Consider the following 72,089-nt stretch of genomic DNA (forward strand, 5'->3'; position numbering starts at 1 on the left):
TGCAGTGATCCTGTTGCCAGCAGGACTCACTGTAAAATAAAAAACCTAAGCTAAACTTTTTCTAAGCAGCTCTTTAGGAGAGCCACCTAGATTGCACCCTTCTCGGCCGGGCACAAAAATCTAACTGGAGTCTGGAGGAGGGTCATAGGGGGAGGAGCCAGTGCACACCACCTGATCTGGAAAAGCTTTACTTTTTGTGCCCTGTCTCCTGCGGAGCCGCTATTCCCCATGGTCCTTTCAGGAACCCCAGCATCCACTAGGACGATAGAGAAATATATATATATATATATATATATATATATATATATATAGGCTCAATAGCCTATGATAATTACAGACATTAATATATTTATACAGCATTTACATAAGCTGAATAGCCTATTATACAGTGATAATCACAGACTTAATATAGGCTCAATAGCCTATTATACAGTGATAACCACCAACATTAATATATAGGCTGAATAACCTATTATACAGTGATAATAACAGCCATTAATATAGGCTCAATAGCCTATTATACTGTGAAACTCACAGACAGTAATATATGCTCAATAGCCTATTACTCCCAGGACAGGTAACAATACATTATAAATACCTGTCACCTATATATAGCTGCCTATACACTGTGCTGCTGTATATTTAATCCGCCAGAATTCCACCGTGCCTTGTAACGCTGTGTCCTGCGGGAAGCCTGCAGCCTCATAGCGCTGGCACATGTGGGTGGATGGCTGCTGGGCGGCCGGACGGAGCGGCGGTCCCCGTCTCTGTACTGAGACTGAGGGAGCGTCTGCGGCCGTATGGCGCTGGCGGCCGGACGGAGCTGGGCGGCCGGACGGAGCGCTGGGACGGGCGGCCTGCAGACATAGCGGCTGGGGCTTGCGGGCGGAAGAGCGGAAGCAGTATTAACCCAAACATAGCGGGGCGGCAGCCTGCGCTGACCGCCCCGTTCCCCAGCCTACCTTGTCTCCTGATCATGGCTGCGACGGGCTTCTTATGTGTAAGCTCGTCCAGCTGTTGTAAATTATGGCTGTGACGGGCTTCTTCTGTAAGCTCCGTCCAGCTCTGTAGTCCTGGCTGCGACGGGCTTCTTATGTGTAAGCTCGTCCAGCTGTCTTGTAAATCATGGCTGTGACGGGCTTCTTCTGTAAGCTCCGTCCAGCTCTGTAGTCCTGGCTGCGACGGAGCTTCTTTGTGTAAGCTCCGTCCAGTCCTCTATAGTCATCTGGAGTAGATCATGGCTGCGACGGGGCTTCTTCCTGTAAGCTCCGTCCAGCTCAGGCAGCAGTTCATGGCTGTGACGGGGCTTCTATCTGCAAGCTCCGTTTACAGCAGGTAGTGAACTGCGTGTGGCTGTGAGGGTGCTCTTTGTGAGGACCGACACGCCATGCGCTGCCCGTGCAGCGGCACTATCCCGGACCCATGTTTTTCTTGAAACTGGGAAGGGATGTGCTATTAAAAAAAAATTAAAAATAAAAAATTAATAAAATTCTTCCAACAAGTGTGGGAATCCCACAAGCCGATGTTAGTGCTTTGAGCACAGAAAAAACACTGGGTTCGTACACTGAGGTACTCTGGGATATGGAGGGGTGGAGAGTTCTAAATTTAAATATTCAGTGCCTTTGTTCTGCTACGCCGTCCATATCCCAAGAGTACTCCAGTGACCCCTAGTGGATGAAGAAGAAAAGCGACTAGAACCCTCTTTGGGATCTGGAATTTCTTCTCCGGGTTTTCCCAGGATTTTTCAAATAATGCGTTCAATTCTTTAGAAGCAGGGAAAGTTAAGAGGGGCATCTTGTTGTGAGTGAAATAAGCCTCCTCAACCTGTTCAGGGGGCTTGTCAGTAATGTGTAAAACATCCCTAATGGTCTCAATCATGAGCTGTATCCCTTTAGCAAGGGAAGCCTCACCCCCCCCCACATATCCCCATCTGCCCTGTCAAGAGTCAATATCCATGTCGACTTGCGTAATTTGGGCAAGGACACGTTTCTTTGGGTATATACCTGGGGATTTTGAGGTAATGGGGACAGAACCAGACAAAACCTCCACAGATTTTCTTAAAACCTGTGTTTCAGTCTCATTATGGGCTACCCTAGAAGAAATATGGGATAACATTCCCCTTAATGGAAGCCAACCCATGTGGCTCAGATTCAGAAGGCTGAGACATATTACATTCCTGAGTACAGGGAATGGATTCCTCCGGAGAAGATACATATTCTGCTGCACAAGACACAGAGTCCCTGGATATTATGTGAGAAATTTGCTTACACACAGACAGGAAAATGTCAGTTTCCACCAAGTACCTTCAAAGAAACAGTTAATGGAGCCAGCACACAGCGCCCCAGTAGGCAGTTATGAAATAACTGCCTGGCGCTGACTGTGCACCCTTAATAGTCTACACAGTTATATACAGTCTCTCTCCCCCCCCTCCCCCCTGGTACCGCACACGATAGCTGGAATTATGTGGAGGGGCAGCACTCCCTGTCAGCATCTCTTGGTGTGGATCTGCAGGGAGAAAATGGCACTGGTGAGCTGCTGGGTCCACTCAGAGAAGCTCCACCCCCAAACATGGCACATCTTCCCACACTTTGAATTTTTATACTGGCCTGAGGTAATTGCGCTAGCAGCGGTACCCAAGTCCCTGATCGCCTGAGTGACCAGTTTTTCAAGGGTATTGTGGCCCAGGGAGCTCCTCAGAGCGCCGCACTTGAGTACCTCCGAGACTGTCCAGTGTCAGAACTGCGCTCCCACCGGCTCCTCGCTTGTCAGGTCACCGGTGACACACTCACCACCGCGATCTTCTGGCTCTGTTAGGGGGTGGCAGCATGCTGCAGGAGTGAGCGGTCGCCTCGGGGGCTAACGATCATCACCCTCAGGAGCTTAATGGCCTGTCAGTGGAGATAATGGCCATTAACCTCAGAGGGTTGGACACTACTCCCCCCGAGCCCCACGAACCAAATTACTCTTAAAAAAATAAAAATAAAACCAGAGAAACTCTAGGAGCTCCCCTAGCTGTGACCGGCTGCCCCGGGCACATTTTCTAAACTGAGTCTGGTAGGAGGGGCATAGAGGGAGGAGCCAGCCCACACTATCAAACTCCTAAAGTACCCAAGGCTCCTGGTAGACTGGTCTATACCCCATGGTACTAATATGGACCCAGCATCCTCTAGGACGTAAAAGTAATACCCTCAGCATATTGAGTACAGGCACAAAGCTCTGCTACACTAATGTTACCTACTAATCATTACATAAGACTTCAGGGCAGCCCTATTTATATCCCATGTGTATTGTTTGCTGCCATCGAGTGGCCTTATACAGACACCTTTAACCTCAGTTCTATTAATACTCATTCAGCAATCAATTATAAATGGTTTGTGGCACCATCCTCACTGGTGCCATAAACAAATGCCTATCTAAGCTCTGCTGAAGGTTTTCACCTATATTAATGTGGAAGCAGCAACTGACACCTTGTTTGCTAAATTACCTACAACCATGAGTTGCTGACAAATGCATTTACCTCATCAATGGGAGAAGGGTGTCACGCCGACCAGGAGACTATATAAACCTCACAGACTTAGGGGGATATTCAATTAATGTCTGATCCTTTCAGACAGAAAGAATCAGACCTATCAGTATTCAATTAGCGTCCAAATCTTTTTTTAAAGTCAGATTTACATTGTCGGAAACGGGGCTAAAACTCGTCGGATTTGGCTGCGAATCCAACAAAACACGTGGACCCACAGCTAATCCGCCGATCCAAGTCAGAATTGCCGACCCGTCGGAAAAACATCAGCCCTGTCGAATAGGTCAAAACACTATCCAACCTAAAAATAAAAAAAAGTCAGAAACTGACATCTTTCCGACTTGAATTGAATACCCCCTTTAGAGTGGCACTCTAAACAGCTATGAGGCTGCAGTGTTGATCACTATGCAACCATGCACATATTGTAAGTCTGCACTTTTATTATAGGCTTAATGAACCTTATATGCAGTTCCAGTTCAGCCCTATTCACAAAAATAAGATTTTACTCACCGGTAAATCTATTTCTCGTAGTCCGTAGTGGATGCTGGGACTCCGTAAGGACCATGGGGATTAGCAGCTCCGCAAGAGACTGGGCACAACTAAAGAAAGCTTTAGGACTACCTGGTGTGCACTGGCTCCTCCCACTAAGACCCTCCTCCAGACCTCAGTTAGGATACTGTGCCCGGAAGAGCTGACACAATAAGGAAGGATTTTGAATCCCGGGTAAGACTCATACCAGCCACACCGTATAACTCGTGATACTATACCCAGTTAACAGTATGAAATATAACTGAGCCTCTCAACAGATGGCTCAACAATAACCCTTTAGTTAGGCAATAACTATAAACAAGTATTGCAGACAATCCGCACTTGGGATGGGCGCCCAGCATCCACTACGGACTACGAGAAATAGATTTACCGGTGAGTAAAATCTTATTTTCTCTGACGTCCTAAGTGGATGCTGGGACTCCGTAAGGACCATGGGGATTATACCAAAGCTCCCAAACGGGCGGGAGAGTGCGGATGACTCTGCAGCACCGAATGAGCAAACTCTAGGTCCTCCTCAGCCAGGGTATCAAACTTGTAGACTCTTACAAAAATGTTTTAACCCGACCAAGTAACAGCTCGGCAAAATTGTAAAGCCGAGACTCCTCGGGCAGCCGCCCAAGAAGAGCCCACTTTCCTCGTGGAATGGGCTTTTACAGATTTAGGGTGCGGCAGTCCAGCCGCAGAATGTGCAAGTTGAATCGTGCTACAGATCCAGCGAGCAATAGTCTGCTTAGAAGCAGGAGCACCCAGCTTGTTGGGTGCATACAGGAGAAATAGCGAGTCAGTTTTCCCGACTCCAGCTGTCCTGGAAACATATACTTTTCAGGGCCCTGACTACGTCCAGTAACTTGGAATCCTCCAAGTCCCAAGTAGCCGCAGGCACCACAATAGGTTGGTTCACATGAAAAACTGATACCACCTTAGGAAGGAATTGGGAACGAGTCCTCTATTCCGCCTTATCCATATAAATTACAGATAAGGTCTTTTGTATGACAAAGCCGCCAATTCTGATACACGCCTGGCCGACGCCAAGGCCCACAGAATGACCACTTTCCACGTGAGGTATTATAGCTCCACGGATTTAAGTGGCTCAACCCAATGCGACTTCAGGAAATCCAACACCACGTTGAGATCCCACGGTGCCACTGGAGGCACAAACGGGGGCTGACTATGCAGCACTCCCTTAACAAAAGTCTGAACTTCAGGCAGTGAAGCCAGTTCCATTTTGGAAGAAAATCGATAGAGCCGAAATCTGGACCTTAATGGAACCCAATTTTAGGCCCATAGTCACCTCTGACTGTAGGAAGTGCAGAAATCGACCTAGCTGAAATTTCTCCTTTGGGGCCTTCCTGGCCTCACAGTACGCAACATATTTCCGCCATATGCGGTGATAATGGTTTGCGTTTACTTCTTTCCTAGCTTTAAATAGCGTAGGGATAACTTCCTCCGGAATTCCCTTTTCCTTCAGGATCCGGCGTTCAACCGCCATGCCGTCAAACGCAGCCACGGTACATCTTGGAACAGACAGGCCCCCTGCTGCAGCAGGTCCTGTCTGAGCGGCAGAGGCCCTGGGCCCTCTGAGATAATTTCTTGGAGTTCTGGTTACCAAGCTCTTCTTGGCCAACCCGGAACAATGAGTATAGTTCTTACTCCTCTCCTTCTTATTATTCTCATTACCCTGGGTAAGAGGCAGAGAAGGGAACACATACACCGACTGGTACACCCACGGTGTTACCAGAGCGTCCACAGCTATCGCCTGAGGGTCCTTGACCTGGCGCAATATCTTTGTAACTTTTAGTTGAGGCGGGACGCCATCATGTCCACCTGTGGCCTTTCCCAACGGTGTACAATCATTTGGAAGACTTCTGGATGAAGTCCCCACTCTCCCGGGTGGAGGTCGTGTCTTCTGAGAAAGTCTGCTTCTCAGTTGTCCACTCCGGGAATGAACACTGCTGACAGTGCTAACACATGATTTTCCGCCCATCGGAGAATCCTTGTGGCTTCTGCCATCGCCATCCTGCTTCTTGTGCGGCCCTGTCGGTTTACATGAGCGACCGCCGTGATGTTGTCTGACTGGATCAGCACCGGCCGGTGTTGAAGCAGGGGTCTAGCCTGACTTAGGGCATTGTAAATGGCCCTTAGTTCCAGAATATTTATGTGTAGGGAGTCTCCTGACTTGTCCATAGCCTTGGAAGTTTCTTCCCTGTGCGACTGCCCCCCAGCCTCGAAGGCTGGCATCCGTGGTCACCAGGAGCCAGTCCTGTATGCCGAATCTGCAGCCCCCTAGAAGATGAGCACTCTGCAGACACCACAACAGCGACACCCTGGCCCTTGGAGACAGGGTTATCCGCCGATGCATCTGAAGATGCGACCCGGACCACTTGTCCAACAGATCCCACTGGAAAATCCTTGCATGGGACCTGGCGAATGGAATTTCTTCGTAAGAAGCTACCATCTTTCCCAGGGCTCGCGTGCATTGATGCACCGACACCTGTATACGTATTAGGAGGTCTCTGTCTAGAGACGACAACTCCTTGGACTTCTCCTCCGGGAGAAACCCTTTTTATCCTGTTCTGTGTCCAGAACCATACCCAGGAACAGTAGACGCGTCGTAGAAACCAGCTGCGACTTTGGAATATTCAGAATCCAGCCGTGCTGTTGTAGCACTTCCCGAGATAGTGCTACTCCGACGAACAACTGCTCCCTGGACCTCGCCTTTATAAGGAGATCGTCCAAGTACGGGATAATTATTTCGGCCATTACCTTGGTAAATACCTCGGTGCCGGGGACAGACCAACGGCAACGTCTGGAATTGGTAATGACAATCCTGTACCACAATTTTGAGGTACTCCTGGTGAAGAGGGTAAATAGGGACATGCAGGTAAGCATCCTTGATGTCCAGTGATACCATGAAATTCTCCAGGCTTGCAATAATCGCCGTGAGCGATTCCATTTTGAACTTGAACCTTCGTATATAAGTGTCCAAGGCTTTCAATTTTAGAATGGGTCTCACCGAACCGTCTGGCTTCGGTACCACAACATTTTGGAATAGTAACCCCGGCCTTGTTGAAGGAGGGGTACCTTAATTTCACCTGCTGGAAGTACAGCTTGTGAATTGCCGTCCGAGGGCAGCAGGCAAGGCTGATGTGAGGTAACGGCGAGGGGGAGTCGCCTCGAACTCCAGCCTGTATCCCTGTGATACTATTTGCAGAACCTAGGGATCCACCTGTGGGCAAGCCCACTGGTCCCTGAAGTTCCCGAGACGCGCCCCTACCGCACCTGTCTCCACCTGTGGAGCCCCAGCGTCATGCGGTGGACTCAGAGGAAGATTTTTGATCCTGGGAACTGGCTGCTGGTGCAGCTTTATCCTTCTTCCCTTGTCTCTGTGCAGAAAGGAAGCGCCTTTGACCCGCTTGCTTTTCTGAAGCCGAAAGGACTGTACCTGAAAATACGGTGCTTTCTTAGGCTGTGAGGAAACCTGAGGTAAAAATTTTTCTTTCCAGCTGTTGCTGTGGATACGAGGTCCCAGAGACCATCCCCAAACAATTCCTCACCCTTATTAGGCAGAATCTCCATGTGCCTTTTACAGGCAGCATCACCTGTCCACTGCCGGGTTTCTAATACCCTCCTGGCAGAATGGACATTGCATTAATTCTGGATGCCAGCCGGCAAATATCCCTCTGTGCATCCTTTATATATAAGACGACGTCTTTAATATGCTCTAAATATTATCCCTGCCTTAGAGTATTAATATTATCTGACAGGGTATCAGACCATGCTGCAGCAGCACTATTTATGCTGAGGCAATTGCAGGTCTCAGTATATAACCTGAGTGTGTATATACAGACTTCAGGATAGCCTCCTGCTTTTTATCAGCAGGCTCCTTCAAGGTGGCCGTATCCTAAGACGGCAGTGCCACCTTTTTTGACAAACGTGTGAGCGCCTTATCCACCCTAAGGGATATCTCCCAACGTGACCTACCCTCTGGCGGGAAAGGGTACGCCATCAGTAACTTTTTAGACATTACCAGTTTCTTATCAGGGGAACCCACGCTTCTTTACACACTTCATTCATTCATCTGATGGGGGAACAAAACACTGGCTGCTTTTTCTTCCCAAACATAAAACCCCTTTTATGTGGTACTTGGGTTCATGTCAGAAATGCGTAACACATTTTTCATTGCCGAGATCATGTAACGGATGTTCCTAGTGGATTGTGTATATGTCTCAACCTCGTCGACACTGGAGTCAGACTCCGTGTCGACATCTGTGTCTGCCATCTGAGGTAACGGGCATTTTTTGAGCCCCTGATGGCCTTTGAGACGCCTGGGCAGGCGCGGGCTGAGAAGCCGGCTGTCCCACAGCTGTTACGTCATCCAGCCTTTTATGTAAGGAGTTGACATTGTCGGTTAATACCTTCCACCTATCCATCCATTCTGGTGTCGGCCCCACAGGGGGCGACATCCCATTTATCGGCCTCTGCTCCGCCTCCACGTAACCTTCCTCATCCAACATGTCGACACAGCCGTACCGACACACCGCACACACACAGGGAATGCTCTGACTGAGGACAGGACCGCACAAAGTCCTTTGGGGAGAGAGAGTATGCCAGCACACACCAGAGCGCTATAAAATGCAGGGATTAACACTATAACTGAGTGATTTTTCCCCCAATAGCTGCTTGTATACATATATTGCGCTTAAATTTAGTGCCCCCCCCCCTCTCTTTTTAACCCTTGGAGCCTGAAAACTACAGGGGAGAGCCTGGGGAGCTGTCTTCCAGCTGCACTGTGAAGAAAAAATGGCGCCAGTGTGCTGAGGGAGAAGCCCCGCCCCTTTTTCGGCTGACTTTTCTCCCGCTTTTTTTATGGATTCTGGCAGGGGTAATTTATCACATGTATAGCCCTGGGACTATATATTGTGATGAATTGCCAGCCATGGTGTCTTATATTGCCCTCAGTGCGTGTCCCCCCCCCCCCCCCCCCCCCCAGCGCCCTGCACCCATCAGTAACCGGAGTGTGAGGTGTACATGAGGAGCAATGGCGCACAGCTGCAGTGCTGTGCGCTACCTTAGTGAAGACCGAAGTCTTCTGCCGCCGATTTTCCGGACCTCTTCGTGCTTCTGGCTCTGTAAGGGGGACGGCGGCGCGGCTCCGGGAACGAACACCAAGGTCGGGTCCTGCGGTCGATCCCTCTGGAGCTAATGGTGTCCAGTAGCCTAAGAAGCCCAAACTACCACCTGTTAGGTAGGTTCGCTTCTTCTCCCCTTAGTCCCTCGCTGCAGTGAGTCTGTTGCCAGCAGATCTCACTGTAAAATAAAAAACCTAAATATACTTTCTTTCTAGGAGCTCAGGAGAGCCCCTAGTGTGCATCCAGCACAGCCAGGCACAAGAATCTAACTGAGGTCTGGAGGAGGGTCTTAGTGGGAGGAGCCAGTGCACACCAGGTAGTCCTAAAGCTTTCTTTAGTTGTGCCCAGTCTCCTGCGGAGCCGCTAATCCCCATGGTCCTTACGGAGTCCCAGCATCCACTTAGGACGTCAGAGAAAATGCTTTTACCAAAGATACCATGAACCACTTTTTTCAGAAATAAACTAAGCATATTACCATTCATATACACTAGTTAGGAACCAGTGAAACTAGTGTAAATCCAGTATCTTGACTGTAGTCATGCAGTGAGGCTTCATAACCACAAAACTAGGCTGCATGTTTGTTCAGCACAGAAAAAAAAAAAAAAAAAAAGTAGGCAACAAATCCACTTTAGTATAAGAGATTAATACCAAACATTTAATGCCACTAATCTTCCCAGGTGTAACATTTCAGTATCACAATTCCACACACTTCTTAAATTAATACTCAGCCTCACAATTAACAGACAACTTTGGTACAACCATATTTTATTTTACAAAGAGGGTATTAGTTATGCAATGCTTCCTGCATTAGAGGCGATCCTGGGCCACAGGTCTGCACATTCCTTTGCCACTGGTCCTGTGATAGCTGAACCTGGAAGGAAGAGCAAAAATTTAAGGACCTTGTTCAAAACTAAAGATTATATATAGTCACTGCAGAATGGAATAAAGTAAAGTTTCAAATTTTAAGTGCCCAAAACTTGAAATAAATTCAAAGGAAACAGCATATAAAGCAACAAGTACAGTCCTTTCTGTGCAGTAATACACAGAGGGGCAGATGTATTAAGCCTGGAGAAGCGATAAAGCAGTGATAAGTGGAAGGTGATAACGCACCAACCAATTAGCTCCTGCCACTTTACATACTGGAGCCGACTGGTTATCACCTTGCACTTATCACTGCTTTATCACTTATCCAGGCTTAATACATCTGCCCCAATATCCCCATAACCATTCCTATAACCAAGGTTTATGAAAAGCATACTCACATAAAAATGCGGAAATTAGTCACATGAGCATCGCTGTTTCCCAAAGGGAGAGCAAAAATCACTGAATAGAGGAATCAATTACTAGTCTGTTTTTGAATTGGCTCCGGATTCCCCTGAACAAACGCAACACCATGGGGCCACCAGAAAAGCAGAGTTCCTTTACAAGGTAATGAACTCTTCAGTGACCACTAGTAACACTTAAGATAATGTAGCCCTACTGTAAATTATCTATTGAAGTGCTTGTATTGTGCATTATTTCATTGTGACATTTCCTTGTATGCACAAACTTGAGATGTTTTAACCACTCGACTGGCTTGGTCGCATGTGATGAAGTGCAGTCCTCTCCCAGCACAATGTAGCTGATCTCTGCAAGTGCAGAGATAAGCTGCAGCAGGGGGTTCCGATAGCAAAGCATGTCTCAGGTAGGACTAAGTTCTGCATGTGGAGGTATGTATGGCTATAGGGGTGGGGGGAGGACTGGAAAATAAAGGATGCAAAAAGGGGGAGGGGGTGTAAACTCACAAAATAAAAATACATTGGTTACAGGGTGGGGGGGGGGGGGGGTGCAGAGACTACTATTAGGATTTAAGACCACTGAGGGATCTATTGCCAATGGGAAGAGGGAAGTCATTTTAAAAAGGGGATAGGTTGTTTTTTTTTTTTTTTTTAAAGTTAAAAATACTTCATTCATCCACTAGGGTACACTAGAGATCTAGTAAAGCCGGGGGCGTGAAGGATGCAGACCAGAGGTAGCACAATCTATAAAAAAAATAAATTCTGCACAGCTTGCTCCTACCCATTCACACCCCCTAATCCCTCCAGTTTGAAAAATTGTGCTTGGAAGTGGAAGCACAGAAAGGAGCTCTCGCTCCACATGTGTTTTTTTTTTTTTTTATGATTTTTTTTCTTCTTTCCCCTGCTTATTCAAAGTAGCAGCCATGTTATACTGCATTAGCAGGCTGTGGGAAACAAATTAAGGTTTGTTATTAGCACTGATTTATAGTTAAATGACTGCTAGAAGATCTTCTGCAATTAAAAGATGGGAGAGACAGGTAAGAAAAAATAGGATTTTGGTACTTACCAGGTAAATCCTTTTCTTTGAATCCATAGGGGGCACTGGAGTACTCTTGGGATATGGACGGCTTCCACAGGAAGTAGGCACTGAATAAATTAATTTTGGAACTATACCTCCCCTCCATATCCCTGAGTACCTCAGTGTTTTTTACTGAGCTGAACAGGAGCGATAGAGAGGTTGACAATGGAGCATTACATATAACATAACTGACAACAATAAAGTTGACCCAACATTACTGACAACTAAACAGTTGACACCATAACTTGTTAATCTGAACCAGTCGGTGAAAGTGTGTTACCATAAGATCTACTGAACCTACCACAAACCAGGTAAACTGCTCTGGGTGGGCGTCCAGTGCCCCCTATGGATTCAAAGAAAAGGATTTACCTGGTAAGTACCAAAATCCTATTTTCTTTTTCATCCACTAGGGGTCACTGGAGTACTCTTGGGACGTACCAAAGTTTCCCCCCGCGGGCGGGAGAGCTGTTTGGCACTTGTAACACTAGGCGGCCAAAGCTAGATGCTGATGCCGCAAACGTATCAAACTTGTAGAGGCGCACAAACGTGTGCACCGAAGACCATGTAGCCGCCCGGCAAAGCTGTGTCGTAGAAGCTCCACGACTCGCTGAACATGATGTTCCCACAGCACGTGTGGAATGAGCTGTTATCGATGTAGGCGGCTGTAACCTAGCATGAAGGTAAGCCTGACGTATGGTCACTTTAATCCAACTGGATAAGGTCTGCCTAGAAGCTGGCCAACCCATCTTGGCAGCATCATAGAGAGCAAACAACGTATCCGTCTTACGAACGGTCGACGTTCGGGATACATAAATGCGTAAAGCGCGTACCACCTCCAACCTACCAGAGTCTCCTGTTAACATAGGAACTACTATTGGTTGATTGATGTGAAAAGATGACACTACCTTTGGTAGAAAAGCAGAATTCGCTCGGAATTCCGCTCTGTCATGAAACACTAAATACGGTGGTTTGCACGACAAAGCACTCAATCTGAAACACGCCTTGCTGACGCTAAGGCTAAAAGAAACATTTTCCTAAGTGAGAAATTTAATATCCACTTGTTGTAAGAGTTCATAATAAAAAGACTAAGAAATCTAAAAACCAGATTCAAGTCTTATGGCGCAGTAGGTAGAGTGAATGGAGGCTGAACTCTGAGGACACCCTGCATAAAAGGTGTGAACCGACGGCAATAGGGCCAATCTACTATGAGAATAAATGGACAACTCAGATATCCGCACTTTTAGTATGGATAAATTCAGACCTCTATCTAACCTAGGCACGCCAAATTCTGTAATAATGAGCTGCCGTAACCGGCTTCATAGCTCGTAACATGGTTGGAATAACCGATTCTGGAATGTCCTCTCTTCTTAAGAGGGCTGTCTCAACAGCCACCCCGTCAAACGCGGCCGCGCTAAAATCGGGTAAAAGGAATGGACCCTGCTGTAACAGGTCAGAACGTAGTGGGAGCGGCCAAAGACCGACTCCGAGTAGACGGCGGAGATGCGAGAACCAAGCTCTCCGAGGCCAAAGAGGCGTCACTAGTATAACTGTGACGGACTCCCTTTGATCCGTTTTAGCCACAGAGGGAGCAGCGGAAACGGTAGAAATAGATACACGAGACTGTATGGCCACGTGATTGTGAGAGCATCCACCGCCACTGCCTTTGGATCTCTCATTCTGGACACGACCTGGGGCGTTTGATGATTGTGGCGAGATGCCATCAGGTCCACCTGCGGGTAACTCCACTTCTGGACCAGCATGTGAAATACTTCTGGATTTAATGCCCATTCTCCTGGATGAAAATTCAGACGGCTGAGATAATCCGCCTCCCAGTTGTCCACTACCGGAATGACTACTGCCGACAATATCATTTGGTGATACTCGGCCCAATAGAGGATTCAAGCTACAGATGTGACAACTTACATCTTCGCATTTTTTTTTTTTTTTTTACAAATTTGGCACAACATGCAAAACACAGCTAAACTGTTTTTCATGAAAAGCGAGTGGATGAATTTTAAAATTTTTGTTTGCCATAAAAGAATATGTATAAAGTAACATATTAAGGAAGCAAATTTAAGAAAAAAACACAAGACATGACTAAATCTCCGAGTATATAGCATGCAAAACTGTGCCATACATGACGGGATATAGCAAAGATGTATGTGGACACATCTGTACTTCCCGCATTGCCATACGGCTTTTCGTTCCTCCTTGTTTGTTGATGTATGCGACTGCTGTCGCATTGTCTGACTGCACCTGAACAGCCTGAGCCTGCAGCCTGTGCACTACTTGTCATAGCGCATTGTAAATTGCCCGGAGTTCCAGGACATTTATAGACAGCAATCTTTCGTGATCCGCCCAGAGACCCTGGAGCTGAAAATTTTGAACTACAGCTCCCCAACCTCTGAGACTTGCGTTCGCCGTGAGAATTATCCAATTCCAGGCACCGAACCGTTACCCTGCGGTTAGATTCTGTACTTTGAGCCACCAGAGTAGAGACTCTCTGGCCCTTGGAGACAACCTCACTTCTGCAGTAAATCTGCAGATGCGAGCCCACTACTGTGCGAACACATCCAATTGAAAAGGACGTGAGTGAAGTCCTCCGAACTGAAGCGCTTCGAAAGCCGCCACCATTGTGTCTAATAGGCGAATGCACAAGTGAACCGAGACTGTGCGTGGCTTGAGCACTAATTGTACCAGATGACGAATTACCTGTACTTTCTGTTCGGGTATGTAAGTTCTTTGATTTACCGTATTGAGAATCATACCTAGGAATTGAAGTCGTTGAGACGGAATCAATCAGGAATTCGCGTAGACAATGGTAGGAAATCAGATTTTTCCTCCCCAAATGGTCTGCGATCTATCTCGTTTGGAATCGGACTCCGCCTGTTAGGAACGTAGCCAAAGTGGACGTTATGCGCTACTAGCGAAGCTGAAAACGCAAGAACCAACTGCCAACGTCCAAAGAAGCTGTAGGCAGCAAGAAGTGTAAGGTGGTCTTTATTTAGGGCAAACCTGAACTGGAATGCCCTGCCACTACAGCCTTGTTACCTCATCCCCTACCAAAGCAGGGCGAAGCAACAGCCCTACTGCTGTGTAGGGTATACTCCGATATGTAGTAAAACACCCAATAATTGCAATTGTCTCTGATTGGAAATTGTTCAGCCTTCGCTGAGAACCTGACGTACTGGCCTGGTGCTATGAGGGCTGGCGGCAAATCGACCGCAACAATGTAACTGAAACTGTCTGCTTTACGCAGAGTACTAACCACTATACGATCACGGCAACTTAAACGAGCCAGGTAGGAGACGACCTACAATCCTGTTATCCATAGTCAGATGCGTTATACATTGCGCCACTGGCCCAGATTCGTATTTGTCCGACACACTGTGTGACCGACTTTGCAGCGAAGCTGCTTGTTTGATTATGCCTTAGACTTAGTGATCATGTACTCCAACCAGTAAGTACACCACAGAAGTAACGTGTGTATAAACCTGCATTACCGTGCATGTGGTTACCAGCAATAGTGAATCTTCCTGTAGAGTCATGCTGTACAAAACAATTAATAAATTAAACTCCTAACAACACCCCGCTCCTCCAGAGTCTAAGTGTTGTAGGGCAGCAACTTCCGAGAAAGAACCAGGAAGTAACATTAAAAGCAAAAAATGGTCCTACCATGGCTTTTTTTTTTTTTAAACACCTGTTAAACCAGGATCTGAACCAGTGTCCATGCAAACACAATGTTCACTGTGGCCGGAAACCTAACCACTTGGCTACAGAGCCACCTGTAAAACAATAAGCAAAGCTGCTGCAGGTGTGGCCATGTTTGCAGTGCTCAACAGATACTGTTAATAAGCACTGAGTGCTGACCAATTATTCTTGCTTACTGCAAAATAGATTTTTAATGTCAGCATATTATATATATATATATATATATATATATATATATATATACACACACATACAACAATGTATATTCACACATATTCAGACTTTAATAAATATATAAAAAAAAAATATATATATATATATATATATATATATATATATATATATATATATATATATATATATATATATATACACATACATACACACTATATATATATACACATATACACCTATCCTGATACACAGGTATAACACATTTTTACAAGTCTGAAACTAAATGTGACCTCACACAGGCTTAAAACCTGAGATGACTGCTGCTTGACCACAGCTTAGTTAATGGGCCCTTCTAGTGGCCGGCGCCGGGAGCGCGCTCTGGAGAGCTATCCTGACTGTAAAACCTATGGTAGGTTTATATTGATAGTGTAAGCCCAAACTGAGCTATTTTTAACAGTTTAAACTAGCATGTATCACTGGTAGTACACTGGTGATACCTGTGATACATGTATGTAGGTGAACACTGGTGATACATGTGATACATGTATGTAGGTGATCACTGGTGATACATGATACTAGCATGTATCACTGGTAGTTGGATCACCAGATTCCCCCAGATGGCAAAACAGTATGCAACCCTTGCTTAGCTTCCAAGCTCAGATGAGTTTGTCCAGTGTGGTGTGGCTGTAGATTAAAAAATACCTACAGCACCTTGTACTCCCAGGTGGCTAATCAGGCCCAACCCTGCTTAGCTTCCAAGCTCAGATGAGTTTGGGCGTATCCAGTGTGGTGTGGCTGTAGATTAAAAATACCTACAGCACCTTGTACTCCCAGGTGGCTAATCAGGCCCAACACTGCTTAGCTTCCAAAATCAGATGAGATTGGGCGTATCCAGTGTGGTGTGGCCAAGTGAATTAAGCCAAAGCTGCTGCAGGTGAGACCTGAACTCATACTGCTCCACAGATACTGTTTTATAAGCACCATGTGCTGACCAAATGTCATAACATATCTTACTTTACAACAATGAACAAAGCCAGTATTTGGCTGCCACAACCATGATTCAGATTTGCAGTCTTTAGGATAATATCATTATAAACAGTTATGATATAAATAATTATGTATATCCATGTTTTAGACATGGCAAGGAAACTGCTTATTAGTAATTGCTGGTGTCTTACTCATGCAGACAGACAATACAAAAACAAAACAAAAACAAAGACAGACAACTTGCACGACTCAGTAATTATAGCACTAAGTTGTCTCTATAAATATATATCTGGCCAAGTGCAGTGCACGCCAGCCATATGCCTGCTCCCAAATTCCCCTTAACACCCCTGCGCCTTCAATGGAGGAGAGATGTACACAGGAAATTCTGGAAATACAACAGGAAACATGGTTAATCTTGTTTTAACAAAGACTTCATAGCCTATTGTAATACATATGCAGCGCTGCTGTATTCCCTTATCAATAAGAGTTGAATCATGAGATTTTATCCAGTGACCCTGACATTTGTGTGTGCAGGGAACATCACTGTGGCAGCAAAGTTACTCACTATAAGAAACCTGCCTTTTGACTCTCATTTGTGTGCCCCCCCATGCTCCGTATACCGTTCTCTATACACGGAGCCGGGCTATGGTGGAGAGGGAGCCCAAAGCGGCATCGAGGGCCTGGGCCACACACACACACATACACACAGTATCCCACACAGTGGGGCGGCAGCGTGAGCTGACCGCCCTGTTCAACATACCTGGACCCTGTGGTGAGGGCTATGACGGGCCTTCTCTGTAAGTTCCGTCCAGCCTTTACTGCAGGTTTTAGTCCTGCACATGGTAGTGAGGGAGCTCTTTTTAGAGAGGTCCGACAACCACAGCTGCTAAAGCAGCCTTCACTATCCCTGACCCACGCCTATTGGAAAGGAGGATGGGATGTGGTAAATCGTTGAAAAAAGAAAAACTTAGAAAAAATCCAATGAAATGTGGACCTCTGTGGCAGCAGAGCCACAAGCCTACTAACTGCGTCGAGCACAGAAAAAACACTGAGGTACTCAGGGATATGGAGGGGAGGTATAGTTCCAAAATTAATTTATTCAGTGCCTACTTCCTGTGGAAGCCGTCCATATCCCAAGAGTACTCCAGTGACCCCTAGTGGATGAAAAAGAAATAAGAATTTACTTACCGATAATTCTATTTCTCGGAGTCCGTAGTGGATGCTGGGGTTCCTGAAAGGACCATGGGGAATTGCGGCTCCGCAGGAGACAGGGCACAAAAAGTAAAGCTTTACGATCAGGTGGTGTGTACTGGCTCCTCCCCCTATGACCCTCCTCCAAGCCTCAGTTAGGTACTGTGCCCGGACGAGCGTACACAATAAGGAAGGATTTATGAATCCCGGGTAAGACTCATACCAGCCACACCAATCACACCGTACAACCTGTGATCTAAACCCAGTTAACAGTATGAGAACAGCGGAGCCTCTGAAAAGATGGCTCACAACAATAATAACCCGATTTTTGTAACTATGTACAAGTAATGCAGATAATCCGCACTTGGGATGGGCGCCCAGCATCCACTACGGACTCCGAGAAATAGAATTATCGGTAAGTAAATTCTTATTTTCTCTATCGTCCTAGTGGATGCTGGGGTTCCTGAAAGGACCATGGGGATTATACCAAAGCTCCCAAACAGGCAGGAGAGTGCGGATGACTCTGCAGCACCGAATGAGAGAACTCCAGGTCCTCCTTAGCCAGGGTATCAAATTTGTAGAATTTTACAAACGTGTTCTCCCCCGACCACGTAGCCGCTCGGCAGAGTTGTAATGCCGAGACCCCTCGGGCAGCCGCCCAAGAAGAAACCACCTTCCTTGTGGAGTGGGCTTTTACCGATTTTGGCTGTGGCAGGCCTGCCACAGAATGTGCAAGCTGAATCGTACTACAAATCCAGCGAGCAATAGTCTGCTTAGACGCAGGAGCGCCCAACTTGTTGGGAGCATATAGTATAAACAGCGAGTCAGATTTCCTGACTCCAGCTGTCCTTGAAATGTATATTTTTAAAGCTCTGACAACGTCCAAGAACTTGGAGTCCTCCAAGTCGCTTGTAGCCACAGGCACTACAATAGGTTGGTTCAGATGAAATGCTGACACCACCTTAGGGAGAAAATGCGGACGAGTCCGCAGTTCTGCCCTGTCCGAATGGAAAATCAGATATGGGCTTTTGTAAGATAAAGCTGCCAGTTCTGACACTCTCCTGGCCGAAGCCAGGGCTAGTAGCATGGTCACTTTCCATGTGAGATATTTCAAATCCACAGTTTTTAGTGGTTCAAACCAATGAGATTTGAGAAAGTCTAAAACAACATTGAGATCCCACGGTGCCACTGGAGGCACCACAGGGGGCTGTATATGCAGCACTCCCTTAACAAAAGTCTGGACTTCAGGAACTGAAGCCAATTCTTTTTGGAAGAAAATCGACAGGGCCGAAATTTGAACCTTAATAGATCCCAATTTGAGACCCATAGACAATCCTGATTGCAGGAAATGTAGGAATCGACCCAGTTGAAATTCCTCCGTCGGAGCACTCCGATCCTCGCACCACGCAACATATTTTCGCCAAATGCGGTGATAATGTTGCGCGGTTACTTCCTTCCTTGCTTTAATCAAAGTAGGAATGACTTCTTCCGGCATGCCTTTTTCCTTTAGGATCCGGCGTTCAACCGCCATGCCGTCAAACGCAGCCGCGGTAAGTCTTGAAACAGACAGGGACCCTGCTGAAGCAAGTCCCTTCTCAGAGGTAGAGGCCACGGATCTTCCGTGATCATCTCTTGAAGTTCCGGGTACCAAGTCCTTCTTGGCCAATCCGGAACCACTAGTATCGTTCTTACGCCTCTTTGCCGTATAATTCTCAATACTTTTGGTATGAGAGGCAGAGGAGGAAACACATACACCGACTGGTACACCCAAGGCGTTACCAGCACGTCCACAGCTATTGCCTGCGGATCTCTTGACCTGGCGCAATACCTGTCCAGTTTTTTGTTGAGGCGAGACGCCATCATGTCCACCATTGGTCTTTCCCAACGGGTTACCAGCATGTGGAAAACTTCTGGATGAAGTCCCCACTCTCCCGGGTGAAGGTCGTGTCTGCTGAGGAAGTCTGCTTCCCAGTTGTCCACTCCCGGGATGAACACTGCTGACAGTGCTATCACATGATTCTCTGCCCAGCGAAGAATCCTTGCAGCTTCTGCCATTGCACTCCTGCTTCTTGTGCCGCCCTGTCTGTTCACATGGGCGACTGCCGTGATGTTGTCCGACTGGATCAACACCGGTTTTCCTTGAAGCAGAGGTTCTGCCTGGCTTAGAGCATTGTAGATTGCTCTTAGTTCCAGAATGTTTATGTGAAGAGACGTTTCCAGGCTCGACCACACGCCCTGGAAGTTTCTTCCTTGTGTGACTGCTCCCCAGCCTCTCAGGCTGGCGTCCGTGGTCACCAGGATCCAATCCTGTATGCCGAATCTGCGGCCCTCCAATAGATGAGCACTCTGCAACCACCACAGAAGAGATACCCTTGTCCTTGGAGACAGGGTTATCCGCTGGTGCATCTGAAGATGCGACCCTGACCATTTGTCCAACAGATCCCTCTGGAAAATTCTTGCGTGGAATCTGCCGAATGGAATTGCTTCGTAAGAAGCCACCATTTTTCCCAGGACTCTTGTGCATTGATGTACAGACACCTTTCCTGGTTTTAGGAGGTTCCTGACAAGCTCAGATAACTCCTTGGCTTTTTCCTCCGGGAGAAAAACCTTTTTCTGAACCGTGTCCAGAATCATCCCTAGGAACAGCAGACGTGTTGTCGGAATTAACTGGGATTTTGGAATATTCAGAATCCACCCGTGCTGTTTAAGCACTTCTTGAGACAGTGCTAATCCCATCTCTAGCTGTTCTCTGGACCTTGCCCTTATTAGGAGATCGTCCAAGTATGGGATAATTAATACGCCTTTTCTTCGAAGAAGAATCATCATCTCGGCCATTACCTTGGTAAAGACCCGAGGTGCCGTGGACAATCCGAACGGCAGCGTCTGAAACTGATAGTGACAGTTCTGTACGACGAACCTGAGGTACCCCTGGTGTGAGGGGTAAATTGGAACGTGGAGATACGCATCCTTGATGTCCAAGGATACCATAAAGTCCCCTTCTTCCAGGTTCGCTATCACTGCTCTGAGTGACTCCATCTTGAACTTGAACTTCTTTATGTACAGGTTCAAGGATTTCAGATTTAGAATAGGTCTTACCGAGCCATCCGGCTTCGGTACCACAAATAGAGTGGAATAATACCCCTTTCCTTGTTGTAAAAGGGGTACCTTGACTATCACCTGCTGAGAGTACAGCTTGTGAATGGCTTCCAAGACCGTCACCCTGTCGGAGGGGGACGTTGGTAAAGCAGACTTCAGGAAACGGCGAGGTGGATCCGTCTCTAGTTCCAACCTGTACCCCTGAGATATTATCTGCAGGATCCAGGGATCTACCTGCGAGTGAGCCCACTGCGCGCTGAAATTCTTGAGACGATCCCCCACCGCCCCCGAGTCCGCTTGAGAAGCCCCAGCGTCATGCTGAGGCTTTTGTAGAAGCGGGGGAGGGCTTCTGTTCCTGGGAAGGAGCTGCCTGTTGCTGTCTCTTCCCCCTTCCTCTGCCTCGTGGCAGATATGAATATCCCTTTGCTCTCTTGTTTTTAAAGGAACGAAAGGGCTGCGGTTGAAAAGTCGGTGTCTTTTTCTGTTGGGGAGTGACTTGAGGTAAAAAGGTGGATTTCCCGGCTGTAGCCGTGGCCACCAAATCCAATAGACCGACACCAAATAACTCCTCCCCTTTATACGGCAAAACTTCCATATGCCGTTTTGAGTCCGCATCGCCTGACCACTGTCGCGTCCATAAACTTCTTCTGGCCGAAATGGACATAGCACTTACCCGTGATGCCAGTGTGCAGATATCCCTCTGTGCATCACGCATATAAAGAAATGCATCCTTTATTTGCTCTAAAGACAGTAAAACATTGTCCCTATCCAGGGTATCAATATTTTCAATCAGGGACTCTGACCAAGCTACCCCAGCACTGCACATCCAGGCTGTCGCTATAGCTGGTCGTAGTATAACACCTGTATGTGTGTATATACTTTTTTGGATATTTTCCATCCTCCTATCTGCTGGATCTTTAAGTGCGGCCGTCTCAGGAGAGGGTAACGCCACTTGTTTTGATAAGCGTGTGAGCGCCTTGTCCACCCTAGGAGGTGTTTCCCAGCGCGCCCTAACCTCTGGCGGGAAAGGGTATAAAGCCAATAACTTCTTTGAAATTAGCATTTTTTTATCGGGGGCAACCCACGCTTCATCACACACCTCATTTAATTCATCTGATTCAGGAAAAACTATAGGTAGTTTTTTCACACCCCACATGATACCCTGTTTTGTGGTACCTGTAGTATCAGCAATATGTAACGCCTCCTTCATTGCCAAAATCATATAACGTGTGGCCCTACTAGAAAATACGGTTGATTCGTCACCGTCGCCACTGGAATCAGTGCCTGTGTCTGGGTCTGTGTCGACCGACTGAGGCAAAGGGCGTTTTACAGCCCCTGACGGTGTTTGAGGCGCCTGGACAGGCACTAATTGATTGTCCGGCCGTCTCATGTCGTCAAACGACTGCTTTAGCGTGTTGACACTATCCCGTAATTCCATAAATAAAGGCATCCATTCTGGTGTCGACCCCCTAGGAGGTGACATCCCCATATTTGGCAATTGCTCCGCCTCCACACCAATATCGTCCTCATACATGTCGACACACACGTACCGACACAGCAGACACACAGGGAATGCTCTTAACGAAGACAGGACCCCACTAGCCCTTTGGGGAGACAGAGGGAGAGTTTGCCAGCACACACCAAAAGCGCTATATATGACAGGGATAGCCTTATAATAAGTGCTCCCTGTATAGCTGCTTTAATAATATAGTTTTGCCACAATTTTGCCCCCCCTCTCTTGTTTTACCCTGTTTCTGTAGTGCAGTGCAGGGGAGAGCCTGGGAGCCTTCCTGACCAGCGGAGCTGTGTGAGGAAAATGGCGCTGTGTGCTGAGGAGATAGGCCCCGCCCCTTTTTCGGCGGGCTCGTCTCCCGCTCTTTAGTGGATTCTGGCAGGGGTTAAATATCTCCATATAGCCCCCGGAGGCTATATGTGAGGTATTTTTAGCCAAAAAAGGTTTTCATTTGCCTCCCAGGGCGCCCCCCTCCCAGCGCCCTGCACCCTCAGTGACTGCCGTGTGAAGTGTGCTGAGAGGAAAATGGCGCACAGCTGCAGTGCTGTGCGCTACCTTAAGAAGACTGAGGAGTCTTCTGCCGCCGATTCTGGACCTCTTCTCGTTTCAGCATCTGCAAGGGGGCCGGCGGCGAGGCTCCGGTGACCATCCAGGCTGTACCTGTGATCGTCCCTCTGGAGCTAATGTCCAGTAGCCAAGAAGCCAATCCATCCTGCACGCAGGTGAGTTCACTTCTTCTCCCCTAAGTCCCTCGTTGCAGTGATCCTGTTGCCAGCAGGACTCACTGTAAAATAAAAAACCTAAGCTAAACTTTTCTAAGCAGCTCTTTAGGAGAGCCACCTAGATTGCACCCTTCTCGGCCGGGCACAAAAATCTAACTGAGGCTTGGAGGAGGGTCATAGGGGGAGGAGCCAGTACACACCACCTGATCGTAAAGCTTTACTTTTTGTGCCCTGTCTCCTGCGGAGCCGCTATTCCCCATGGTCCTTTCAGGAACCCCAGCATCCACTAGGACGATAGAGAAATAAGGTATACATATTTTCTCTTCCAAGGGACGCTGCCGACCGGTCCTATGGAAGAGGGAGCTTCAGAACCATCAACCCTGTCACATATCAACTGAACTCAGTTGGTAGGGTGAGGTTTGTACAGCTTCTGTTTTTTTGCCAATTTTTTATTCTCTTTCAGCTTTGACTAAACAGCTTATTTCATTGCTTCCAATATCCCTGGAGCTTTTTCTCCATATACCAACAGAGTGAGGCGTCTATACTACCAACCAAAACCACAAGAATATGTTATAGCTCAGGGGTGTGTGACATTTGGGAATGTACGCTCAACCCGGGAGCAGTGGTACATCAAGGTCATAGGAAAATGCCCTGGAGGAAAATTCTAAGGAGATGGCGGAATCCCGTAAACAATAGAACGGCCTGCCGGTTTCTCAAGCTATGGAGGAATCCCTCATTAAGCTTTCACTGGCACAAGTGGAAAGGTCTGTATGCAAATCTGTAAAGAAACCTCCTCCTTTCCCGCAAGAATAGTAGGAGGAAGGTCTCCTAGTAAATAAGGAGAGAGACTTTGTGGAGGAGATATTGAATGATAGTCCTCTGGAGAATTCAGAGATAAAGGGGTTAGAATCGCTTATTGAGGATGTTAAACACGTACTTAATTTCATATAGGAGGGAATTAAGGAGCCTGAAGTAATGATCGGTTTGAATCACTGAAACCGCCAGGCGCAGTGTTTCCAATTCCTCAGACGCTTTAGGATCAGATGGGAGAGGCAGTGAAGTAGCCGGATAGACACTTCCAATTGCCCCCCAAAAGTTTACTGTTAATTGACCCTTGTCTAGGGGAAGTACTACCGATTATGGATGCTTCATTAGCTAGATTGTTAATAAATAAATAAATATTACTTATACCAAACATGCAAACACCTTAAAGTAGTATCAGATCGCAAGTTGGACCTTAAATCAGAAACCTGCCATGTTAGGTGCATGGGTCATAGGGCTATTGTCACATGACCAGGACGTATAGTTCAAACTGTTGCGGAGGCAATAGTCCGAAATGAAATAGGCTAGCGGAGCATATCCGAGAGTCGGCCACTTACATTTGTCAAGTCACAAAACATGCTAGTAGGTTAGTGTCACACATTTCAGTTTCAGCAATATCGACCAGACAGTTGCTCTGGCTCAGATTGGTAAGTGGAAACGATCCCCTATGTGGGGGGATCTGTTTGGTCCAGAATTGGACAGGTGGTTTTCTCAAGCCATAGTGGGAAAATCCACAGTTCTGCAATGTATCCTAGAATCACACAATCGGTAAGATAAACTCTGGTTCAGTGTTTAATTCTTTTAGTCTCAATCCTTTCGATTGAGAGAAAGAGGCTTTGCTGGACGAGCGCGTGGAAACAGAGGTACAGGCCGTTCCCAGTCGATCACCTTAGGTCTCCTATGGTGGGCGCAAGGTTTCAGGACGCCTGGGCCGAAACCTCACAAGAAGTCTGGATCACCATTACCCAGAGACACAAAATAGAATTTCTGAACCGACCTCACAGTCAGTTCTTTATGACAGGCTTTTCCAGGTGACCTCAAAAAGCTAGGACACTAGACAGGGCCATTCAAAAGTTACTTCAGGTGGAAGTAATTATGCTTGTCCCATCTTCTCAAAGAGGAACAGGATTTTATTAAAATCTTTTTGTAGTGCTTAAACCGGATGGGTATCTCAAACCAATCCTCATTTTTTAGGTTTTAAATCAATTCCTGATGGTTTACAGATTCAAGATGGAATCAATACAGTCAGTTATTGCAGTACTGGAGCAATGGGAGTTCATGGTTAGCATGGACATAAAGGACGCCTACCTCCATGTCCAGATTTGGACCCCGTACCAAGCCTATTTAAGGTTTGCAGTGGACAACTCATCAGTTCAGAGCTCAACTGTTTGGTCTATCATCAGACCCAAAAGTCTTCAAGGCTCATGGCAGTCATGGTAACGAAATTGAGATGGTTAGGGGTAAAGATAATACAGTATCTGGACAACCTTATCAAGGTTCCCTCTCAGGATCAGTTGTTCTGGGATGCTCAGATCAGTCATCAGTCTCTGACTCAACACGGCTGGACTAAGAACTTCAAAAAAAAAATCTAATCTGCAACCGATGCAGAAGATTCAGTTTCCAGGTCTCATTTTAGATACAATACAAATTAAGGTGTTTCTCCCAGAATACAAGATTTGAGACTTAAGGGAGATGGTACGTCAGGTTCTACAGAACCAGATGGTCTCTTTGCATATATGTGTACGGATTCTAGGAAAGCTGGTGACATCCTTCGAAGCAATCGAATACGCAGACTACATTCCAGACCCTTTCAGCTGAATCAGATTGCTCAGGGGACAGGCATGCATTTACTTCACCGAAGAAGTCGCCCCAAGCCAAAACCTCGTTAATTTGGTGGTCGGTCCACAGGAACATAGCGGCGGGAAAGAGGTTTTGAATATTGGGATTGAAATTTTTTTAAAGAAGCCAGTCTCAGAATGGGGAACAGTACTGAACAGCCATCAATTTCAGGGAAGATGGTCACTGCAGGAGAGCAGTCTCCCAATAAATGTACATTTACAATGCACTTCTGCTGGCGGAAGACCAAGCATGGGCTCATCACGTGAGAGTGCAGTCGGACAACATGATGGCGACAGCATACATAAACCATCAGGAAACAAGAAGCCGCATGGCTTTAAAGGAGGCCACAAAGATTCTGACTTGGACAGAAGTGTGCAACATATTTCTGGCAGCAATATTCATTCCAGGAGTAGCAAATTGGGAAGCAGACTATCTCAAGTCAGGATGGGCACCAAGGGGGGGGGGGGGGGGTCTTCAAGACAGTGGTACGACGGTTGGGTCTACCACAGACATACCTAATGGCCTCTCGGAACAAACATCCAAACATCAGCTACCAAGATGTGTGTCCAGGTCGCGGGATCCAGCAGCAGAGGCGGTGCACGCAATGGCGATTTCTTGGACATACAAACTGGTGTACATCTTCCCGCCATTTCCCCTTTTTACCAATAGTGTTGAAGGTGGTGAAGTGGGAAAGGGCGTGGATGATTTTTTTTTTTTTAAATTAATATTTTTATTAAAGAAAAGTCGAGCATGCAAGTACAGAACAGACAAGAGATGACCGCTCCAAGTAGATGCTTAATCATATACAAGTTATCCCCTAGGGGGTAACCAAATATTACAGAAACAAGGGCAAATTGTAACAATACCCAGTATATGCATGTCACGACCATCATAATTTTTTATGTTTAAACATCAAACAAGCAAAAAACGAAAATAATAAGAAAGGTTCTGAGAAGAGGAGAGAGAAAAAGATTGGGGGGAAAGAGAGGAAAGGGAGGGGGATGGGAGAATGGTGGTTCGTCAGAAAAGCGGCCTAAGTGAATACATGAGATGGGAGGGTAATACTTCCCAGCTACAAATCATACCATCTGTACCACCAGGGTCTGTATTACATCTCTTATGTTTATTGGGTCCTGTATGGTATAGAGAACTGCCTCACAGTGTGACATATCTCGTCAAGTCCCAGTAGCGGGGGGCGTAGTATAGGTGAACCATGGTTCCCATATCCTCCTAAATTTGTCCGATCTGTCATGTAAGGAGGCTGTGATTTTCTCCATCGTGGAGATATGCCAGATTTTTGCTATTAGCATGCTCCTAGGGGGAGTATTGGTGTTTTTCCAATTTTTTGCTACTACACAGCGAGCTGCATGTAGGATTTGGAGCACTAAGCTATTAGCTTGGCTGTCTAGGTTGGGTAAGGGTAGGCCCAGCAAGGCTGACCAGGGACCCAGAGTTATCCGTGAACAGAAGACAGAGCCTAAGAGAGCCTCCACCTGAGACCAGAACGTATGCATTTTGGGGCATGACCACCAGATATGTTTAAAGTCTCCAATCTGGCCACATCCACGCCAGCACAGTGGGGAGGACCCGGGGAAGATCTTATGCATTGTTGCTGGGACCCGATACCATCTAGTGTAGACTTTATAAGAGTTTTCCTTCACAAGAGAGGAAATTGATGATTGGGCTACTTTTTGTCTAATGGTTTCCCATGAGTCTTCATCAGGTGGAGGGCCTAGGTCCTGCTCCCACCTATGTTCATGGGGGAGGGTGCTTGTTGCCTTCAGGGATCGTAGTAATCCGTAGAGTATAGAGATAATACCCTGCCTCATAGGAGAGTAAATACATAGACGCTCCAAGGGGGTGAGTTGGCGAATGACCTGGGATTTGGGGAGGGAGTTTAAAAAGGAGCGGAGTTGTAAATATTCGTAAAATACGGGTTGGGAGATATCGTATTTGTCACATAAAGATTGTAGGGAACGCCATGAGGAACCTTCTGTAAAATCAAATACGAGACCCGGGCGTGGGTTCAGATGAAGCCACGAGTGAGATTGTAAAGTGGAACCTGGGGGGAAGTCCCTGTTATCCCAGATGGGGGTGATAGGAGATGGGAAAGTGGACAGGCCATAATGTCGAATGCAGAAAAGGCGTGGATGATTTTAATAGCACCAGACTGGCTTCCCAGAAGTCGGTACTCGGACCTGAGAGGACTTATGGGGGCAGATCGTTGGAAACGGGCAAAGGAGGAACTGTTGTCACAAGGCTTATTTCTTCACCCAGATCTGAACAGTCTACGTTTGACAGCATGGTTCTTGACACCAGGATACTAAGAAACAGAGGTATCCCGAAATCGGTTATCCTGACTATGGGGCAGATGTATTAAGCCTGGAGAAGTGATAAAGCAGTGATAAGTACAAAGTGATAACGCACCAGCCAATCTGCTCCGAACAGTAAATTTGCATATTGGAGCTGATGGCTGGTGCATTATCACCTTGCACTTACCACTGCTTTATCACTTCTCCAGGCTTAATACATTTGCCCCCATGTTAGATGCAGGGAAGCCAGTCACTGCGACACATTACTATAGAACCTGGAAGAAGTACAGGAACTGGTGCCAGCATAGGGATTGGAAGCCCTGAGTGTTCAGCCTTACTGAACTGTTTAAGTTTCTCCAAGATGGTTTAGATGGCTGTTTGAGATTAGGATCCTTGAGGGTACAGGTCTAAGACCTCTCAAACCTTTTCCAGCAAGGTCGAGTCCGTGCAGGAGGTCCAAACAATTTTACAGGGGGGTGTTGAGAATACAACCACCTTTTTAGTCCTCCCACAATCCCATGGGATCTAAATTCAGTGCTCGAATTTTGGAGATTTGCTGTTTGAGCATGTGGAAAGGACAGTTTTAAAATATATGAGCTGGAAAGCAGTCCTGCTCCTAGCTTTAGCCTCAGCGACAATGGTCTCAGAGTTAGGTGCCCTGTCACGTAAAAGTATTTTCCCAATTGTTTATACAGAGCTTCATACAAATGCGGAGGTTTTACCTAGGGTGGTTACGGTTTTCCACATAAACCAGCCGATTGTGGTCCCCTCCTCCCAAGGATTGCCTGAGGGGGACTTATCTTTGGATATGATCAGAGCCTTACAGGTCTACGCGCAGGCTACAAATTCTAGTAGGAAGTCTGACACTTTGTTTGTACTGTATGATGGACCCAGGAGGGGTTGGCCGGCTTCAATACAAGCCTTGGCAAGATGCATATGACTAACCATCAAACAGACATATTTCTTGGGGTAACCGTTCATTTTCGGGTAGGTGCTCATACCCATAGGAGCTTCATGGGCTGCGGCTAGAGGAGCTTCCACTAACCAATTTTGCAGAGCTGCAATGTGGTCATCAGCACACTCGTTTCTACAAATTTGATACATTTGCATCTAGAGATGCAAGTTTTGGATGTTTTTTTCTAGAGATGAGCGGGTTCGGTTTTACTCGGATTTACTCAGTTCTCAAAACAGCATCTTATTGGCTCACGGATGTCTCGTGTTTTGGATAGCCAATAAGATGCCGATTCGAGTACAGAGTAAAGTCTGAACCCGCTCATCTAGTTTTTTCAGGCTTCGGACATCACTCCCACCCATGGGAGTATCTTTGGGACGTCCCCAGCTGTACTAGACCTCCAGTGTCTCCTAGTGGATGAACGAGAAAGAGAGGATTTTGGTACTTACCAATAAATCCATTTCTCTGAATCCAGTCTGGGACAGTGGACACTCGCCTCGGTGCTGTCAGCCTGCGTGATCTTGTAAAGATTAGTTATCGTGTTATTAGTTCTTGGTTGCTGTTTGACATGTGGGTACGGTTGGTTCCTTCCCGTATGGCATTGAGTTTTCAAGTTCCCTCTTCTCTCCGTCAATTTTTCAAACTGGAGAGATTAGGTGGCCTGAAGGGGGAGGAGCCAGCTGTGCATAATTTTTTTTTTTTTTATAGACTGCGCTACCTCCGATCTGCACCCCTCACGCTGATCTAGATCTCCAGTGTCCGAGTGGATTCAGACAAATGGATTTATTGGCAAGTACCAAAATCAAAAAAATTAAATACAAAAAAAAAAAAAAAAAAAAAAAAATACCCCCCCACAACTTTGATTAAGGAATAATATAAAAAAACAAAACAAAAAAAAAAAAACACACGACAATTTCCGAGCGGGTTTGTGGGGGAAAAAATAGTTAAGCGGATGAAGACTGCAAGCAATCTAGGAAGCCATTAATAACGGGATGCATTTAAAACACCGGCTGTCGGGAAACGGTGTTCAGAAGACAAACGCCGGAATCCCAACCTGCACAGGGTATTCCCACATGGTTGGTGGGTCCACGCCACCAACCGATTGGGAATATAACTCTGTAGCGAGCCAAGCAACCCACTGGGCCTGTAAGCATGGTGAGCGAAGTGAGCCTGCAAGGGGACTCGATGCCTTGTTGCCAGGATTCTGCTGTTGATATACTGACCATCGCCATCCCGTCTGTCGGTAAAACATACTGATTCCTTAATAATCATGCGCATTATATGGGAAAAGGCTCCACATATCCTCCCATTTACAGTAATATCAAACATGCATACAGTAAATGTTAAACCTAGAAGAATCCACAGACAAGACATACATTTCATCTTAACCCTGATGAAAGGGGAAGATGAAAACAGCACTGCTGTATACAGCACTTATGTGCATGAGCCACAGACAAACGCAGGGATGAGCGAATTCTAGGGACATCTAGCCACATTGACATTTTGCATAATACTGCAGATTGCAGCAACTCGCGCAAGATTAAACATTGTTTAAACACTGAAGAAAGGGAGTAAATATATTACCGTTTTTAAGCAACGTTCATAAGTCTACATTTGCAATAAGCAAAATTGCAAACTAGACCGTTTTAATACAAACAAGACAAGTCCTTAATTTAAACCATTACTGAAATACATATGCAATTGATTGCGCCATAACTGGAATTTCAGAATATAACAATATTTTGTAAAAGACTAAATTAAAATATCCAGTTTCTTAAAATGGCTAAACCAGTGGTTCCCCAGCTGTGTGCCGTGGCACAATGGGGTGCCTTCTGCACTTGCAGGGGTGCCTTGGATTGGACAAATATGATTTATGGTCAAGAAACTAGTCCTTGCCGCTGCCAATCAAATATGTGGACAAACAGAAGTGAATCATGTCCCTCACCACATAATGGAACCCCAAGGAGGACATATACACTCATTTTACTTAAAAATAATGCTTACTAAATAAGAAACTTGAGCTTGTGGTGCCATGAAAAAAAATCAAAAAAATTCTGATACTCTAAGGAGCCATGGTTCAAAAAAGTTTGGGAACCACTGGGATAAACTTTAACTCCTACCACTCAGCTACAGTGCCAGAACCCACACTCAACTGGCAGAGATGTCAGTGGGCAAATTAGATCAGGCTGAACGGCAGAATCACATCCAGCATACACCAGGCCTATTTGGAAAACCGTACACAAAGAAAACCATCAATTACACCCTCCAATTACTGGGTATCAAAGTAATTTGGAATAGCAGCGTTTGGCCAGAATTAAAGAAGAGGACAGAGAAGATTGTCTCTTGGTTGGCGCACGGAGAGAAGAAGAAATTAATTAATTTTAATAAATCTAAAATATAACTTTTAAAAGTTATATTTTAAAAGAAAAAGTTATATTTTAGATTTATTAAAATTAATTTCTTCTTCTCTCCGTGCGCCAACCAAGAGACAATCTCTGTCCTCTTCTTTTGTTCTCAATCTTATTGTCTGTGGCAGCACCCCCAACACATTATTGGGTATGGTAACCATAGTATGTGTATTTTTGGGGCATCTATTATACTTAAAAGAATAATTGACTTTTAACTTGTGCAGAAGGTATCCCCATTCCCCTTTTCCTTGTTAATTATCTTTGGCCAGAATTCAAAATCAATTATGGGCCCACTACTTAACTCATCACAATAGAGTAACATGCTCATCACTGGTGATAGTAATCGGTTTCTTGTAGGAATGTGTAACTGTCACATCACTGATTGAAGTAGTACAGCACATGTGGCTGCCTCTTCACCCAAAAGCAATGTGTTTATCTCCTCTTCCACGACAACTCAGAGTGCCACTGACCAGACACAACAAGTGCTTTAAAGAAGAGGAATGTCACTTTATAAATTTACCCACAGCTCTACAAAGAAAAAAAAAAATTAGACGGCAAGTTGTGTGCATCCAAGACTGGGTACACACTAGGCATTATGTTGTCAGATACTGCAAATCGGACTGACATATCATTTAGTGTGTACCAGACAGATATCGGGTTCACCCCATCTGCTGTGCTGCATAGCCGATGGGACGCATGATGCCCGACACCATAAACAGAGTGCGGCCAAAGAACTATATATCGCACGCTACGGACCTCATTCAGCTTGGATCGCTATTGAGACAAAGTGCAGTTATCTCAATCCTGCTTCTGCTAAAAAAAATGCAAAGAGCTGCCCAATGTGCATATGTAGTCGCATAATTGCGATGCATGTGCACAAACAGAGTACCATCAAGAGTTACGGTTTACCCAGAGATACTCAGAATAATGAAAAAGCAGTCACCCCAGCACCATGATACACCTGTATTTACAACCACTCGCTAAACGCCATGCAACCTCCCACAAATAGGCACTTCCTTGCGGTTGTGCCTTACTGGGCCTACGATCACACTGCTGCTCTGACGTATGTGCAGTGCGTACGCAGCGCCTGCACAGTCGTCCAATAATCAGCAGAATTGCAATGTTGCAAAATTGCAACCGATGCTGGGTAATGTCCTATATCGTTTAGTGTGTATGCGCGACTGACATCTTTTCCCGTTGGGAGTGATGTCAGCTGACATGCACATCGTTCTAGTGCGTGCGCAGCCTAACAAATTTTTTTTTTTTTAAAATCATAAGGATACGTTTACCTAACCTGGCAAGTGCAGAAAGCGCCAACATAAGCCATCTTATGGTTTCTATTTACTAAGCTTCTGCATCACCTTACAAAGGGGCCATTTCAAATTCGTAATGAGTAATAACAATTTGCCCCAAGGTACATAAAGAGAAACCACATGAACAAAAGAAAAGAGTGACCTACAAGACAGAGATCAGCAAGAATCCAATGAGCAAAGACAGCAATCCAGGGGTACATGTAAGCCACAATAGTGCTAAGAGACAGACTGGACACAAGAGCACAGAATCCATTGCAGACAATAAACCAACCATAATACTACAACACAAGAGTCATCGTGCAGTATGGTTTTTATTGTAGACTGCATTACAAGGATTTTTATCTTACCTTTCATCTCCCCTTTATTGTTCACTATCACCCCAGCATTATCCTCAAAATACAAAAATACCCCGTCTTTTCTCCGGTATGATTTTCGTTGTCGTATTACCACTGCCGGATGCACTGTACAGAGAAAAAGGGAAATGTAATATTGTGAACTGAATACAGTACATAGGAAGTCAACTGTATGTTGTATTGTTAGCTTTAATACAACAGGCTTATTTAACATTTATTAGGAACACAAGGCCAAATCAGAAGTCACAAACATAGCTTCCAATTCATCCTAATGCTCACATAACCACCTATGCAGTTATATTAACATTGTAAAATTAAAATGTTTGCAGAATTAATGTATTTTTAATTAAAAAAGCTGCAGAGAACAAGTACTATGATCTACAGCAACCAAATCTAGCCAACTAGCAACACTAGACTAGGTGTTAAATGGACACAGATTACTACGAGTTACAGCATACTGTTGCTCTTGGCAAAAAACAAATTATGAAGTGAACACCTACGGAACACTACATGGATTTTATAAAATCTCTAGGATCAGTGGTTGTCAACTCCAGTACTCAAGTACGCCCAACAGGTTTTGTTTCTGGATATCTTTTATCTTGCACAGGTGAATTGGCCTATTTTTCAGATCAGTAATTTTGACACAGGCAGAAATCCTGAAAACATGACCTGTGGGTGTTATTGAGGCCTGCCCCAAAAACCACTGCTCAAGATCAAAGTTCCCCTTTCAGCCATCAGAGAAAACTGAAAACCTGGTGTACAAGGCCTTTAAATGTTAAAATACACATGCAGCTACAATTAGGTAGAAGTTACTCACCCTTTTTTCTAAGTTCAGGTTTTCCTTTTTTTACTGTGGCCATCACCATGTCGCCAACACCAGCAGCTGGCAGTCTGTTCAGTCGACCCTTAATCCCTTTCACAGAGATGATGTACAGGTTCTTGGCACCTTGCATAGAAAAAAGGCATAGCAGTTAAGACATTAGGTAGCTAATGATTAACCATACCTTTGCCAGAGAATCAAATCTTTAGCATATAATGGGCCCTACAGACTGGGCGACTCGCCACCGAGCTGCCCAACCGCCGATACAGCCGACCTGGCGGTGGGGCGAGTGAAGTTTCTTCACTCCCTCCGTCACCTGGTGCCATAGCAATGCATGCTACTATGGACAATCTCGTCCATATTGGCCTGCAAGCATAAGCGATGGGGCACCAACGATGAACGAGCGCGGGGCCACGCATCGTTGGTGCCTACACACTGCACGGTATGAACTGCAGGCATCGCCCATTATTAAAATGGCCCCTACGAACTCACTAAGCACAAGGAGTGTCACACTCATGATGAACAAATACACTAACCGCACTAGTTAATAGTGAAAATGACAAGCAGCATTCTTATAAATACTGGTAAGGGCACAAGAAACCTGTATCCACTACGTGCAGGTGATGCATACAAATAAGAGGAACATTAAAGATAGAAAAGATATGCCACCAATTAAAAAAAAGGCAGCAGGTGACGGTGAATATGGGCTGTAGCTCCCATACTGGATACAAGACAATGTACATACATGTAACATGGCAACTTATTGATGTCTACTAGTAGCTATGTTAGGGGAAAGTGCTCGTTAACAGTCTTAAGGTCGATACATACTTAACGATAAAATGAGCGACATCGCTCATTTTCCCACTCCTTGAGCTACGTCACTCAGGGCTGGCGGAGGTGTGACATCACTGAGCGATATGAGCGGTCATATCGCTCAGTGTGTTCAGGCGGCCGCCGACCGGCCGGCCCGGGAGGTGGAAACATTAGACGATGTCGCTCACAGAGCGACATCGTCTAATGTGTATGGACCTTTACAGACCAGGTCTGGAGCCGAACATTATATGTAAGGCCTCCCGAAAATTAAGAAACTGACATTTATTCACGTATTTGTGAGTGTTCGAAGAATCCTGCATTTTAGGTTAACTTGTCCTTCAAAGTGCAAAGGATAAGACTAGGAAATGCTGTCACATCGCCGATTGAAGTAGTACAGCACATGTGGCTGCCTCTTCACCCAAAAGCAATGTGTTTATCTCCTCTTCCACGACAACTCAGAGCGCCACTGACCAGACACAACAAGTGCTTTAAGGAGAGGTATTCACTATAGTCACTGCATACATGTTACCCAATAGCCCTGTCACCCACCACAGCACACAAGGCCATGTAGCACTTTTCTTACCTGTATTATCTGCACAGTTGATGACGGCTCCCACAGGGAGACCGAGGGAGATGCGAAACTTCGCACCGGAAGAACCTCCACGTCCTGTAAAGAGAATGATAACCCTTTACATCTCTCCAACATATTCAATAGCACTGTATTACAAATTAGTGAAATCAAGTCTATAGTATTAATGCTATACAGAAATCACACACACACACTTTATTCATTCAGGCGAGTAACTTCCTGCAGCATAATGCGTGCACACTATGCATACATCCCAAACCATAGCGTTATATACGGAAGATCTCACTAATACGGATTAAACATAAAATGCTTGATGCATTGTTACTAGTGCATGCAAGACATCGGAGTACAAGCAGACATATAAACACACATATTGTACCTAAATGCACCTAAGCCAATCACAGAACTTACACACGAAGGCAATCATCACCATCACCACCATTCCCCGGGATCTCAGACATGGCTGTGTAGGCCATCCGCTGTACGCTACACTCCGAACGGGGTTGCCATGCCTCTTAGCACGCCCCCAACCCTCGGCATATCCACGGGGGATTATACGGGGCAGTGTGAGGACAGAGCTAGGCAAGATCCCGGGGAGAGACGTGACGGCCTAACCGAGGATGGCTGCAGATCACGATGCCGGACTCACGGCCTCACCTCTCTTAGACATCTTGGTTCCCGGAAAGAGAGAGCAGACCCCGGAGGATGCCGGGATATAACTTCAGCAGCAGACGGAGAGGGGAGGGTGTGTCACGTGGTTGCTGGTTGGCGGCACTCCTTTCACATATTGCCAATCTTCCTGTCACTGCGCAACGTACGATTTCACGTACGACGTACGTAGTAGGTGAATTACCAATACAATACATACATGAGAGAATGTAGATCCAAGTGGCCTAAGGGACCTTTTCCGTCAGTGGGAGGAGCCACGACCCAAGGGGGAGGAGCTACGCCAGCGGGACAGTTGCTCTAGTATCCACACCACCAACTATTCCGAGCGTACTTTTCGGGTACCTTGTTCGGCCGCAGCTTCTCCCCCTGGTGACGGGTCTCCTCCCCTAGGTACGGCAGAAGGTCCCTTCTCCCACTCCAATATAGAACCAACCGAGTAGAGACATGATTCAGCTCAGTGTATGTATGTAGTGTCTTCGAGACAGTCACTGGGCACACGACTCTTTTGAAATGCAGAGACTGCTAGGAGTGCCTAGATTCGTGGAGGGAGAGTGAGTGACTCAGAGCTCTGGTCGGCTATTCTACTGCATTGATTATGCACTGCAGTTCATCTGGGGGAGGTGGCTGCATATGCATTGATTGTTGATGGTATACTAACATAGTCCTGATTCAATGTTATTTTGGTATATTATTAATAAAGCATATAAGTTAATTTATACATTTCCTTTTGCTGAGGAGAGAATGTGTAAACACTTGTCATTTAGTCCTGGAACTGAATCAAATAAAATTGCAGATTGTTAAATCCCGCATAACACATCTGTCAGTAAAGAGTAGAGATGTGTGGCTGGCACTTTTCGTGATTTAGTTTTGGTTCTAATTCCATTTTCGTGTTTTGGTTTTGGCAAAACCACCCTTTCGTGTTTTCGTTTTGGATGATTTTTGAAAAAAAAAACATAACATAAAAACTGCTAAAATCACAGAATGTGGGGGTAATTTTGCTCCTACAGTATTATTAACCTCAATAACAATCATTTCCACTAATTTTCAGTCTATTCTGAACACCTCACAATATTGTTTTTAGGCCTAAAAGTTGCACCAAGGTGGCTGTATGACTAAGCTAAGCGACACAAGTGTGCGGCACAAATCCCTGGCCCATCTAGGAGTGGCACTGCAGTGGCAGACAGGATGGCAGATTTAAAAAATAGGCACCAAACAGCACATGATGCAAAGAAGAAAAAGAGGTGCAATGAGGTAGCTGGATGGCCAAGCTAGTGCGGCACAAACACCTGGCCCATCTAGGAGTGGCACTGCAGTTACAGACTGGATGGCACTTTAAAAAACTAGTCCCCAAACAGCACATGATGAAAAGAAGAAAAAGAGGTGCAAGATGGAATTGTCCTTTGGGCCCTCCCACCCTTATGTTGTATAAACAGGACATGCACACTTTAACAAACCAATCATTTCAGCGACAGGGTCTGTCACACGACTGTGGCTGAAATGACTGGTTTGTTTGGGCCCCCACCAAAAAATAAGCAATCTTTCCTTGCACAAACTGGCTCTACAGAGGCAAGATGTCCACCTCATCATCATCCTCCGATTCCTCACCCCTTTCACCGTGTACATCCTCCTCACTGAGTATTAATTCGTCCCCACTGGAATCCACCATCACAGGTTCCTGTGTACCTTCTGGAGGCAATTGCTGGTAAAGGTCTTCCAGGAAGACTTTATAATTAATTTTGATATACATCATCTTCTCCACATTTAGTGGAAGTAACCTCCTACGCCGATTGCTGACAAGGTTACCGGCTGCACTAAACACTCTTTCGTAGTACACACTGGAGGGGGAGCAACTTAGGTAAAATAAAGCCAGTTTGTGCAAGTGCCTCCAAATTGCCTCTTTGACCTGCCAGTATACGTACGGACTGTCTGACATGCCTACTTGGATGCTGTCACTCATATAATCCTCCACCATTCTTTCAATGGTTTACAGAATCATATGCAGTGACAGTAGACATGTCCGTAATCGTTGGCAGGTCCTTCAGTCCGGACCAGATATCAGCTTTCGCTCCTGACTGCCCTGCATCACCGCCAGCGGGTGGGCTAGGAATTTTTATCCTTTTCCTTGCAGCCCCAGTGGCGGGAGAAATTGAAGGAGGAGCTGTTGACAGGTCACGTTCCCCTTGAGTTGACCATTTACTAACCAGCAGATCTTTGCACCTCTGCACACTTGTGTCTGCTGGAAAGAGAGATACAACGTAGGCTTTAAACCTAGGATCGAGCACGGTGGCCAAAATGTAGTGCTCTGATTTCAACAGATTGACCACCCTTGAATCCTGGCAAAGCGAATGAAGGGCTCCATCCACAAGTCCCACATACTCTGCGGAATCGCTCCGTCTTAGCTCCTCCTTCAATTTATTCATCTGCTTCTGTAAAAGCCTGATGAGGGGAATGACCTGACGAAAGCTGGCAGTGTCTGAACTGACTTCATGTTTGGCAAGTTCGAAGGGTTGGAGAACCTTGCACAAGATGGAAATCATTCTCCACCGCGCTTGAGTCAGGTGCATTACCCCTCCTTTGCCTATATACTAGGTGGATGTATAGGCTTGAATGGCCTTTTGCTGCTCCTCCATCCTCTGAAGCATAGTGTTGAATTCCACCTCGTTACCACCTCTTGCTTCAGTTGATGGAGGGGCAGGTTCAGGAGTGTTTGCTGGCGCTCCAGTCTTCGGCACGCAGTGGCAGAATGCCGAAAGTCGCTCGCAATTTTTCGGGCCACCGACAGCATCTCCTGCACACCCCTCTCATTTTTCAAAAAATTCTGTACCACCAAATTAATTGTATGTGCAAAACATGGGACGTGCTGGAATTTGCCCAGTTGTAATGCACGCACAATATTGGTGGCGTTGTCCCTTATCACAAATCCCCAGGAGAGTCCAATTGGGGTAAGCCATTCTGCGATGATGTTCCTCAGTTTCTGTAAGAGGTTGTCAGCTGTGTGCCTCTCATGGAAAGCGGTGATACATAGCGTAGCCTGCCTAGGAATGAGTTGGCGTTTGCAAGATGCTGCTACTGGTACCGCTGTGGGAGGCCATACATCTACCCAGTGGGCTGTTACAGTCACATAGTCCTTAGTCTGCCCTGTTCCACTTGTCCACATGTCCGTGGTTAAGTGGACACTGGATACAACCGCATTTTTTAGGACATTCGTGACTCTTTCTGACATCTGTGTACATTCTCGGTATCGCCTGTCTAGAAGGTGGAATCTAGATGGGATTTGATACCGGGGACACAGTACCTCAAACAAATCTTTAAGTGACTCTAAACTAATGGTGGATACCGGACGCACCTCTAACACCAACATAGCTGTCAAGGCCTCAGTTATCTGCTTTGCAAAAGGATGACTGCTGTCATATTTCATCTTCCTCACAAAGGACTGTTGGACAGTCAATTGCTTACTGGAAGTAGTACAAGTGGTCTTCCGACTTCCCCTCTGGGATGACGATCGACTCCCAGCAGCAACAACAGCAGCGGCAGCAACAGCAGGCGTAACACTCAAGGATCCTACGGAGGAATCCCAGTTAGGAGAGGACTCCTCAGTCTTGACAGTGACATGGCCTGCAGGACTACGGACGTTCCTGACTGAGGAAGTTGACGTTGAGGGAGTTGGTGGTGTGGCTTGCAGGAGCTTGGGTACAGGAGGAAGAAGGGATTTAGGTGTCAGTGGACTGCTTACGCTCTTACCCAAAGTTTCTGAACTTGACAGTGACTTCTGATGAATGCGCAGCAGGTGACGTATAAGGGAGGATGTTCCTAGGTGGTTAACATCCTTACCCCTACTTATTACAGATTGACAGAGGCAACAGATGGCTTGACACCTGTTGTCCGGATTTGAGGAGAAATAATTCCACACCGAAGAGGTGGATTTTTTGGTAGTTTGCCCAGGCATCACAGTGGGCTTCTTCGTCCCAAGAACAACAGGTGTCTCCCACGATGCCTGACTTAAACCACATCACCAACAGAATCCTCATCGTCAACTTCCTCCTCAGTGCCAGCAACACCCATATCCTCATCCTGGTGTACTTCAACAGTGACATCTTCAATTTGAATATCAGGAACTGGACTGTGGGTGCTCCTTCCAGCACTTGCAGGGGGCGTGCAAATGGTGAAAGGAGCCACCTCTTCTCGTCCAGTGTTGGGAAGGTCAGGCATTGCAACCGCCGACACAATTGGACTCTCCTTGGGGATTTGTGATACCATCTCAGAGTACACAGTTCTTTTCTGTGCTCTTTCCAGCTTACCTCTTTAAATTTCTCTAACGTCCTAGTGGATGTTGGGGACTCCGTAAGGACCATGGGGAATAGACGGGCTCCGCAGGAGACTGGGCACTCTAAAGAAAGATTTAGTACTACCTCGTGTGCACTGGCTCCTCCCTCTATGCCCCTCCTCCAGACCTCAGTTAGAATATGTGCCCGGACAGAGCTGGGTGCTTTTAGTGAGCTCTCCTGAGCTTGCTAATAAGAAAGTATTTTAGTTAGTTTTTTTATTTTCAGAGAGCTTCTGCTGGCAAAAGACTCTCTGCTACGAGGGACTGAGGGGAGAGAAGCAAACCTACTAACTGCGGCTAGGTTGCACTTCTTAAGCTACTGGACACCATTAGCTCCAGAGGGTTCGAACAAAGGATCTTAACCTTGGTCGTCTGTTGCCGGAGCCGCGCCGCCGTCCCCCTCGCAGAGCCAGAAGACAGAAGCCGGCGGAAGCAAGAAGACACCGAAATCGGCGGCAGAAGACTCCTGTTTTCACATGAGGTAGCGCACAGCACTGCAGCTGTGCGCCATTGCGCCCACACTACCCACACACTCCGGTCACTGTAGGGTGCAGGGCGCAGGGGGGGGCGCCCTGGGCAGCAATTAGGATACCTCTTGGCAAAAAGACACATATATACAGCTGGGCACTGTATATATGTACGAGCCCCCGCCATTTTATTTACACAGACCCGGGACAGAAGCCCGCCGCTGAGGGGACGGGGCCTTCTTCCTCAGCACTAACCGGCGCCATTTTCTCTCCACAGCTCCGCTGAGAGGAAGCTCCCCAGGCTCTCCCCTGCAGTATCAAGGTAGAAAAAGGGTAAAAAGAGAGGGGGGGCACATAAATTTAGGCGCAAATTATCATAAACAGCAGCTACTGGGTAAACACTAAGTTACTGTGTAATCCCTGGGTTATATAGCGCTGGGGTGTGTGCTGGCATACTCTCTCTCTGTCTCCCCAAAAAGCCTTGTGGGGTCCTGTCCTCAATTAGAGCATTCCCTGTGTGTGTACGGTGTGTCGGTACGTTTGTGTCGACATGTTTGAGGAGGACAGTTACGTGGAGGCAGAACAAGTGCAAGTGAATGTGGTGTCGCCGCCGACGGCGCCGACACCTGCTTGGATGGATATGTGGAAGGTGTTAAATGATAACGTAAGCTTCTTGCATAAAAGGTTGGATAATCAGTCAGGGTCTCAACCCATGTCTGATTCTACAGCTCAGGGGCCATCAGGGTCTCAAAAGCGCCCACTATCCCAGTTGGTTGACACAGATGTCGACACGGATTCTGACTCCAGTGTCGATGACGATGATGCAAAGTTGCAGCCTAAAATGACTAAAGCCATCCGATACATGATTATAGCAATGAAGGATGTATTGCACATATCGGAGGAAAACCCTGTCCCTGACAAGAGGGTTTATAAGTTTGGGGAGAAAAAGCAAGAAGTGACTTTTCCCCCTTCACATGAATTAAATGAGTTATGTGAAAAAGCGTGGGATTCCCCTGATAGGAAAGTACTGGTTTCCAAAAGATTACTTATGGCGTATCCTTTCCCGCCAACGGATAGGTTACGCTGGGAATCCTCCCCTAGGGTAGACAAAGCGTTGACACGCTTATCTAAGAAGGTGGCCCTGCCGTCACAGGATACGGCCGCCCTTAAGGATCCTGCGGATAGGAAGCAGGAAGGTATCCTGAAGTCTGTTTATACACATTCTGGTACTCTACTGAGGCCAGCAATTGCTTCGGCCTGGATGTGTAGTGCTGTAGCAGCATGGACAGATACTCTGTCTGAGTAGATAGATACCCTGGACAGGGAGACTATGTTACTGACCCTAGGGCATATCAAAGACGCTGTCCTATATATGCGGGATGCCCAGAGGGACATTTGCCTGCTGGGCTCTAGAATAAACGCAATGTCGATTTCTGCCAGAAGGGTCCTATGGACTCGGCAATGGACAGGTGATGCCGACTCTAAAAAACACATGGAGGTGTTACCTTATAAGGGTGAGGAATTGTTTGGGGACTGTCTCTCGGACCTAGTTTCCACAGCTACGGCTGGGAAGTCAAATTTCTTGCCATATATTCCCTCACAGCCAAAGAAAGCACCGTATTACCAAATGCAGTCCTTTCGTTCACAAAAAAGCAAGAAAGTCAGAGGTGCATCCTTTCTTGCCAGAGGCAGGGATAGAGGAAAAAAGCTGCACCATACAGCTAGTTCCCAGGAACAGAAGTCCTCCCCGGCTTCCACTATGTCCACCGCATGACGCTGGGGCTCCACAGCCGGAGCCAGGAGCGGTGGGGGCGCGTCTCCGAAATTTCAGCCACCAGTGGGTTCGCTCACAGGTGGATCCTTGGGCTATACAAATTGTGTCTCAGGGATACAAGCTGGAATTCGAGGTGACGCCCCCTCACCGTTACCTAAAATCGGCCTTGCCAGCTTCCCCCATAGAAAGGGAGCAATTCACAAGCTATATCTCCAGCAGGTGGTAGTGAAGGTTCCCCTCCTTCAACAGGGAAGGGGTTACTATTCCACTATGTTTGTGGTACCGAAACCGGACGATTCGGTCAGACCCATTTTGAATTTAAAATCCCTGAACATTTATCTGAAGAAATTCAAGTTCAAGATGGAATCACTCAGAGCGATCATTGCAAGCCTGGAGGAAGGGGATTTTATGGTGTCTCTGGACATCAAGGATGCGTACTTGCATGTCCCCATTTATCCACCTCACCAGGAGTACCTCAGGTTTGTGGTACATGACTGTCATTACCAATTCCAGACGTTGCCGTTTGGCCTGTCCTCGGCACCGAGAATATTTACCAAGGTGATGGTGGAAATGATGGTGCTCCTTCGGAAGCAAGGGGTTACAATTATCCCATACTTGGACGATCTCCTCATAAAGGCGAGGTCCAGGGAGCGGGTGCTGATCAGCGTAGCACACTCTCAAGAGGTGTTGCGACAGCACGGCTGGATTCTGAATATTCCAAAGTCGCTGCTGATTCCTACGACGCGTCTGCCCTTCCTGGGCATGATTCTGGACACAAGCCAGAAAAAGGTGTTTCTCCCGGAGGAAAAGGCTCAGGAGCTCGTGTCTCTGGTCAGAGACCTCCGAAAAACAAAACAGGTGTCGGTGCATCACTGCACGCGAGTCCTGGGAAAGATGGTGGCGTCATACGAAGCCATTCCCTTCGGCAGGTTCCATGCGAGGATCTTTCAGTGGGATCTGTTGGACAAGTGGTCCGGATCGCATCTTCAGATGCATCGGCTGATCACCCTGTCCCCCAGGGCCAGGGTATCTCTTCTGTGGTGGCTGCAAAGTGCTCACCTCCTCGAGGGCCGCAGGTTCGGCATACAGGACTTGGTCCTGGTGACCACAGATGCAAGCCTCCGAGGATGGGGGGCAGTCACTCAGGGAAGAAACTTCCAGGGGCTGTGGTCAAGTCAGGAGACTTGTCTGCACATCAATATCCTGGAACTAAGGGCCGTATACAACGCCCTGAGTCAAGCGGAGCCTCAGCATCGAAACCAACCAGTGCTGATTCAGTCAGACAACATCACTGCAGTGGCCCATGTAAACCGCCAGGGCGGCACAAGAAGCAGGGTGGCAATGGCAGAAGCCACCAGGATTCTTCGTTGGGCGGAGAATCACGTACTAGCACTGTCAGCAGTGTTCATTCCGGGAGTGGACAACTGGGAAGCAGACTTCCTCAGCAGGCACGACCTCCACCCGGGAGAGTGGGGACTTCATCAAGAAGTCTTCACGCAGATTGCAAATCGATGGGAACTGCCACAGGTAGGAGATCGGAGAGAGAAGGTAAGATGGCAGGAAGAAGGGAGGGAGACAGGTGGGAGAACAGGGGAAGATGGGAGGCAGAAGGGGGATGGAAGGAAGATCAGGTGCTAGATGGGAGGAAAACAGCAGGAGATATGGGGAAGAACAATGGAAGATGGGAGAAAGATAGGGGGAAAAACAGTCTGGTGTTCTGGTGAGGAAGTGGGGGATCAGCCTGGTGACAGGGGGGGAGGGGTATTAGCTTGGTGACAAGGGGATGAGGGGAATAGGGGGGATTAGGCGGGTGAGGGAGGGAAGAGGGGGGATTAGCCGGGTGAGGGAGGGAGGGGGAGGGATTAGCCGGGTGAGGGAGGGGGGGGGGATTAGCCGGGTGAGGGAGGGAGGGAGGGGGGGGGATTAGCCGAGGGAGGGAGGGGTGGGGGGATTAGCCGGGTGAGGGAGGGAGGGGTGGGGGGATTAGCCGGGTGAGGGAGGGGTGGGGGGATTAACCGGGTGAGGGAGGGGTGGGGGGATTAGCCGGGTGAGGGAGGGAGGGGGAGGATTAGTCGAGGGAGGGAGGGGGGGGGGGATTAGTCTGGTGAGGGAGGGAGGGGGTGGGGGGGAATTAGCCTGGTGAGGGGAGGGGAGGGTGTTAACCTGGTGACAGGGGGAGGACGAGTGATATGTCTGTAGGGCAGTTAGCCTGAACAGTGGGAGGAGGGGGGTTATGCTGGTGAGGGGGGGGGGGTTTAGCCTAGTGACAGGGGGAGGAGGGGGGATTAAGCTGGTGAGAGGGGTTAATCTGATGAGGAGGGGTGATTACTTTGGTGAGGGGGGTGGGTCAGCCTGGTGACAGGGGGGGAGGGGGATTAGTTTGCTGAGGGAGTTAGCCTGGTGACAGGGAGAGGAGGGGAGGGGAGGTTAGGCTGGTGAGGGAGGGGGGCAGGGGGATTAGCCAGGTAACAGGGGCAGGAGGTGTGATCAGTCTGGAGGGTGGGTTAACCTGGTGACAGGGGGGGTGGAGGAGATTAGCCTTGTAACAGGGTGAGGTATGGGGGATTAACCTGGTAACAGTGGGAGCCAATCGCTGCACAGCTGCGGGCCACCCGGCGTCTAGAGGGAGCCGCTGCTGAGACAGGAGCCCTGCGGGAGCCGAGTGCCGACAAGGCCGGGGACGCAGCTTGGCCTTCCAGATAGGCTGGGGGCGTGGCCCAGGCTGTCCGACGCCCCTCTCACTGTCGCGGAGAACAAGATGCAGGAGAGCGGGCGGGTAACACTTTGTGAACACAATTACGGGGGAGGGAAAAGATAACATACGGGGGAGCCCAATCGCAGAGAGGGGGGGGGTGGGGAACGGCCAACATGACGTGGGAGCCAATCGCGGGGGGGTAGAGCTACCAGCTGTTAATTTATTCAGTGTGTGGTGCAGCCCTCCAGTGGTCGCCGCCCCTAGGCAGCTGCCTAAAGCTGCCTAGTGGTAGCGCCGGCCCTGGTTATACGGTGTGATTGGTGTGGCTGGTATGAGTCTTACCCTGGATTCCAAAATCCTTTCCTTGTAATGTCAGCTCTTCCGGGCACAGTTTCCTTAACTGAGGTCTGGAGGAGGGGCATAGAGGGAGGAGCCAGTGCACACCAGGTAGTACTAAATCTTTCTTTAGAGTGCCCAGTCTCCTGCGGAGCCCGTCTATTCCCCATGGTCCTTACGGAGTCCCCAGCATCCACTACGGACTACGAGAAATAGATTTACCGGTGAGTAAAATCTTATTTCTCTAACGTCCTAGTGGATGCTGGGACTCCGTAAGGACCATGGGGAATAGCGGCTCCGCAGGAGACAGGGCACAAAATAAAAGCTTAAGGATCAGGTGGTGTGCACTGGCTCCTCCCCCTATGACCCTCCTCCAAGCCTCAGTTAGATTTTTGTGCCCGGCCGAGAAGGGTGCAATCTAGGTGGCTCTCCTGAGCTGCTTAGAATAAAAGTTTAGTTTAGGTTTTTTTATTTTCAGTGAGTCCTGCTGGCAACAGGCTCGCTGCATCGTGGGACTAAGGGGAGAAGAAGCGAACTCACCTGCGTGCAGAGTGGATTGGGCTTCTTAGGCTACTGGACATTGGCTCCAGAGGGACGATCACAGGTACAGCCTGGATGGGTCACCGGAGCCGCGCCGCCGTCCCCCTTACAGAGCCAGAAGAGACGAAGAGGTCCGGTGAAATCGGCGGCAGAAGACATCCTGTCTTCAGACTAAGGTAGCGCACAGCACCGCAGCTGTGCGCCATTGCTCTCAGCACACTTCACACTCCGGTCACTGAGGGTGCAGGGCGCTGGGGGGGAGCGCCCTGAGACGCAATATAACAGTATATACCTTAGGTGGCAAAAAGAATACATCACATATAGCTCCTGGGCTATATGGATGTATTTTAACCCCTGCCATTTTTACACAAAAAAGCGGGAGATAAGGACGTCATGAAGGGGCGGAGCCTATCTCCTCAGCACACAAGCGCCATTTTCCCTCACAGCTCCGCTGGAAGGACGGCTCCCTGACTCTCCCCTGCAGTCCTGCTTCAGAATCAGGGTAAAAAAGAGAAGGGGGGGCATTTTTGGCAGCAAATAACGATAATAACAGCAGCTATAAGGGAATAACACTTATATAAGGTTATCCCTGTATATATATAGCGCTGGGTGTGTGCTGGCAGACTCTCCCTCTGTCTCTCCAAAGGGCTAAGTGGGGTCCTGTCCTCTATCAGAGCATTCCCGGTGTGTGTGCTGTGTGTCGGTACGCGTGTGTCGACATGTATGAGGAGAAAAATGATGTGGAGGCGGAGCAGTTGCCTGTGTTGGTGATGTCACCCCCTAGGGAGTCGACACCTGACTGGATGATTGTATTTAAACAATTAAGTGATAATGTCAGCAATTTGCAAAAAACTGTTGACGACATGAGACAGCCGGCAAATCAATTAGTGCCTGTCCAGGCGTCTCAGACACCGTCAGGGGCGCTAAAACGCCCGTTACCTCAGTGGGTCGACACAGACCCTGACACAGATACTGAGTCTAGTGTCGACGGTGACGAGACAAACGTAATGTCCAGTAGGGCCACACGTTACATGATCACGGCAATGAAAGAGGCATTGAACCTTTCTGACACTACAAGTACCACAAAGAAGGGTATTATGTGGGGTGTGAAAAAACTACCAATAGTTTCTCTATCGTCCTAGTGGATGCTGGGGTTCCTGAAAGGACCATGGGGAATAGCGGCTCCGCAGGAGACAGGGCACAAAAAGTAAAGCTTTAGGATCAGGTGGTGTGCACTGGCTCCTCCCCCTATGACCCTCCTCCAAGCCAGTTAGATTTTTGTGCCCGGCCGAGAAGGGTGCAATCTAGGTGGCTCTCCTAAAGAGCTGCTTAGGAAAGTTTAGCTTAGGTTTTTTATTTTACAGTGAGTCCTGCTGGCAACAGGATCACTGCAACGAGGGACTTAGGGGAGAAGAAGTGAACTCACCTGCGTGCAGGATGGATTGGCTTCTTGGCTACTGGACATCAGCTCCAGAGGGACGATCACAGGTACAGCCTGGATGGTCACCGGAGCCTTGCCGCCGGCCCCCTTGCAGATGCTGAAGTAAGAAGAGGTCCAGAATCGGCGGCAGAAGACTCCTCAGTCTTCTAAAGGTAGCGCACAGCACTGCAGCTGTGCGCCATTTTCCTCTCAGCACACTTCACACGGCAGTCACTGAGGGTGCAGGGCGCTGGGAGGGGGGCGCCCTGGGAGGCAAATGAATACCTATTTTGGCTAAAAATACCTCACATATAGCCTCCGGAGGCTATATGGAGATATTTAACCCCTGCCAGAATCCGTTAAGAGCGGGAGACGAGGCCGCCGAAAAAGGGGCGGGGCCTATCTCCTCAGCACACAGCGCCATTTTCCCTCACAGAAAGGCTGGAGGGAAGGCTCCCAGGCTCTCCCCTGCACTGCACTACAGAAACAGGGTTAAAACAGAGAGGGGGGGCACTAATTTGGCGATATGCTTATATATATATTAAGATGCTATAAGGGAAAACACTTATATAAGGTTGTCCCTATATAATTATAGCGTTTTTGGTGTGTGCTGGCAAACTCTCCCTCTGTCTCTCCAAAGGGCTAGTGGGTCCTGTCCTCTATCAGAGCATTCCCTGTGTGTGTGCTGTGTGTCGGTACGTGTGTGTCGACAGGTAGGAGGACGATGTTGGTGAGGAGGCGGAGCAATTGCCTGTAATGGTGATGTCACTCTCTAGGGAGTCGACACCGGAATGGATGGCTTATTTAGGAAATTACGTGATAATGTCAACACGCTGCAAGGTCGGTTGACGACATGAGACGGCCGACAAACAATTAGTACGGTCCAGACGTCTCAAAAACACCGTCAAGGGTTTTAAAACGCCCGTTTACTTTAGTCGGTCGACACAGACACAGACAGGGACACTGAATCCAGTGTCGACGGTGAATAAACAAACGTATTCCTTATTAGGGCCACACGTTAAAGGCAATGAAGGAGGTGTTACGTATTTCTGATACTACAAGTACCACAAAAGAGGGTATTATGTGGGATGTGAAAAAACTACCATAGTTTTTCCTGAATCAGATAAATTAAATAAAGTGTGTGATGATGCGTGGGTTCCCCCCGATAGAAAATTATGGGCGGTATACCCTTTCCCGCCAGAAGTTAGGGCGCGTTGGGAAACACCCCTTAAGGTGGATAAGGCGCTCACACGCTTATCAAAACAAGTGGCGGTACCGTCTATAGATAGGGCCGTCCTCAAGGACCAGCTGACAAGGCTGGAAAATATAATAAAAAGTATATACACACATACTGGTGTTATACTGCGGCCAGCGATCGCCTCAGCCTGGATGTGCAGAGCTAGGGTGGCTTGGTCGGATTCCCTGACTAAAAATATTGATACCCTTGACAGGGACAGTATTTTATTGACTATAGAGCATTTCTATATATGCGAGATGCACAGAGGGATATTTGCACTCTGGCATCATGAATAAACGCGATGTCCATAACTGCCAGAAGATGTTATGGACACGACAGTGGTCAGGTGATGCAGATTCCAAACGGCACAGTATGGCCGTATAAAGGAAGAGGACTTGTTTGGGGTCGGTCCATCGGACCTGGTGGTCACGGCAACTGCTGGAAAATCCACCGTTTTTTACCCTAAGTCACATCTCTGCAGAAAAAGACACCGTCTTTTCAGCCTCAGTCCTCTCGTCCCTATAAGATCATATCTGCCCAGGGATAGAGGAAAGGGAAGAAGACTGCAGCAGGCAGCCCATTCCCAGGAACAGAAGCGTTCCACCGCGTCTGACAAGTTCTCAGCATGGCGCTGAGACCGTACAGGACCCCTGGATCCTACAAGTAGTATCCCGGGGGTACAGATGGGAATGTCGAGACGTTTCCCCTTCGCAGGCTCCTGAAGTCTGCTTTACCAAGTCTCCCTCCGACAAGGAGGTAGTATGGGAAAAAATTCACAAGCTGTATTCCCAGCAGGTGATAATTAAATTACCCCTCCTACTACAGAAAAGGGGTATTATTCCACACTATAAGAAGGGGACTATATAGTGTCCCGGGACATCAGGGATGCTTACCTCTATGTCCCAAATTTGCCCTTCTCACTAAGGGTACCTCAGGTTCGTGGTGCAGAACTGTCACTATCAGTTTCAGACGCTGCCGTTTGAATTGTCCACGGCACCCCGGGGTCTTTACCAAGGTAATGGCCGAATTGATGATTCTTCTTCGAAGAAAAGGCGTCTTAATTATCCCTTACTTGGACGATCTCCTGATAGGGGCATAGTCCAGGGAACAGTTGGAGGTCGGAGTAGCACTATCTCGGTTACTGCTACAATCAGCACGGGTGGATTCTAAATATTCCAAAATCGCAGCTGATCCCGACGACACGTCTGCTGTGCCTAGGGATGATTCTGGACACAGTCCAGAAAAAGGTGTTTCTCCCGGAAGAGAAAGCCAGGGAGTTATCCGAGCAAGTCAGGAACCTCCTAAAAACAGTGCATCATTGCACAAGGGTCCTGGTAAAAATGGTGGCTTCCTACGAAGCAATTCCATTCGGCAGATTTCATGTAAGAACTTTTCAGTGGGATCTGCTGGACAAATGGTCCGGATCGCATCTTCAGATGCATCAGCGGATAACCCAATATCCAAGGACAAGGGTGTCTCTCCTGTGGTGGTTATAGAGTGCTCATCTTCTAGAGGGCCGCAGATTCGGCATTCAGGATTGGATGCTGGTAACCACGGAGCCCAGCCTGAGAGGCTGGGGAGCAGTCACACAAGGGAAAAATTTCCAGGGAGTGTGATCAAGTATGGAGACTTTTTCTCCACATAAATATACTGGAGCTAAGGGTAAATTTATAATGCTCTAAGCTTAGCAAGACCTCTGCTTCAAGGTCAGCCGGTATTGATCCAGTGGGAAAAACATCACGGCAGTCGCCCACGTAAACAGACAGGGCGACACAAGAAGCAGGAGGGCAATGGCAGAAACTGCAAGGACTTTTCGCTGGGCGGAAAATCATGTGATAACACTGTCAGCAGTTTTTCATCCCGGGAATGGAAACTGGGAAGCAGACTTCCTCAGCACGACCTCCACCCGGGAGAGTGGAAACTTCATTGAGAAGTTTTTTTTTTTTCCACATGATTGTAAACCGTTGGGAAATACCAAAGGTGGACATGATGGCGTCCCGTCTGAACAAAAAACGGGACAGGTATTGCGCCAGGTCAAGAGACCCTCAGGCAATAGATGTGGACGTTCTGGTAACACCGTGGGTGTACCAGTCGGTGTATGTGTTCCCTCCTCTGCTTCTCATACCTAAGGTGCTGAGAATTATAAGACGTAGAGGAGTAAGAACTATACTCATGGCTCCGGATTGGCCAAGAAGGACTTGGTACCCGGAACTTCAAGAGATGCTTACAGAGGTCTTATGGCCTCTGCCGCTAAGAAGGGACTTGCTTCAGCAAGTACCTTGTCTGTTCCAAGACTTACCGCAGCTGCGTTTGTCGGCATGGCGATGGAAAGCCGGATCCTAAGGGAAAAAAGGCATTCCGGAAGAGGTCATTCCTACCCTGGTCAAAGCCAGAAAGGAGGTGACCGCACAACATTATCACCACGTGTGGCGAAAATATGTTGCGTGGTGTGAGGCCAGGAAGGCCCCACAAAGAAATTTCAACTCGGTCGTTTCCTGCATTTCCTGCAAACAGGAGTGTCTATGGGCCTCAAATTGGGGTCCATTAAGGTTCAAATTCGGCCCTGTAAATTTTCTTCCAGAAAGAATTGGCTTCAGTTCCTGAAGTCCAGAAGTTTGTCAAGGGAGTATTGCATATACAAACCCCTTTTTTTGTGCCTCCAGTGGCACTGTGGGATCTCAACGTAGTTCTGGGATTCCGCAAATCACATTGGTTTAAAACCAGTCAAATATGTGGATTTGAAGCATCTCACATAAAAAGTGACCATGCTCTTGGCCCTGGCCTGGACCAGGCGAGTGTCAAATTGGTGGTTTTTTCTCAAAAAGCCCATATCTGTTTGTCCATTCGGACAGGGCAGAGCTGCGGACTCGTCCCCAGTTCTCTCCCTAAGGTGGTGTCAGTGTTTCACCTGAACCAGCTTATTGTGGTGCCTTGCACCTACTAGGGACTTGGAGGACTCCAAGTTGCTAGAAGTTGTCAGGGCCCTGAAAATATGTTCCAGGACAGCTGGAGTCAGAAAATCTGACTCGCTGTTTATACTGTATGCACCCAACAAGTTGGGTGCGCCTGCTTCTAAGCAGTCGATTGCTCGTTGGATTTGTAACACAATTCAACTTGCACATTCTGAGGCAGGCCTGCCACAGTCTAAATCGGTTAAGGCCCATTCCACAAGGAAGGTGGGCTCATCTTGGGCGGCTGCCCGAGAGGTCTCGGCATTACAACTCTGCCGAGCAGCTACGTGGTCAGGGGAGAACACGTTTGTAAAATTCTACAAATTTGATATCCTGGCAAAAGAGGACCTGGAGTTCTCTCATTCGGTGCTGCAGAGTCATCCGCACTCTCCCGCCCGTTTGGGAGCTTTGGTATAATCCCCATGGTCCTTTCAGGAACCCCAGCATCCACTAGGACGATAGAGAAAATAAGAATTTACTTACCGATAATTCTATTTCTCGGAGTCCGTAGTGGATGCTGGGCGCCCATCCCAAGTGCGGATTATCTGCAATACTTGTACATAGTTACAAAAATCGGGTTATTATTGTTGTGAGCCATCTTTTCAGAGGCTCCGCTGTTATCATACTGTTAACTGGGTTTAGATCACAAGTTGTACGGTGTGATTGGTGTGGCTGGTATGAGTCTTACCCGGGATTCAAAATTCCTCCCTTATTGTGTACGCTCGTCCGGGCACAGTACCTAACTGGCTTGGAGGAGGGTCATAGGGGGAGGAGCCAGTGCACACCACCTGATCCTAAAGCTTTACTTTTTGTGCCCTGTCTCCTGCGGAGCCGCTATTCCCCATGGTCCTTTCAGGAACCCCAGCATCCACTACGGACTCCGAGAAATAGAATTATCGGTAAGTAAATTCTTATTTTTTCCTGAGTCAGAGGAAATAAATGAGGTGTGTGATAAAGCGTGGGTTTCCCCCGATAAAAAACAGCTAATTTCTAATAAATTATTAGCATTATATCCCTTCCCGCCAGAGGTTAGGGCGCGTTGGGAAACACCCCCTAGGGTAGATAAGGCGCTCACACATTTATCTAAACAAGTAGCGTTACCGTCTCCTGATACGGCCACCCTCAAAGAACCAGCTGATAGAAGGCTGGAAAATATCCTAAAAAGTATATACACACTTACTGGTGTTATACTGCGACCAGCAATCGCCTCAGCCTGGATGTGCAGTGCTGGAGTCGCATGGTCGGATTCCCTGACTGAGAATATTGATACCCTGGATAGGGACAATATTTTGTTAACTATAGAACATTTAAAGGATGCATTGCTATATATGCGTGATGCACAGAGGGATATTTGCACCCTGGCATCAAGAGTAAGTGCTATGTCCATCTCTGCCAGAAGAGCGTTATGGACGCGACAGTGGTCAGGGGATGCGGATTCCAAACGGCACATGGAAGTATTGCCGTATAAAGGGGAGGAGTTATTTGGGGCTGGTCTATCGGACCTGGTGGCCACGGCAACGGCTGGGAAATCCACCTTTTTACCCCAGGTCACTTCACATCAGCAGAAAAAGACACCGTCTTTTCAAACTCAGTCCTTTCGTTCCCATAAATACAAGCGAGCAAAAGGCCACTCCTTTCTGCCCCGGGGCAGAGGAAGAGGAAAAAGACTGCACCGTGCAGCCGCTTCCCAGGAGCAGAAGCCCTCCCCTGCTTCTGCCAAGTCTTCAGCATGACGCTGGGGCTTTACAAGCAGACTCAGATATGGTGGGGGCCCGTCTCAAGAATTTCAACGCGCAGTGGGCTCACTCGCAAGTGGATCCCTGGATTCTACAGGTAGTATCGCAAGGGTACAAACTGGAATTCGAGGCGTTTCCCCCTCGTCGGTTCCTGAAGTCTGCTTTACCAAAGTCTCCCTCCGACAGGGAGGCAGTTTTGGAAGCCATTCACAAGCTGTATTCCCAGCAGGTGATAATCAAGGTACCCCTCCTGCAACAGGGAAAGGGGTATTATTCCACGCTGTTTGTGGTACCGAAGCCGGACGGCTCGGTGAGACCAATTTTAAATCTGAAATCCTTGAACACTTACATAAAAAGGTTCAAATTCAAGATGGAGTCACTCAGAGCAGTGATAGCGAACCTGGAAGAAGGGGACTATATGGTGTCTCTGGACATCAAAGATGCTTATCTCCACGTCCCAATATACCCTTCTCACCAAGGGTACCTCAGGTTTGTAGTACAAAACTGTCATTATCAGTTTCAGACGCTGCCGTTTGGATTGTCCACGGCACCTCGGGTCTTTACCAAGGTAATGGCCGAAATGATGATTCTTCTACGAAGAAAAGGCATTTTAATTATCCCTTACTTGGACGATCTCCTGATAAGGGCAAGATCCAGGGAACAGTTAGAAGTCGGAGTAGCACTATCTCAGGTAGTGTTACGTCAGCACGGGTGGATTCTAAATATTCCAAAATCGCAGCTGATTCCAACGACACGTCTACTGTTCCTAGGAATGATTCTGGACACAGTCCAGAAGAAGGTGTTTCTCCCGGAGGAGAAGGCCAGGGAGTTATCCGAGCTAGTCAGGAACCTCCTAAAACCAGGCCAGGTCTCAGTGCATCAGTGCACGAGGGTCCTGGGAAAAATGGTGGCTTCTTACGAAGCGATTCCATTCGGAAGATTCCATGCAAGAACGTTTCAGTGGGATCTACTGGACAAATGGTCCGGATCGCATCTGCAGATGCATCAGCGGATAACCCTGTCGCCAAGGACAAGGGTGTCTCTCCTGTGGTGGCTGCAGAGTGCTCATCTACTAGAGGGCCGCAGATTTGGCATTCAGGATTGGATCCTGGTAACCACGGATGCCAGCCTGAGAGGCTGGGGAGCAGTCACACAGGGAAGGAATTTCCAGGGCTTGTGGTCAAGCATGGAAACATCTCTTCATATAAACATTCTGGAACTAAGGGCCATTTACAATGCCCTAAGTCAAGCAAAACCTCTGCTTCTGGGTCAGGCGGTGTTGATCCAATCGGACAATATCACGTCAGTCGCCCACGTAAACAGACAGGGCGGCACGAGAAGCAGGAGGGCAATGGCAGAAGCTGCAAGGATTTTTCGCTGGGCGGAAAATCATGTGATAGCACTGTCAGCAGTGTTCATTCCGGGAGTGGACAACTGGGAAGCAGACTTCCTCAGCAGACACGACCTTCACCCGGGAGAGTGGGGACTTCACCCAGAAGTCTTCCACCTGATTGTAAACCGTTGGGAAAAACCAAAGGTGGACATGATGGCGTCACGTCTAAACAAAAAACTGGACAGATATTGCGCCAGGTCAAGGGACCCTCAGGCAATAGCAGTGGACGCTCTGGTAACGCCGTGGGTGTACCAGTCAGTGTATGTGTTCCCTCCTCTAAAACTACACAAAATCTGCTAGAAGCGCCTAATCGGATAGTTTTTAAAGCAACATCACGAGCGCTGCCAAAAAAGCATTGTGTATATGCTTAATTGATTACTGAGAACATGGGGAGAAGAATTGGCTGCGCTTGTAATGTGGCCAAAAAAAACCAACCTGGTTAATGGAGAGCTGACAAACACAAAAATGATAATAAAAATTGTTTATTTAAAATATAAATATACCAATGAAATTAGCACAATATCCTGAAATATTGATTATATAGGTGTACTCTGAGCTGACCCTAAATATCAAACAACAAGTAGCAGCATTGATACAATTATTGGATGATTATGAGAGAAAGTTATAACAATAATGTAACAAACATGTGGCTTCTCACTGAGATCAATCATTCACAGAATTCATGAGATTAATATTATCTAGGAGTACAGAGGCAGCATGTACTCCGAGAAATAGGAGAGTCCCAACAGCAAATGGTTTAGCTTGAGGAAAAATGATTAGCTTATCTCTTAAGGGCTATTTGTACCGGGCGTCCCCGGTAAGATCCAGTAATGCCCTTTTGATGGATAAATGATTCTAGCAGACTGCCCTAATGGGAGCTATTCCCGTATGCTGGGAAATAGCTCTGCTTTAACCGGCTTTATTTCCAGGGATCTCCCGTGAGCTGGTAGAAATCCTTTAAAGTGCCCACTTACGTGCAGTTAGGAGTAACAGGTCCCTTGCCGTTAATTGCTTAATTAGCAGAGCAGAAAGTACTTGCCGTGCAGCGAAGTTTTTCCAGAATGGGCAGGTGTGAAGAGATGAATGAGCACACTGGAGCTGAAGTGTCCGTGCTCGGCAACCGCCGCTAGCAGCAGGGGAAAGCCGCTCAGTGAGAAGCGCTGATCGGAGCCGTCCGTAGTGGATGCTTGAAATGCCGGAGTTCAATGGGTCAGCAATCAGAGGGATGGTGGGAGGAGCCTTCACCCAGAAGTCTTCCACCTGATTGTAAACCGTTGGGAAAAACCAAAGGTGGACATGATGGCGTCACGTCTAAACAAAAAACTGGACAGATATTGCGCCAGGTCAAGGGACCCTCAGGCAATAGCAGTGGACGCTCTGGTAACGCCGTGGGTGTACCAGTCAGTGTATGTGTTCCCTCCTCTGCCTCTCATACCAAAAGTACTGAGAATCATAAGAAGGAGAGGAGTAAGAACTGTACTCGTGGTTCCGGATTGGCCAAGAAGGACTTGGTACCCGGAACTTCAAGAGATGCTCACGGACGAACCGTGGCCTCTACCTCTAAGAAAGGACCTGCTACTGCAGGGGCCTTGTCTGTTCCAAGACTTACCGCGGCTGCGTTTGACGGCATGGCGGTTGAACGCCGGATCCTGATGGAAAAAGGCATTCCAGAAGAAGTCATCCCTACTCTGGTCAAAGCCAGGAAGGACGTAACCGCAAAACATTATCACCGCATTTGGCGTAAATATGTTGCGTGGTGTGAGGCCAAGAAGGCCCCTACAGAGGAATTTCAACTGGGTCGTTTCCTTCATTTCCTGCAAACAGGACTGTCTATGGGCCTAAAATTAGGGTCCATTAAGGTTCAAATTTCGGCCCTGTCGATTTTCTTCCAGAAAGAACTGGCTTCAGTACCTGAAGTTCAGACATTTGTAAAAGGGGTGCTGCACATACAGCCTCCTTTTGTGCCTCCAGTGGCACCTTGGGATCTCAATGTTGTGTTGAGTTTTCTAAAGTCACATTGGTTTGAACCACTTTCCACTGTGGACTTAAAATATCTCACATGGAAGGTGTCGATGCTGTTAGCCTTGGCTTCAGCCAGGCGGGTGTCAGAATTGGCGGCTTTATCATATAAAAGCCCTTACTTAATTTTTCATTCTGACAGGGCGGAATTGAGGACTCGTCCTCAATTTCTACCTAAGGTGGTTTCTGCATTTCACATGAACCAACCTATTGTGGTACCTGCGGCTACCAGGGACTTAGAGGACTCTAAGTTGCTTGACGTTGTCAGGGCCTTGAAAATATATGTTTCCAGGACGGCTGGAGTCAGAGTGTTTATCCTGTATGCACCCAACAAGCTGGGTGCTCCTGCTTCAAAGCAGACGATTGCTCGTTGGATTTGTAGTACAATTCAGCTTGCACATTCTGTGGCAGGATTGCCACAGCCAAAATCAGTAAAAGCCCATTCCACAAGGAAAGTGGGCTCATCTTGGGCGGCTGCCCGAGGGGTCTCGGCTTTACAACTTTGCCGAGCAGCTACTTGGTCAGGGGCAAACACGTTTGCTAAATTCTACAAATTTGATACCCTGGCTGAGGAGGACCTGGAGTTCTCTCATTCGGTGCTGCAGAGTCATCCGCACTCTCCCGCCCGTTTGGGAGCTTTGGTATAATCCCCATGGTCCTTACGGAGTCCCAGCATCCACTAGGACGTCAGAGAAAATAAGATTTTACTTACCGATAAATCTATTTCTCGTAGTCCGTAGTGGATGCTGGGCGCCCATCCCTAGTGCGGATTGTCTGCAATACTTGTATATAGTTATTGTTACAAAAATTCGGGTTATTATTGTTGTGAGCCATCTTTTCAGAGGCTCCTTTGCGTTTATCATACTGTTAACTGGGTTCAGATCACGAGTTGTACGGTGTGATTGGTGTGGCTGGTATGAGTCTTACCCGGGATTCAATATCCTTCCTTATTATGTACGCTCGTCCGGGCACAGTATCCTAACTGAGGCTTGGAGGAGGGTCATAGGGGGAGGAGCCAGTGCACACCACCTGATCCTTAAGCTTTTATTTTGTGCCCTGTCTCCTGCGGAGCCGCTATTCCCCATGGTCCTTACGGAGTCCCAGCATCCACTACGGACTACGAGAAATAGATTTATCGGTAAGTAAAATCTTATTTTTTTCTAGCGGGAGGATGAGGGCTTCCATCGTCATGTGAAGATGAACCACTAGCCATGAACATAGGCCAGGGCCTCAGCCGTTCCTTGCCACTCCGTGTCGTAAATGGCATATTGGCAAGTTTACGTTTCTCCTTAAATTTCTTTTTATGGTTCCTTTTACTGAACTTTGGCTTTTTGGATTTTACACGCCCTCTACTATCACATTGGGCATCGGCCTTGGTAGACAACGTTGATGGCATTTTATCATCTATGTCATGGCTAGTGGCAGTAGCTTCAGCACTAGGAGGAAGTGGTTCTTCTTGATCTTTCCCTATTTTCTCCTCCAAATTTTTGTTCTCTATTATTTTTTGGGAGTTATATGAGACAATATGCGTCACAGGAAGGGCTGGAGTTACTGATGACACAGGACACTACCACTGGTCTGATGCAGCCCAACAGGTTGTTATAATTGTTATACTGCAGCAGTGGATATATATAGCAGCAGCGTATATCGTCACTGGAATTACTGATGACACAGGACACTACCACTTGTCTGATGCATCCTAACAGGTTGTTAGAATTGTTATACTGCAGCAGTGGATATATAGCAGCAGCGTATATCGTCACTGGAATTACTGATGACACAGGACACTACCACTTGTCTGATGCATCCTAACAGGTTGTTAGAATTGTTATACTGCACCAGTGGATATATATATAGCAGTAGCGTATATCGTCACTGGAATTACTGATGACACAGGACACTACCACTGGTCTGATGCAGCCTAACAGGTTGTTATAATTGTTATACTGCAGCAGTGGATATATATAGCAGCAGCGTATATCGCCACTGGAATTACTGATGACACAGGACACTATCACTGGTCTGATGCAGCCTAACAGGTTGTTATAATTGTTATACTAAAGCAGTGGATATATAGCAGCAGCGTATATCGTCACTGGAATTACTGATGACACAGGACACTACCACTGGTCTGCACAACACAGCACCACTTTATACAGCTACACTAGCTATATGGCAGCAGAGAACACCAACACTGTGAATGGCTGGACTGATACAGCACAATACACTGACTACGCTGGATTGGTCTGCACAACACAGCACCACTTTATAGCTACACTGGATATATGGCAGCAGAGAACACCAACACTGTGACTGCCTGGACTGATGCAGCAAAATACACTGAGTGACTACACTGGACTGGACTGAGCAGCACAACACTTGCCACCCTACTTACCCGCCCCAACACACAGACACGGAACACACTGAGGACACGTCCTCTCACTCTCTGAGACTAGGGTGAAAATGGCCACGACGCGCAGCTCCTTATATGGAATCCAGATCCTGCGAGAATCCGACAGCGGGATGATGACGTTTTGCCGAGTTCGGGTTTCCAAGTCAAGAGGGAAAATCCTAGCCTGGCTCGGATCCGGACTCGGAAGGCAAAGTTCGGGGGGGTTTGGTTCTCTGAGAACCGAACCCGCTTATCTCTAGTAAAGAGGATCCCCCTATCCTGTGGGGTGACTGCAGATAGTAGAAGCTCTCTATCCCAGGGAGGGGGGAAGAACAGCGTAGCACAGCACACTGAGCCCTTCCTCTCTTCTATGTGGGTTCCGCCTCCCACAGCACTGAAGGGTAAATGTATGAAGCAGTAATAAGGGAGAAGGAGTGAGCCAGTGGAGAAGTTGCCCATGGCAACAAATCAGCAGTTAAGTTACAGTTATAATTTGCATACTATAAAATTATACAGGGCAGATGATTGGTTGCCATGGGCAACTTCTCCACTGGCTCACTTCTCCACTCATCACTGTTTCATACATTTACACCTCAGTGACTAGTGCTGCTGAATGAATCTGATCCGCCTCCACTGAGTCACTGCACTAGATGTCTCGACTCAGTGTCACAGACTCAGTCTCTAGGCTGTCACGAAAAATTGTATTGCCTGTCCCTGGGGCAGCCTTCCTAAAAGACACGGCTGATCGGAAAATTGAGACTACACTCAAATCATTGTACACAGCTGCTGGGGTGGCCCAGAGACCCACTATTGCATGTGCGTGGATTACAAAAGCCATTGCTAAATGGTCAGGTAACCTAATTGAGAGGTGAGGGGGCAGATGTATTAACCTGGGGAAGGCATAAGAAAGTGATAAGCCAGTGATAAATGCACCAGCCAATGAGCACCTGTTAATTTACATATTGGAGCTGATTGGCTGGTGCGTTTAACACCTTGGCTTTATCACTGGTTTATCACTTTCTTATGGTTTCTCCAGGTTAATACATCTGCCCTTACATTCCTTGTCTAGGGGGGGGGGGGGTGTTGTTTTACTCCTGCAGCATATACAGGACTCAGCAAACTTTATGGTGGAAGCCATAAAAGAGATAGGCTTGCTTAATGCACGCACCACCACTATGGCTGTGTCAGCACGCAGGGGCTTGTGGCTACGCTAGTGGACTGCTGACGCGGACTTCAGGAAAGGTGTGGAAGGCCTACCATTCACAGGAGAGGCCTTCTTTGGAGATGAACTAGACAAATGGATCTCCAAAGTGACTGCGGGTAAGTCTACGTATCTTCCTTTCGCAGCTCCCCCAGCCAGGAAGGCTTATTCAGCTTCAAATTTACAGTCCTTTCGGATGGCCAAGTTTAAGGTGCTTCTACGGCCGCCAGAGGCGCAAGAGGTAAACTACGCAAACCAGCAACTGCAGGTGCTCAGGAACAGAGCTCAGTTTCTGCTTCCTCAAAGCCTTCAGCATGACGGTGGACCGCGATGCCTGGAAGGCTGTCAGGTGGTAGCCCGACTTCAATTCTTCAGTCACATCTGGCCAAGTTCGTGCCGGGATCCCTGAGTCATAGATCTTATTTCCCAGGGCTACAGACTGGAGTTCCAAGAGCTCCCACCCCACAGATTTTTCAAATCAGGCTTACCAGTTTCACAAGAGTCAAGTATAACTTTACAGCATGCAATCCAAAAACTGGTACAGACTCAGGTCATTGTTTCAGTTCCACCTCATCTGCAAAACAAGGGATATTGGGGGTAATTCAGAGTTGATTGCAACAGCAAATTTGTTAGCAGTTGGGCAAAACCATGTGCACTGCAGAGGGGGGGGGGGGGCAAATATAGCATGTGCAGAGAGAGTTAGATTTGGGTGGGTTATTTTGTTTCTGTGCAGAGTAAATACTGGCTGCTTTATTTTTACACTGCAATTTAGATTTTAGATTGAACACACCCCACCCAAACCTAACTCTCTCTGCACATGTTATACCTGCCCCCCCTGCAGTGCACATGGTTTTGCCCAACTGCTAACAAATTTGCTGCTGCGATCAACTCTGAATTACCCCCATTATTCCAACTTGTTTGTAGTACTGAAACCGGATGGTTTGGTAAGACCAATTTTGAACCTCAAATCGTTGAACCCATACTTACGAGTGTTCAAATTCAAGATGGAGTCTCTGAGAGCGGTAATCTCAGGCCCGGAGGAGGGGGAATTCCTAGTGTCTCTGGATATCAAGGATGTGTACCTTCAGATTCCGATCTGGCCGACTCATCAGGCTTATCTAGGGTTTGCACTGCAGGACTGTCACTACCAGTTCCAGGCCCTGCCATTTGGTCTTTACATGGCACCGAGGGTGTTCACCAAAGTGATGGCAGAGATGATGTTTTTACTCCGCAAACAGGGAGTGAATACAATTCCGTACCTGGACAATCTTCTGATAAAGGCGCCGTCCAGGGAGAGGTTGCTAAACAGCATTGGTCTCTCAACCAAACTTCTCCAGGATCACGGGTGGTTTCTAAACCTTCCAAAATCTCACCTAGAGCCAACACGGAGGCTCCCATTTCTGGGAATGATACTGGACACGGATTTGCAGAAGGTGTTCCTTCCCTTGGAAAAGGCATTGGTAATACAGTTGATGATTCAGGATGTCCTGAAGCCATCGCGGATATCGGTGCATCTATTCATTCGCCTTCTGGGGAAAATTGGTGGCTGCTTATGAGGCGCTTCAATACGGAAGGTTTCATGCAAGACCCTTCCAGCTCGATCTGTTGGACAAATGGTCCGGATGACATCTTCACATGCATCAGAGGATCCGTCTGTCGCCAAAAGCCAGGATTTCCCTTCTGTGGTGGCTACAGACTTCTCACCTCATTGAGGGTCGGAGGTTCACAATTCAGAACTGGATGCTGTTGTCCACAGACGCAAGCCTCAGGTTGGGGAGCAGTTTCAAGGAAGATGGTCAAGTCAGGAAGTCATCCTTCCAATCAACAGTCTGGAACTCAGGGCCATATACAACGCCCTTCTGCAGGCCTCATATCTTCTTCAAGATCAAGCCATTCTGGTCCAGTTGGACAATGTGACGGCAGTGACATACATAAACAGACAGGGCGGAACGAAAAGCAGAGCGGCAATGTCAGAGGTGTCAAGAAGTCTCCTCTGGGCAGAAAAAAACACTGTGGCGTTGTCAGCGGTCTTCATTCCAGGAGTAGACAACTGGGAAGCAGACTTCCTCAGCAGACACGACCTGCACCCGGGGGAGTTGGGCCTTCACCCGGAAGTGTTCAGGTGCTTGACAAGTCCATGAGGATATCCACAAATCGACATGATGGCCTCTCATCTCAACAAGAGGTTCAAGCGGTATTGATCCAGGTCGGGAGACCCACAGACAGTGGCGGTAGATGCTCTTACAACACCATGGGTCTATCAGGCAGTGTTTCCTTCACTTCCTCTGATCCCAAGAATTCTAAAAAGAATAAAAAGGGAAAAGGTTCAAACAATACTCATTGCTCCAGACTGGCCAAGGAGGTCCTGGTACATGGACCTTCTGGAGATGCTCCTCGAAGATCCGTGGCCTCTACCTCTTCGCGAGGATCTTCTGCAACAGGGCCCGTTCATCTATCAAGACTTACCACGGCTACGTTTGATGGCATGGAAGTTGAACGGCTGATTCTAGCCAGAAAAAGGATCTTTGAAAAGGTTATCCCGACTATGATCCAAGCCAGGAAAGGGGTAACGTCTAAACATTACCACCGTGTTTGGAAAAAATACGTCTCTTGGTATGAGTGCAGAAATTATTCTGGGGTGGAATTTCATCTGGGACGTTTCCTGATTTTTCTGCAGGCAGGTGTGGATGTGGGCCTACGTCTGGGCTCCATAAAAGTCCAGATTTCTGCCTTGTCCATTTTCTTTCAAAAACAATTGGCTTCTCTCCCTGAGGTCCAGACGTTCTTGAAAGGTGTTCTGCACATCCAACCTCCCTTTGTGCCTCCCACGGCACCTTGTGATCTCAACTTGGTGCTGCAGTTCCTACAATTGGACTGGTTTGAACTGTTACAGGAGGTGGACGTAAAATATGTTACGTGGAAGACCGTCACACTGTTGGCCTTGGCTTCAGCAAGACATGTGTCGGAGCTAGGGGCTTTGTCTCACATAAGCCCCTATTTAATTTTCCATGAAGATAGAGCTGAATTCAGAACTCGTCAGCAATTTCTTCCTTTGTTTCAACCTATTGAGGTTTCGGTTGTCACCAACACCTCTGCTACTTCAAAGTCTTTGGATGTTGTGAGGGCTTTGAAGGTGTATGTAAAGCGAACAGCTCGTCACAGAAAATCGGACTCACTGTTTGTTTTTTATGATCCCAATAAAATTGTGTGTCCTGCTTCAAAGCAGTCCATTGAATGCTGGATTAGGCTCCCTATCCAGCATGTTTATTCCACGGCAGGTTTGCCGGTTCCAAAATCTGTACAGGCCCACTCTACTAGGTCGGTGGGTTCTTCCTGGGCTGCTGCCCGGGGTGCCCCGGCTTTACAGCTCTGCCAAGCAGCTACTTGGTCAGGTTTGAACAGGTTAGCTAAGTTCTACAAGTTTGATACTTTGGCCTCTGAGGACCTTCAGTTTGGTCAATCAGTTCTGCAGGAACCTCAGCACTCTCCCACCCGGTTTAGGAGCTTTGGTACATCCCCATGGTACAAAATGGAACCCCAGTATCCTCTAGGACGTAAGAGAAAATAGGATTTTAATTATCTACCGGTAAATCCTTTTCTCATAGTCCGTAGAGGATACTAGGCGCCCACCCGGTGCTTCGTTGTTCCTGCACGGTTACTTAGTTAAGTATTGTTGGTTCAGCTGTTGCTGTTTCTGATTAAAGTTGGGTTAGCATAGCTTTATTCTTGTTGTGTGTGCTGGTTCAGAATCTCACCACTATCCTTTTATATCCTTCTCTCAAAGTATGTCCGTCTCCTCGGGCACCGTTTCCTAGACTGAGTCTGGTAGGAGGGGCATAGAGGGAGGAACCAGCCCACACTATCAAATTCTTAAAGTGCTCATGGCTCCTAGTGGACCCGTCTATAACCCCCATGGTACTAAATAGAACCTCAGTATCCTCTACTGACTCCGAGAAAAGGATTTACCGGTAGGTAATTAAAATCCTATTTTCGGGGGTTAAGATGAGGGGTGTGGATCATAGGGTTGACCACACTTAGGTCGACACTGTCTAGGTCGACCACTATTGGTCGACAGTAATTAGGTCGACAAGCATTAGGTTAACATGGCAAAAGGTCGACATGAGTTTTTTTTTTTTTAAATGGTGTTGTTTTCTTCATAGTGACCGGGAACCCAATTAGTGCAAAGTGGTGGTGGCCACTTTTCACCAATATGCTCTCAAACATGATGGTAAATGCTTGAAAATTACATGTTTCTCTGGCAGGGTCCACGGGTTATCCACAGGATAACAATGGGATATGATGAAGCGAAAGCGGATATGCGCCTGTAACGGACGCAGCCCAGCTGGCTCATGAGGAGTACTTTTTGCCAGCCTGTTTCTGGATTCAGTGCGTTAGTGTAAAGAGACAGGACAGAACTTGGTTATCACCTATACAGCATGCTGCCTGGATTCCCAATAGAACTGGACATCACATATTTTTGTGAAACATTATCCCTCTGTTAATATGTGTTTGTGTTTATCAGGGAATAATATGTCTAGCCTGATGTTTTGTACAGAATGCATATGAAGATGTATATATATGAATGTACTGGTTTTTGTATTATAGTTTGTAAAATAATGTCCCCCCCCAATGTGACTGCTTTGATAACCTGTTTGTTTGCTGTTGGAGATACAGCCAGTCTCAGATGTCAGTCCATACACCCCCCTCATTCTTCCCCACACAATGGATTCCAGGCTACACAATCAGATTAATTAAGGTTCATTTAGGTAACATCTATTGTGTGCTAGAGGACATGCCTGGACATGTTAAAGTAGGTCTATCTGAAAGTGTTCTGTAGTCAGCCCCTTTAATGTAACCCACCCAATACAGAGCCAGAAGGTGTTGCCTTATGGTAGGACATAGAAAGGTTTGAGGATAACAGAGGCTATTGAAACAGAGAGTGCACGGAAGTTCCTGGCCTGAGAGGAGTGATGTGTTTGGCTTCTGAAAGCTACTGGTAAGAGAGTGCTGCCAGTGTGTTGAAGCCTAGAAGCATTGTTGGAATCCACTGGTTTCAAGAGGCTACTGGACGTGCACTGAGGGAGAGATCTACACAGAAGGTCAGAGAGAGTGGATGTACCTCTGGAGTGGAGACACTGACTAGGCATTGCAGTGCCGTCAGTGGAAAAGGGCACTGTGTGAGCTGTTACCCAGACCAGGGGACACAGAACTACTACGGGCATGTGACATCAGGAGACTGTAATTCTAAACTACTGTGGGGACTTAGTAAGTAAGATACCATCCTGGCATGTAATAGTTACTGTTTTAGTGTACTGTGTGTGTATATTTACAATAAAGGGCATTTGCCACTTTACTAAACTGTTTACCTGAGTGATCAGAGAATCCGTATCTTCACAATTGGTGGCAGCAGTGGGATCACTCAGTCCCGGTTTACCCTGGGTAAGGCTGCGAGAGGTGTCGGCGGAGTACACCTAAGAGCCTTGTAAACAGTTTGGCACACAGTAGCCAGGTATCTTGCTGAAAAGTTGGTGGCACATTTGGAAAGTCAGCAGCATGGAGGCAGAAACAGAAGTGTACATAAACCTCAACAAGAGATTCCTGCATATGGTCTGTCGAGCACGAGGTATTAAGGTGACCGCAACAGATGGAAAGGAATCCCTAATTGCGAAATTGCTGAAATGGGATCAAGAACACCCTTGTGATGAGGAGGAGGATTCTGAGGAGTCCGATGAGGAGGAACAAGTGACGGAGTGGTTGAGACCTACAGCCGGGACATTTGATGCCAGTAACCGCAGGAAGAGCGGAGGATCGGAGGTGGGATCCCAAGGGTTAGTACAACCCCGTCTGAAAGCCCTTGGAGAGGGGAAGGTTGGAGAAACATTTGAAAGGACACCGGAGGTATTACAGGCCCGTCTAGAAGCGCTGGGAGATGGCGCGACACCCGAGGATCGGATGCGGGTAATAAAGGAGATGCTGGGATTACCAGACAACAGTCCTACAGTGTCCAATACTCTACAGACTCCCCTGTCCCATCAGGATGTGCCCCAGGAAATGGGCCAGCAATGCAACCTGGTGTCTGAAATTTTGCATGGAGGAGATTTGCCAAGCCATCGACTGGGTCAGAGGATGGAGTGCTCGAGCAGTCGGCTGATGGAATCCACTCTAAGGTGGCGTGAACAGACCAGGGAGCAACGTGTGTTGGATCACTCCAGGAGCCAGTTATCCCCAGAAAGGCGTACATGGAGTCTGGACCATACAGTGCGGGTAAGTGCAGTGAATGCTACCCTGTGCTACCCTATGCAAGGAATATATCAGGAACAGCTGAGTTATAGCATTCCTATACAGAGGACTAACCAGTCAGCTAAGGTGCCTGTGGTGGGAGGGCTCAATGCACCACACACAGAGGACAAGACCCAGAGTCGTGATCTGCTTGATACAGCAATAGACCTGGGAGAAGTGCAGCTTCCAAGCTTTCCATTTTCAGAGATGGAAGATAAGGAACTGGTGAATGAATGCCAGTACCAAGAAGATGTTGGTGTCAAGGGTACCAAGGAGCTGATAAGGGCCGAGGATTCACCGCTGCAGGTGAGGTCTAGTCTGCCAGTGGCACCTGAACCAGCTGTCCAGTTTGCTATGCTAGTGGAGGCCCAGAAATTATCATTTGAGGGCGTAGAAGACATTTCAGACCCAAGGGAGGGGGTAGAGGCTTTTGAGGGGGGAGCACGTGGAGAAGAATTACAGATACTCACTGCTCCCCTGCAGCCAAATTCATCCCAGCGGTTAAGTACAGAAGAAGGGCCCCAGCCACTGACTATCCCTGCCAGGTTTCCTGAGGCAAGGCTGGTGATGCAGATTGTGCTACCCTGTGATACCTCAGAAGTAGAGGGAGTAACGTCACTCAAAATGGGGGAGGGGGAGGCAAACCACTGTCTAGATGCACCAGAGGTGATGGAGGTGGAGTTCCCAGGGAATATAGTGTTGGGGAGGGAGAGTGAGAACCCCAGAGACCAGATTTTGTTGATGCAGCTCACTCTCCCCTCTGATGCACCAAAGATAAAGGGAGTGTTGTCACCCAAAAAGGAGGGTGGTGAGGGACGCATCTCTGATGATAGGGGTTACCAACCACCAATCAGGCTGTTTAAACACAGTGCCTGGGATACTGGAGGGGGTCTTAAAAACTGTGAACTGCTGAGCCCAGACCCTCTACCGCCAAATGGAAACGTAAGCCCACACTTGTTTGACCCAGGCGGTCCAGATGTGATGTCTGCCCATCCCAAATGGGTTACTCTTGTCACTGAATCGCAGCGGCTGTAAAAAGTAGGGGAGGTCTGTAACGGACGCAGCCCAGCTGGCTCATGAGGAGTACTTTTTGCCAGCCTGTTTCTGGATTCAGTGCGTTAGTGTAAAGAGACAGGACAGAACTTGGTTATCACCTATACAGCATGCTGCCTGGATTCCCAATAGAACTGGACATCACATATTTTTGTGAAACAGTATCCCTCTGTTATATGTGTTTGTGTTTATCAGGGAATAATATGTCTAGCCTGATGTTTTGTACAGAATGCATATGAAGATGTATATATATGAATGTACTGGTTTTTGTATTATAGTTTGTAAAATAATGTCCCCCCCAATGTGACTGCTTTGATAACCTGTTTGTTTGCTGTTGGAGATACAGCCAGTCTCAGATGTCAGTCCATACACCCCCCTCATTCTTCCCCACACAATGGATTCCAGGCTACACAATCAGATTAATTAAGGTTCATTTAGTTAACATCTATTGTGTGCTAGAGGACATGCCTGGACATGTTAAAGTAGGTCTATCTGAAAGTGTTCTGTAGTCAGCCCCTTTAATGTAACCCACCCAATACAGAGCCAGAAGATGTTGCCTTATGGTAGGACATAGAAAGGTTTGAGGATAACAGAGGCTATTGAAACAGAGAGTGCACGGAAGTTCTTGACCTGAGAGGAATGAGGTGGATTGCTTCTGAAAGCTACTGGGAGGATAGCGCTTCCAGTGTGCTGAGGCCTAGAAGCATTGTTGTTATCCTCTCCTTTCAAAAAGGCTACTGGACGTGCACTGAGGACGAGGCTGCCAGTGTGCTGAGTGAGGATTGTGTCTGGACGCATTGTGGACACTGGATGACAAGCTTTTCCTGGGAGTGCAGACTTGGTGGCTCTGCTATATAGATACTCCCACATACATCTGTAATCCTATACTATTGTGGGAACCTTGTAGGTGAGATACCATCCTGGCATGTCATAGTTACTGTTTTGTGTACTGTGTGTGTATTTTTACAATAAAGGGCATTTGCCACTTTACTAAACTGTTTACCTGAGTGATCAGAGAATCCGTATCCTCACAGCGCCAATCGGCCAAAGTTTTCTGGCCTCCCAGCATGCAACAGGCCCATCCATATATCCCCGCCTCCTGGCTCAGGCAAATCAGTTTTTTGTTTGGTGCGGCAGGAGCCGGACCATGGTCAGAGGGCTGCTGGTTTTTAGCAGCCCTAAGCTTTCTTATTTTATTTTTATAGTCTCACTATTTTTTCTGAGCAATCTTTCTAAACAGCATCTAATATGTACCTTAGAAAGAGTCGCTCCAACAACTCTCTGCCGGGTCGCGACAATGATTACTCACGAGTACAGTGCTGTTTTGGCGGGCGTCTGCCAAATATACTAGCAGGTCCAGCACACGTTACCAGGCTGTGGCCGGAGCACGTGGAGAAGGTAAGGCATCAGTTCCGCTTAGAAGGGGAATACGGACACAGCCTCACTGTTTTGGGAGGAGACTACCAAACAGTCGTTGACGCGGCTGCCACCTGGGGTGCACCAGTGCTAGGCCTTAGGGATCATAGACTCCAGGAACAGTATGAGACCACAATCCCCAGGGTTGATGTCAGCAGTGGGGAGTCAGATGCTCTCCTGGTCGCCCCTCCCTCCGGTTCATGACCAGTTTCCTCCGAGTCTCCCGCCATGAACTGTTTCCCACTTCCGTCTTAGACGCTGTAAATGAAGGGGACCCAGTCACAGCATAGGCGGCTGTGTGACTGATGCGTCCGTGTTCACTGAGCATCTGTGTTCACTATAGGTTCATGGAGCGGCAGTGTACACTAGTAGCGTCTGGATCCACTCAGCGTTTGCTAACGTATTGATCGGTCCTGGAAGCGAGGTGAGTCTCCCTGTATCCCACTCTACTGAGTACGGGTAATATAGCACTAAGGGGGTAATTCCAAGTTGATCGCAGCAGGAACATTTTTAGCAGTTGGGCAAAACCATGTGCACTGCAGGGGGGGCAGATATAACATTTGCAGAGAGAGTTAGATTTGGGTGGGTTATTTTGTTTCTGTGCAGGGTAAATACTGGCTGCTTTATTTTTACAATGCAATTTAGATTGCAGATTGAACTCACCACACCCAAATCTATCTCTCTCTGCACATGTTATATCTGCCTCCCCTGCAGTGCACATGGTTTTGCCCAACTGCTAAAAAAGTTCCTGCTGCAATCAACTTGGAATTACCCCCTAAGTCTCTATCTACCTTTTTGAGTATGAATAGTTAGATAAGTGCCTATTGCATATGAGTCTGTATACATTTATTGTTGTTTCATTCACAATGTGTCTGAATACGGTAGATCTGTTACATGATTCAGTAATATGTTCTCCTACATACTTCAAATGTAGTTGTAGTTGATGATGTGCTCATATTGCTTATTATACTAATGTATAACATGTGACTGACTGCTACTGCGATTGCTGACTTTACTATATTCTGTCAGTTTTGTTCTATTCCGATCCTCAATGCTGGTGCATGGGTAGGGTCGGAATGTATGTCACTTTAAAATGTTTAAAGTGATTACAGTCACAAATTGTGTAGTACAGTAAACTGTGGAATTGTTGATTATTTATCATGTCTAAGAGTGGTAAAGGTGAGGAAGATACACTCACAGCAACACCAACACTCATATCATGTTTGTCTTGCAAGGCTGTGTTATCCTCTCAGGATCTGTTTCAGGATGGTTTATGTGCAAATTGTTTTAGCTTTCACCAAGGGTTCTTGAAAAATACAAGGGAGATTCAGGTGCAGGTTGATCCACCTTGGGCTATGTATGCACAGACTTTATCCAGTATAGCTGAACGGATAATTCCTCTAACTCCTGTACCGGAGATAGGTTACACGATTAACCCTTACATACAGCTTCCCACCAGTGTTGCAGCAGCAGCCTCTCAAAAGAGACAGGCTGATAAGCCGGTGGTAAGTAAATCTTCATCCTCACAGGCTACACATGGTTCAGATGAGGATTCATCAGAGGATGAAAGCTCAATTAATTCTACTTCGGCATACGAAGAGGAGGAGGAAGGTCTCAGCTCAGTGGATATAGCTGAGTTAATTAAAGCAATGAAAGTCATTCTATCCTTAGAGGATTCAGCAGAACCTGTGTTAAAAACCAAGGCACCTGTATTTACACGTCCCAAAACAGTTAAGAGTGAGTTTCCATGGTCAGAGTAGCTGACGGAAATCATGGAAGAGGCTTGGGCTATGCCCAATAAGAAGTTTAAAATTCCTAAGAAATGGAATTCTAATTATCCTCTTCCAGCTGGGGATTGTTTAAAAAGGGAGGTGGCTCCTAAAGTAGATACGCATGTGATTCGAATAGTGCGAAAATCTACATTACCTTTGCCTTCAACATTTTTAAATGATGTCACGGATAGAAGAGTGGATGGTTTTCTAAGAAACATTTTTTCCCTGTCTGGGGCAGTCATAAGGCCAGCCATGTCTTCAGCTTGGATGGCAAATTCAGTGGCTGCCTGGGCTGATGCATTGGAGGGGGATTTTTCAATACTATCTAGAGAGCAAAAATCCCATATAGCAAATATAAAACATGCTGCAATGTTCTTGGAAGAAGCAGCATTGGCTATGGGTACTATTGCCTCAAGGGCATCAGCTTTAACAATAGCTGCTCGCTGAGCAGTTTGGCTACGTACGTGGAAAGCTGATTCAGAATCTAAGAAGTTTTGGAATCTTTGCCCTTTTCTGGAGATATTCTTTTTGGTAAAGAATTGACACATATTTTGGAGTCAGAAGCAGACTCCAAGAAGGTCAAGTTTCCTTCCACATACAATTTCAAACCTAAAGTTCCGCCTTTTCGTCCCTTTCGTTCTCAAGGAAAAGCTAAAGGTAAAAGTGATAGCAGGCAGTCCCAATACAACAAGTCTGGTAGGACTAAAAAGTATGGGGCCACCAGAGGACTGGTTGGTAAAACAGATAATAAGCCATCAGCCTGATGGTGCGGGCCTCCACCTGGGGGACCCCAGGGTGGAAGGCCGACTTCTTCAGTTTGCACAGATCTGGCAGCAGTCTACAACAGATGCCTGGGTGCAGGAAGCGGTATCTTTAGGTTATGATTTTACCTTCAAGAAGTACCCTCCTCAAAGTTTTTTTGTACCAGCCCGTCTCGGGTAGAGATGAAGGCCAGGGCTTTGCAAGACGCAGTTCAGAAATTGCTTCAGTCAGGAGTAATCATTCCAGTTCCTCCTGCACAATGAGGACAGGGTATTTCTCCTAAGTCCACAGTGATCCCACCATGACGCACCTGATTTCAGGATCTTTTTACTCACTATCCTCTTCCTTCTTGTACAGAAGGGTGTGCACGTGTGTTCTTATCGCCTGATTAGGGCTATCTATGATGCTCCTGCCTTGAGCTTTCGAATACAACTGATTTGCCTGAGCCAGGAGGCGGGGATATATGGACAGTCCCATTGCAT

General features: G+C 47.3%; 1 protein-coding gene across 1 annotated transcript; it reads right to left on the reverse strand.

The window, feature by feature from the left end:
* Nucleotides 1-9,949: 9,949 nt before the first annotated feature.
* On the reverse strand, nucleotides 9,950-35,937 carry RPL23 (ribosomal protein L23). The gene is made up of 5 exons (XM_063959702.1): nucleotides 35,829-35,937; nucleotides 35,166-35,249; nucleotides 33,767-33,895; nucleotides 32,944-33,057; nucleotides 9,950-10,072 (listed from the first exon to the last, which is right to left on the reverse strand). The coding sequence occupies exons 1-5, from the start codon at nucleotides 35,839-35,841 to the stop codon at nucleotides 9,990-9,992; spliced, it is 423 nt and encodes a 140-aa protein (XP_063815772.1). The 5' UTR covers nucleotides 35,842-35,937; the 3' UTR covers nucleotides 9,950-9,989.
* Between the last annotated feature and the right edge of the window lie 36,152 nt (nucleotides 35,938-72,089).

This window comes from Pseudophryne corroboree, chromosome 3 (genome assembly GCF_028390025.1).
Source record: "Pseudophryne corroboree isolate aPseCor3 chromosome 3, aPseCor3.hap2, whole genome shotgun sequence".
NCBI lineage: Eukaryota > Metazoa > Chordata > Amphibia > Anura > Myobatrachidae > Pseudophryne > Pseudophryne corroboree.

Coding starts and splice junctions, on each gene's coding strand:
- RPL23 (XM_063959702.1), bottom strand. Junction 33,896..35,165: donor CAACTGTGCAGATAATACAG/GTAAGAAAAGTG, acceptor TTTCTATGCAAG/GTGCCAAGAACCTGTACATC. Junction 10,073..32,943: donor CAATAAAGGGGAGATGAAAG/GTAAGATAAAAA, acceptor TCTTCCTTCCAG/GTTCAGCTATCACAGGACCA.